The sequence below is a fragment of the Pinus tabuliformis genome, chromosome 2_2 (genome assembly GCF_031772625.1).
Source record: "Pinus tabuliformis cultivar Carrire ecotype Pingquan chromosome 2_2, CPIR1, whole genome shotgun sequence".
NCBI lineage: Eukaryota > Viridiplantae > Streptophyta > Pinopsida > Pinales > Pinaceae > Pinus > Pinus tabuliformis.
Genome location: NC_142300.1, coordinates 1,217,239,143 through 1,217,311,231, shown reverse-complemented (window position 1 = coordinate 1,217,311,231; position 72,089 = coordinate 1,217,239,143).

The following is a 72,089-nucleotide window of genomic DNA, read 5'->3' as shown; positions in this document are numbered from 1 at the left end:
TTTTACGTAGTTCAAAGTAAAATATTAGCGTTTTAATCTCATTTTCAAGCAAATATTGTTCATTTCTAACCAGTTTGATGAAGCAGTTGAAAATACAGTACTATCTTTGGAAAGACGAAGCTATTTATAGTAAAAATCAAAACAAGACCATCTAATCGAGCAGTTTTAGCGCATAGTTCAAGCTCGTTAAAAAATAAACATAAGACATGAGCAAATGTTTCCACCCACGTTTAAGCTCATTAAAAAATGAACTATTCCCCAGTAAATAACCACCGTGAATGAAGCATTTCAGCCATTAAAGCCTTGGTCATGTTTGCACCATCACCTCCACTTTTCCATTGGCCGATCATTCACCTCCATTTGATTGTTTACCCATTTTGAGGAACAGCTGCGAAGAGTGATTTCACTAGCCATCCTTGTGACACTGTCGTGATTGGAAAATTCCAACCCTTACCTGGAATCAGTTGCTACCCATTTTATCACTCGTTCCTCAAAAGACGAGTCTTCTTTAAGCTCTTTTCAACTGACTCGTAAAATATGAAAAGGTTGCCGAGTTTTGGCCTTCCAGCTCGTTAAAGCGACCGGAAGTGCTATCCCTCCTCTAGATTTTAATCTTTTTGGACCTGAGGGATTATTGCACAAAAAGATCGAGCGCTTGTTTTGTTCGGCTCGTTAAAACTATCGAAAATTCATCCCTTCTGTATTGTTTTATACTTTTTCGGACTTAAGGGATTAGATGACGAAAAAGGAATTTCGGAGTTACCTTTACGTACCTTTTCAGACTCTCTAAAAATGAAAAGGACCGAGTTATCTTTGTCGTTAAACTCGTTAAAAAGATTAATAGCGACAAACTTGTCTTTAGACGAGAACGAGTTTCACTATCGCTAGGCTCGTTAAAACATAGCGATGAGTTTGCCCGAAGGGAAAATTATAGAACAAGCATATGTTATCCTCCTCAAGCTTGACAAAAATAAAGAGGTACTGGTCAGCAATGACTGGGGAAAAATTGGGAAGAAACTCAAAGAATCTTTATTGGTAGCAAGTCGCTCTTGAACATGACACTTCCATTCCGTGCCTAAGTCGGGTTGGGTTGTTTCATTCACCGGTCACATCGCCATGGTCACGCCATACCATCCACATTTGGGGTAAATGCTACCAATCCATCACATAAGTGTCGCCGACATGTTCAAGAGAAGTCATCAGAGAAGTCACCCATATCCCATCCACTACCATACATTATACTTCATTCCTTCATGACCGCCATCCTGAACCATATATCATCAGATCGTTTTCACCTCTATCAAAATCATTTGCTCCGTTCCGTGTCATTGATGTGGGATTCATCAAGGCCCTCCTTTGACGGATCGCTTCTTGTCGACATCAGCTCATTATCCAAGAAGTTGATCTAGGAACACCCCATTCAGTACTTTGAAGCTTGCATGCCTCAATGGCAAGTTTCTCACTTCCGGCGACAGGTATACATCAATGACCTTCGACCGAAAGATTTTGCGTGGTGTTCGACGCCAAGTCCTTTATTCACACCACGTGAATTGTACTGCGGTACCTTGAGGGTCATCATCATTATCGGTGATTCCTCTCGCGCTTGTTAACAGTTTACATCATCGACTGGTAATCAAGCGATGTCTTTCCATGTTCGACTTCAAAACATTTCTCACATGGATCGACTTGTACTTCGAGTGAAGATCGGACGAGATTGAAGACCCCGGATCTAGTTTCATCCATCCGGGCTGCGATATATATTCAGGAAAAATAAAAAAATTTGACATGTACAGCATTGCAGCACAGATAATCATCCTACCAAAAGGATGATGACTTCATCAAGATCATCAGTCTACCATCAGATGATTGTCTGTCCTGTGTACATAAAAATGAGTTTATAAAGCTGAGCATGGGAATGCCCGCCTCAGCTAGATCATGAAAACAGTGTGAAGATAATGTATTGTATTGTATCTTATTACAGGTCTCCTCCCAGCATTGAAAGAACTTCGGATCCTCCTAATAAATCATTTCACCCGATAAACGGCCTCATACTTTAGGGGGCAACTGTTACAGACATTTTTGTGCCTTACATCTCTAAGCATGAAATGTCCATAAACCAAGGGATCCTAAGTCCCTAAAAGTGTTGTTCCTACCCCTAGAGGAACAAGGTCAACCAATTACAGCTTCTCCCAGAAGTTCTCCACCAGAAACTGCTCAGAATCAGTCAAATCAGGATCATTTCAGCTGCTCCACTAGCTAGCTGCGTTGCATAGCACCCCAGTACACTAGCTAGGTGCGTTGCAACACACCTAAATGCACTACCAGGGTGCGCTGAGCGGGAAATGACAAATGGCAGTGTCATTTCGCGAGGTGGACAGACAATGGAAGCTTCTAGAATCTTCCCCAATGACACTTGCCTCATTGAGTTCGACCAAGGATGAGTAAGAGGCTCTCAGTCTCCAAGTGGAAGCAAGAACTGACAGAAAGAAGCCACTAGTCAAATCATAAGCTGACTCATCCTCTTTGCATACATCTATATATGGATCCCTCATCCCAGAGATCCAGAGGCTGGAATTTTGTACATTGCAGAGAATTGTTGTTGGTTTTGAGATAGAGATCAGTGTATTGGGTGATTTATGCTTTGTTGGAGGTGAAGAGGGGATTCCTTGGCTGGGGGGTTGATGTTGGATCAGGAATCATCGGTTGTAACTCCTCCTGGACCTTCTTGTTATATCAATAAAACTATTTGAGTTTCTCCTACATGTTTGTGTATCAATGATGTTTTGTTATATTTGCATGTTTAGCTTAAATCTGATCCTAAGCTGTTTATGAATGTAAATACATGTCTTTGTGTAGTTTTCCTCTTCTGTGATCTTTCAGGAACTTGGTGAAGCTGGGCAAGTAAGGGAGCAGGTAGCTGGAAGCTGTCAAAGAGGAGAGAGATTGGATGAGAGGACTAACGCAAGACACAGGTTGGTTCATCCTATTCCTCTTCGTTTATAGTTCATAAAGAAGAATACGAAAGTAGTTTTCCTTGTTTGTTTCTAAGGTACTGTCACACCTTAGTGGGATAGGGGCGTTCTGAGTAGACACTTTTCCCGTTAACATGACCTGTTTGGAGCAGCGAAACCCTAGAATCCAAAGCTCTCATACTAAATGTTATGAAACCAGCTCAAGAAAAGATAGAAAAGATAGATCAACGCCTTAGAATTCAGCCTCTTTGAGGGGGAAACCTCATTTACATTACATAAATGAAAAATTCTTGGATGATTCAAATTGCAAAACCTCCTTTCTATATATAGGAGTCTAAGGAGTCACAATATAATCCAGCCGACCTAACAATAATAATATAAAGCCACAAAAATAACAATAGAGGGATTCTATGGGGCACAGTAGTAACAATATGGGGGCAATAGGGGCACAACAATATTAATAAGGGGTATAACTACAATGGTAATGGGGTAATCACTAGTATTATGGGGACCCAACATTCGCAGCTAGGTGAAGTCCTTATAGTGGGTGATTTCAATGTTAGGACTGCAAGTGAACAAGCTAGAATTATTTGTTGTAAAGATGATTGCGACCCTATTTGGCTTACATAATAGAGTAATCATCAGCGGGAAAGAATTTCAGAGGAAAAGGGTTGCAATCTCTTTGGTGAACAATTGCTTACTCTATGTGGGCCTTTGATTTAGTCATTTGTAATGGATTGACTAGATGGGCAAAGTCTGGTAATTTCACTTGCAATACTTACAGTGGAGCAAGCTTGGTATATTATGTAATTTTCTCACATGGTTTGTGTGAGAAAATGGAGGAAGTTTTGATTACAGATCAGCTATGGGACTTAAAATCAAATCACAAGCAATTTATTTATGTTTCTCTTGGACTGGAAAGAAACAATTAGAGTCGAAAATTTAGCATGTCCAACAAAATCTCCCATGGGGTAGAATTCTTTTGACTCAAGAAAATTGTAATACCTTCAAAATGACACTAGAGAGGCTCTTCGAGAAGGAGAAAATCACAATTTATGGCCTTCATAGTCATGAATTAACACATTTATTCAATGCGCTCTTGCAAAGTGAAAAAGAGCAAAAAATTAAGAAGTCTGAAACAAATTGCTTTCCGTTAATGCTTGGTTTGACGAGGAATGCAAAAAGGCAAGGAGAATGTGAAAAGAGTCAAACAAGGATAACATAAAGCTCAAAGCTTACAAGCAGTTATTAAGCAAGAAAAAGGTTTATTTCATGGTTTCAAGAAGGGAGGAACTAATCTTCCTTGGGAAAAATACTCCCAAATTATTTTGGAAGGAGCTCCAACCGAAAAAGATATAAACTCGAAATAGTATTACAGCTTCTAAATGGTTTGACTATGCAAGACAACTCTATAAGAAGGATCGCAAGGTTGACTCTCCCCCCTTGGTCAACATTGATATTGAACTCTTCATAGTGCAAGAGGTAGAGATGGGTATGAAGAAGTTCGGTGTTGGAAAAGCAAAAGACTTAGTTGAATTCCAAGCAGAATATCTAAAGTGGGGCTCAAAGATCCTTGCACCTCACATTACAAAAATTTTCAACAACATCATACAACAAGGGCTCCCCACAGATTGGACAACTAGTCTAACAATACCTCTTTTCAAGAGCAGTGATGTCAATAATCCCTCCAATTATAGGACCAGCATGATAAACCCTTTGTTTGCAAAGCTATTTGGAAGCATGCTAGAAAATAAAATTAGCAAGTGGGCACAAGAAAGAGATAATCATGCTAAAGGGCAAGCAAGGTTTAGACCTAAACATTCCACAATTAATCATTGTATAACTTTAAGGCACATCATTAAAAAAGTTTGGGAAAAAAATGTAGGTTTTAACCCCGTACAGAAATTACCTGCATACGAATTCTAAAACACATAAAATAAACAATGCAAGAGCATAACACATATAGTCAAAGATCTTCCCCTCGATCTCAAAACTAGGACTACCAGCTTGATTTTTCATTATATTCCTTTCAATGTTACAATACATATTTATACATGCCGAAGCCTTTGTTGATTTGATAAAAGTGTTTGACTCGGTTCCTAGGGATAAGCTTTGGCATAGAATGGAGGAACTTGGGGTTCCTAAACATTTGAGAGCAATTGTGCATAGGTTGTATGAAGAGATGAAAGTCAAAATTAGAACTTCAACAGGCATTTTTGAAAGTTTTAGAAGCGATATTGGGGTCAAGCAAGGTTTCCCACTGTCTCCTACCCTTTTTGGTTTATATATCGACAAGCTTGAAGAGTGGATAAATTCGCAAGGGGGTGATGGCATCTATTTTGAAAAGTTTGTTATAAGGCTTCTTTTGTATGCAGATGACCTTATTCTGATTGCCAAATCGGCTCTTGGTTTGCAAGAGCACTTATTATCCCTTGAGCATTTTTGTAGAAGTGTAGGGATGCAAGTCAATATCATCAAAACGAAAGTAGTGGTTTTCTCTAAGAAAAGAAAACATAACCAACATAAGTTCTACTTTTAAGGCAACATTCTGGAAGAAGTTGCGGATTACAAATACCTCAGAATTGACTTCAACAAAAATCTAAGTTGGGATGGTTGTAGAAAGAAAAGAACTTTGGGGGGTTGGAAAGCATTTTATGCTTTTCAAAATAGGTGTAGAGAGCTAGAGTTATGGGACTGGAAAACCACTCAAACTCTTTTTGAGCTTCTAGTGATTCCAGTGATTCTCTATGGTTGTGAACTATGGTCCAGCAGTACATCCGACATGCAGTGGAGACATATTGAGAAAATTCAGAAGCATTTGATTACAAACAAATTCAAGATTAACAGTGTGGTTCCTTATGCTATCTTGTTAAGTGAAACACAAGTTGCTCCTATTGAAGCAATTTCTATGGTGCGAGTCATAAGGTATTTAAAAAAAATTGAGCAAATGGAAGAGGGTAGATGGCCTAAGGTTTTCTTTAATGACAGATTGTGCAACAGGAAAAAAAAAAAAAAACTTGGATGCAACAAAATAACAAATGGTTTAGTAAAGGGGGTATTTTCTTGAACGCGTGTCCCATAAATAGCAAAGAGAAAATCTTTTGTTATGGATAAGCTCCACAAGCGTACTTGGGATAAGGAGACAAAGCGGCAAGAAAAAGAGATTCCCTAAAAATAGCCTTACAATGACACTTCAATAAAATTTGAAGCACGAAAAACCTCATATAACGTCAAGATTGATCACCTTTTAAAGGGGCTCTGAACAACTTTCTAGTGTATCTTACCAAGAAGATTAACCACCTCCAATAGTCTGAAATATTTTTGCAATTTTAAAAGAGGTGATGATTAGTCTCAGGTGTGTATGTAATTTACGTAATAAATCAAACCGTCTCTCCAAAGTGATCAATCCATAAATTATTGCGACCCAGGAAAAATATCTCCCCAAATTAATTTATCATATGAGCACATGCAATCTCTTTAAATGAGCTTGGAGTACGTAAACTAAGTTTAGAAGCTTGCAAACAATAACCAATTTTCTAGCCAAGGGGACATATCACTACCAACAGATATAGAATATAATCTAGAATTCAAGTAGACACCATTTTGAAATTCTCAAAACAAAGATAATCACACTAACTAGTTGACTCGAAGAAAGGAGTACCTCATGTTGATCTAGTGCCAGATTTCCAACAATAACATGCCTTGAGAAGTAAGTTTGCAACAATGCATTTTCCTTTACATGAGGATCATCATATTTTGGTTGATTTCCATAAATGTTTTGATGATTTATTAATTTTCTTATTGTTTCTTCTTCAGCTGATCGTGTTGGAAGTTGTTAATACTTTGAAGCAGAAGCAATAATTTCAAGAAGCCCTTTCAGCTGCCTTGTGACCAAGAATTAGCGAAAGAGTTCAATAGTGGTGTAACTAATATAATAAAAAGACGTTCCCATACCAAAGTTCAAAAGAGAGAGATACCATCTCGTCTTCAATAGCCATACACTTGCTTGACCAGCTTAATTTTAACTAGGCATTCTTTATTTTGCGTTGGGAATAGTTCCACATTGTTAGACCAAAAATACTCTTTAATATTTTATATACAACATTATTTGAGAGTTTTGTTGGTCTATTCCACCTATTCCACTTGGACCCCACCATGTTTAGTTTTGAGGTAATAAAAGACATTTTCTGGGAAAACTGAGAGATCGGAAAAGTGTTAAATCTATTTTATAGATTATCCTTTTGCCTCCTCATGGAGATCTATGAAACGAAGGATTATGATAACCAAATGAAGATTGTATGTCAAAGTTACGACCTCGAGAATTTGGCATTCCAACTTACCCCGACAGGGCCCAAAACCATTGGTGCTTGATCTCTTAGGGTTAGGCTTTCACACTTTTTATTTATGACAAAAAGGCCTCCAAGCCTCATTGTAATTCAATTTAGAAGGCATGTAGCCATCACATATCTTATCAGAGATAAGCTACCATCGCTCGAGCTAATTTGTTTCCATTTTGCATGTAAATTGTGTTTAGTATTTGTTATTAATCAATAAGAGTTTGATTTTTGTTGTAGCTCTGTGTTTCTATTTAATTTTGTATTTCATTTTGTTCTGCATAAATCTAGATCAGTGGTATTAGAGCGGTCTGCTTTTTCTCTATTTTTTTGTGCATGTCCCTAATGAGGTTGACATATAAGGAGTTGGGACTTGAACCGGTTGAGCCCTTTCAAGACTGTCCTCACTGACACCAATGACCTCCCATGGAAGAAGAAAAGAAAGACGAGGGAGAAATAGATCCTATCAAGTTGCTGCTCCAAGAAGCCCTCGAGCGGAAAAGGAATGAGATGATGTACAAATTTTCTTGGATCCTTTGGCAGATGCCAACATTCAATGCATCTTCATCCAGCAATCACTTCAGAGGAGTCGCCCCTTTCAAGGTACTAGTTAACTTTGACATCCCTATATTTGAAGGCCAAATAGACGCATATCCCATAGATAAACGGTTAAATTTGTTGGAAGGATATTTTTCAGTTCATGATTTTTTCGACAGGGAAAAGATTATTTTTGTTCTCCTCAAAATCGCCCCCAACATCAAGAGCTAGTGGGAAACCTACTGTGAGCAGAAGGACGAGAGGGAACCCTGACTATTTTTAGTCGCACCTACTTGGAATTATTTCTGAGATGCTATCAAGGAACAATATTACCCTGTTAGCAGCTATGAATATAAGTACATAAAATGGACCACACTACGATAGGGAAGGGACTAAGACATGCCAAAGTTCACAAATATTTTTCATACCCTTTGCATGAAGTTGGGTATCAAGGATTCTTAGCGGCATCTGGTACTCAAGTACCACGACTATCTACACAAATACGTCAAGGACGAGATGGAGTTCCTGGACGTTTCCTCGCTTGGAACCGCATACCAGTATGTCATCAATATCAAGAAAAAATTTAAACAGAAGAAGCAGGACTTTGGATTTGTGAATCCAAAGTAGGGAAAGGGCACCCCCAAACCACAAAACAAAGAGAAAAACCAAGGCGAGGTGACCCAGGACAACCCATCAAATTTGTAAGCAAAGAATAGTGCCATGAAGATGAAGAAGGACACAATAAAGTGGTGTGAGTTCAACAAGACCCCCACTCACAACACAAGTGAGTGTCATGTCAAGCAAACACTGGTGGCTGGGCTAAAGGCTTTAGAGTCAAATGCATGTTCTGACCCTAAGTCGGAACCTGACAAGGGAAGTAACAAAGGGAAGTAGATTATCAATGTAGAGCCCAACAACATCATTGCCACCACCAAGGTCCAGAAGATTGAGCCCAAATATCCAAAGGAAAGGGAATGTCTCTTCCAATCACAGGTGTGGGTGAAGGGGTCTATGTTGCAGTTCATTGTTGATAGTGGAATCCAAAGGAACCTTATCTTAGTAGAGGTCATTAAGTGATTAGGCCTACCAACCACACCACACCCACAACCATTGGGTGGCTCCACCAAGGACAAGATATCCACATTATCTAGCAGTGACGCCTTCCCTACAACATCAAGCCCTTCATGGATAAGGTATTGTGTGATTTTTCTCCTCTTGAAGTTTGTGATGTGTTATTAGGCCAACCATTCTTGTGGAAGAATCATGCTATGTATGAGTCAAGGCCTCACATTGTTATTATTATTTGGGGCAATAAGTTATACAGGATACTGAAGATAGCCCTGCCTACCGCCATCTCTTTGATCTCTGCGAAGCAATGTAGTAAGATCATCTCCTAGATCAGGAAAAAAAATCATTTATGATTCACTCTCAAAGTAAGGGGAAGATCGTGGCCACATCCATGGCCCCTGGGAAGGGTTCCCCCACATAGCAGAAGCAAGTGGATAAGTTCATGGAAGAATACAAGAACATCTTCTCCTTACCCACAGGGGTACCTTTGCACTGTCAGGTCAAGCATTCGACCGATCTGACCCTCAGAGCACCTCTACCCAATGGTCCAATATACTGCCACTCCATTTTGAAAAATCAAAGAATCAAGTGGCAGATCTAGGAATTGTTGCAAAAAGGGCACATCCAACCAAGTTCCTACCCTTGTGGGAGCCCGATTTTACTTGTACAAAAGAAGGATGGGACCTAGAGGTTGTAAATTGATTATCGGCACTAAATAAGATCTCTATCATGAATAGGTATCGATTCCCATAGATTGATGACCTTCTTGACCAGCTCAAGGGGGCCAAGTACTTCAACAAAATCGATTTGAAGTATGGTTATCACTAGGTTCTGATAGAACCCATAGATGTATGGAAGACCACTTTCAAATCTAAGGAGGGCCATTTTGAGTGGTTGTTCATGCCTTTTGGGTTCAAAAATTCCCCTACAACTTTTATAAGGTTGATCAATGACATCTTGCAACCCTTCACCAACTCGTTCATGGTTGTATATCTAGATGACATCCTCGTCTTCAACAAGAGTTGGGAAGAGCAGTTGCAACATATTCGACAGGTCCTTCAAACCCTATGGTGACACAAACTATTTTCCAACTTGGAGAAATGCACCTTTGCCATGAGCCAGGTCCAATATCTAGGTTAAATCATTGATGAGCAAGGCGTGCATGTGGATCTGGCTAAGATCCAAGTCATTCAGGATTGACCAACCTTGACCACTCTAAGAGAGCTTCACAGATTTTTGGAGATTGCCAAATTTTATTAGAGGTTCGTGTTGGGATTCTCTCAAATCACTTGGCCTTTTAGTTAGGTTACCAAGGATGGGGTGAAAGCAAAGTTTTACTAGTTCAAGTCCCAACAAAAGGAGCTCATTGAACTGAAGCACCGCCTTTTCTTTGCACCAGAACTCACATTTCTTGACCAACAACAACCATTTTAAATTGAGACACACGCCTCTGACTATGCTATTGGTGCAGTTCTCACCTAGCAAGGGCATCAAATGGCCTATCACAATGAGACGCTTTTTGATACAATTCAAAAATATCCCACCTACGATAATGAGATGCATTCTATGGTAGGGGATGGCCAACAATTGAAACATTACATTCTGGGGAAGGAGATGGTCATCCACAGATCACCGACCTCTTCAAATTATACAAACATAAGGGAAGTTGCAGAATGATCACTATCAGAAGGGGTCTACATATCTGCAACAATTCCACTTGAACATTAAATACAACAAGGGAAACACCAATCATGTTGTTCATTGCCTCAATCAACCCCGATTGAAGCACTGGCTACTGTTCTCAACTCTTTTTGCCACGATACCTTTGAATGGCCACAACTATACAAAAATGATGCAAAGTTCGCCACCACATACCTGATACTAGTGGAAGGTAAGCAAGTTCCAGACTTCCACCTCTAGGATGCATTATTATGCTACTTGAGCCACCTTTGTCTTCCTTCAAGTGAGCATTCCAATATGATTTGGGAGGTGCACTACAATCAGGTTACAAGACATTTTGGTGTGGAGAAAATTGTGGCCCTACTACAGAAGTATTTCTATTGGCCAAAATTTTGACATGATGTTGGGAAATACATCATCTCCTGCTCTACCTATGCCATTTTCAAGTCATCCATCAAGAATCAAAGCTTGTACACTCCTCTTCCTACCTCGAGCAAGCCCTGGGAATCCATCGCCATGGACCATCTGTCTGGATTCCCTTCTATCAAGCATGGTAATGACTATGTATTTTTGGTCATGGAAATTTTTTCTAAAATGTTTATATTGGCAGCTTGCAAGAAGAGTATCATAGCAGAGGACACTACCAAACTCTTCTTTGAATGGGTGTGGGTACATTTTTGGATCCCACAGACCATTATATTAGATCAGGATAGCAAATTCCTAAGAAAATTATTGTTAATCCTCTTAGAACTATTGGACACCATGCTCACCAAGTCAACTTCATTCCATCCACAGACTGATGGTCAGAAAAAGGTCATCAATAGGATGATAGTGCACATACTATGCATGTACAAATCCAAGCACCCTCGAACCTAGTATGAGAGTCTTCCCTGTGTGAAACATAGTTATAATAGAGTGTTGGGATGGGGTCCTTGGGGTTAAAATTTTGTATTTCCTTTTTGTAAAAATGTAAAGTCTTCGCAATTTGTAGAAGCAGAGAGCAAAGATAGTAAGAGTCAAAGGGGCTTTAGTCCCTTAGGTTGTTAGGTGTTAAGAAGGTTTTGAGACCCGCCCATGGTCCGCGGACCATGGTATTGTAAAAGGAAAGGCTATAAATAGAAGAGTCATAGCGAGTCTAAGGGATCATCATAAGATAGAAAATCATTGTTTGGTCAAGTAAGCTAAGGCGGGAAAGTTTGTTTCATGTACTTAGGCGAAGGGGAAGGCTCCTGTAGCTGAGTGCGCAAAGACCTTGGTAAGTCTGCATGTTGTGTGCGTGGGCCCCTGTAGCTGAGTGCGCAAGGAAGGAAAGTTTGTACTTTGAAAGATCATCTAATAAAAGATAGTTTTGATCCATACTTTGCATATCTGCTTATCTGTATTTACTTCTGCAATTTATGTGTTTCCGCTCTGTATCTAAAAGTATATGAATAAATGTTTATCTAATGCGCAAAAATGGTAGGCCAGTGTAAATTATGCATGTTATGACTAGTTAATGACCTTTGTGAAGATATAATTACTATGTATTAGATTTATTGTTATTAACTGTTCTAGAAGGGCTAGTGTTCGCAAAGACATAACTAAGACTAGAAGCCATAGGAACCCATCACAGAGACCTCTGGATGCAGAAACCTAGTTCTGTCATCCTCCAATACTTCTTCAGGTGAGACTGCAGCCTGCACTATGCGGGTTTTTGCCCAAAGGGCCAGCAGTTTAGGGTTTTGTTGTTTGGCGCAACTAACGTTGAACCTGGTTCAATCCCCATCAAGCAACACAGAGCTCTCGATAGCTCGACTGGTCACAGTCCATTTCAATTGGGTATGGGATTTCAACCATTGTGTATGATTGATGTTGTCGTGCCTCATACGACTACATAGACATAATCCACACATGTATAGTCCAAGGCTGATAAAGAAACTAGGTTTATTGAACGCATCAAACACATCCACCGGCAGGTTCACAACATCTTAGATAATTTTAATGCCAAGTACAACCAGGGGCATGATCAACATTAGGTGCCATATAAATTTCAAGTGGGCAACAAATTTTAGTTTCATTTGCAAAAAGAATGCCTTGTAGGAGCCTAGCAGAAGATCTGACCACTCCGATACGGTCCTTAGACCATCACCATGGTTGTTGGAGACAATGATTTCGAGCTCAGCATTCCCCCATTCCTTGGCCTGCATCCAGTGTTCAACACATCAGACATTGTAGAACAAATAACACCAACAAAGCTCAACCTAGACTGCATGGAACAAGCCACAATTAATTGGATCATGGACACACAAATGAAGAACTCTCACCAGCAAAAGATCTGATTGTATCAGGTTGTCAAAGTTGACCAAATCCTACACAAAGGCAAGTGGCTTACCAGGGACCAAGTTCAACATAAGTTTTCCCCATCTCATGGAGGCACTCAACACAATGGGGACCATTTCTTCCTAGAGGGGAGAACTAATCTAGGTGGATATTGGTAGCCACCCACCTATTCCACTTGGACCCCCATGATTTTTTCTTTTAGTTTCCTTAATTATGGAACAAATTTCTATTTTTAGTAGTTTTTTGGGTCCTAAACTTTCGGAGCCATTTTGAGGTACTAAAAGATGTTTTCCAGGAAAACTAAGAAGCTGGAAAAGTTCCAAAATTTGTTTCACATGTTTTTTCTATGCCTCCTCGTGGAGATCTTTGAACCGAGGTATTATGACAGTCAAATGGAGATCGTATGCAAAATTTACGACCCCAAGATGTTGGCGGTCCAACTTACCCTGACGGGGCCCAAAACCATTAGCACTTCATCTCCTAGGGTTAGGGTTTCACACTTCTTCTTTATGATATAAAGGCCTCTGAGCCTCATTGTAATTCAGTTCAGAAGGAATGTAGTAGTCACAACTCTTCTCAGAGATAAGCTACCATCTCCAAAGCTAGTTTGTTTCCATTCTACATGGAAACAATTTTGAATATTTGTTATCAATCAATTGAAGTTCAGTTTTTGCTATAGCTCTGTGTTTCTTTTTAACTATGTATTTCATTCATTCTTGCATAAATATAGATCATTTTTCAATGTGTTTTGTATACAATTTATGGTCCCTTATGGCTCTTCATCGATGCCTTGTATGGACAAAAATCTTGGTGGACTTTAGTTGTTGATTGGTGGAATTTGGTGCTAACCTTGTAACTTGGAAAATTTGACCTGGAGATTGGGCCTCAAGCCCAATAATTTTTAAAGAAAATATTCCTTGGCCTCAAGCCCAATAATTTTTAAAGAAAATATTCCTTGGCCTCAAGCCCAATAATTTTGACAAAAAACATTCCTTTGCATTAGAACCTGAGAGCCAAATTTTTTAACAAAAATTATAATAATTAGCATATGATATCATAGGCAGCAATGGAGATGTTTTCCTCCCTGTGATGTAGGAAAGAAACTGAATACTCATCACCCCCTTTAAACACTGTCACACGGAATAAGTCGATCTTGCGAACAAGATAGACCTTCCTAGAATCTAAAGAAGACCTAATGACAAGCAAACCAACCAGACACTATCTTTCTCTAAATATGCTTTGATAAACAATGGCAAACAAGTGTTTTTAGGGCCTACCTTAGGTCCAACGCAAGCTTGTGGATGCCCTCGCTCCTTTGATCCAAATGAGCTCCTTTTCGCGAATCTGCAAACACAAACAAGGCAAACAAATTAAATAGCACCTGAAAAGCCAATTGCATAAAACATATTTAACATGAAAGTCAAGGAGTCCATGAAACAAATAGCATAAGATACTTGTTGAGAAAAATGAGTTTGATTGTATTAATTCAAAAGAAGAATAACTTTACAACCTTTGCCTTGACGCTGTACAAGCTCCTCCCAGGGTCCAGCAAGAAGTCTCCTCTACTTTGACAAGTTTCACTCACTCCCCAATGAAGCCAAAAAGATGTGTGATCTCTCCTCTTAAGCTCAACTAGGAAGTCTTGATTTCACCAGCATTTACCCTCAAAAATGTTCAGCTTCCAACCTCTCCAGCAACCAGCCCAATGCCTATATTTATAGTGCCATGGAGGGAGGTTACTAGGTCCTCCTTCAAAGGGATAAAGCCCTCCTTCAAAGGGATAGCTCCTCTCATTAAGGGATTAGCTCCTTCTCTTTTGGGATGCATGAACCACCTCAGAGCGAACAATCCATGTCAAAATTCCTTCTAGAAACCTCTAGAATTAACCCAAAGTGAGTTTTTTAAGATAAAACTTGCGCCTTTTGACTTTCACATGGGTTTGCAGCTACACCGTTAGGGACAGAGCAGGCAGGTCCGCAGTTTTTGTACACAGAAGGTGCGGGACCGCAGGTGACAGTGAGAGAAAGTGCGGAACCAGAGTTTCATTGTTTTTTAATATCTTTCTCCCATTTCCAAAGCTTGATTTGAAGAGCTGAGGTCTGAGACTTGCTTAGGAGGACAGTACAAGTGATGATAGACCCATACTGACTGCAAATAATCATGGTGACGATATTTTTGTGTAACAGATTGCCCCCTAAAGTGCGAAGTCTGTAGTAGATGAGGATTTCATTGATCATTTAGGAAGAGTGAAGTACTTTATCATTTCGAGGATCATCTTGTGGAGAGCCCGGTTGGAACCTGTAAAAACATTCAATGCAAGATATATATATGAGATCATATCATCGCTGAGGTAGGCATTCCCATACTCAGATCAAAACTGACTAGAAAAACTAACTACTGCTCTGATACAGGAATGATCTTGTAAAACATCACAAGTATAGACTCATGTGGACACAGTATGGACGCAGCCATCTGTTTATGAATAGTCCATTATATAATGAATACAAAATTCCTCGCAGCGTGGATTGTGGAAACTAGATCCAAGGTCTTCATTTCTACTTCCCCAAACAGTACGATTCTATCCATGCGAATGAATGTGTTGATGTCGAATATGGTAGAAACCACTTGATTACCAGTCAATGATGTAAACTGTTAACAAGTGTGAGAGAAACCACTAGTGATGTCAATGGCTCTCAAAGTACCCAGTACAATCCATGAGATGCGAATAAATGTGTTGATGTAGAACATGTCACGGAATCCTTTGATCAAAAGTCAATGATGTAAACTGTCGTCAAAGGCGAGAAACCTGCCATTGAGGCATGCAGATCTCAAGGTACTGACGATTCCTAGATCATCTTTCTAGATAATGAGCTGATGTCGATAGAAAGCGATCCGTCGCAGGCAAGCCCACAACACGAAATCATAGATCAAGTTGAAGAAATTTAGATGCAAGAACTGACTCAGGGATGGTCATGATGGATGACAGATATTTTGCAGATGAATGGCTTATTGGCAGTGATCTCTTGAACACATAATGACACGACAGATGGCTTGGTGACAATTGACCCAAAGTTAATACCCAGAAACCAGCTAAAGACTTTCAATGTGGTTTGATCAACTGTTAGGCAAAGGATTTCCCAACCCAGGTGAATGAAAGTGTCGTGTTCAAGAGCAGTTACAAAGTATGACAAACAGGCTCATTTTTCTCTCTTTTCCCCCACCATTTCTGGCAAGTACCTCTTTATTTTTGACAAGCTTGAGGAGGATAACATTTGCTTGATTATAAGCTCATCCTTCGGATGAGTCCAAATTAGTTTAAATTCGAACCCTAAGAAGGAGTGGTTCGTTCCTGTTTGTAATTGAACTGGTCCTTTATTGTGAAATTTTAACGAGTCCAGTATAGGAGAAACTCGGCGTTTTTCAATTTTAGAGAGTCTGAAAAAACTTAAGAAGACTCCAGGGTTGACCTTTTTCGTAAATTTGTGTCTCCCAAGCCCGAAAAAGTATAAAATAATACTTGAGAGAACCGCTTGATCTTCTACGACCAAGGAGTACTTTTCGTCATTAGTGCCCTTCACCCGAAAAAGTAAAAAAGCGATCAATGACACGTCGTTTTATAACCAATATCGAATTTGAAACGACAAAAATCCGACAATCTTTTCATGTTTTTACGGTCGGAAAAGAGCTGTAAGTGGACCATCTTTTAATTCCGTTTTAATGAGTTTAAAAGAAACACTCGGCAATCTTTTCATGTTTTAGGAGTTAGAAAAGAGCTTAAAGATGACTCTACATGTTTTTTCGTCGAAAATGATAGATTTCGCCTGAATAATCCTTTATTCTGCACAAAAACACAAACATTACTCATACATGTTTGAAATAGATAAAAATGTCGCAAAAATACCTTTTCAAAGTGAAACATAAACAAATTTGCAATTTATTTACTCAAAAAACTTATAAAAAGGGTCTTTGTCAATTCATTTTTACCGTTTGAGTTTGGGTGAGAAAATAGTGCTTTTGCTTAGAAAACTTCCCGTGAAGATTGCGGAAAATCCAACCGTCAGAATCGAACGTCGTCTCCTCCAGGTAATCCACATCATCCCACTCTTCATTTTTAACCGTTTAATTTCTTGTTTTAGTCATTTATTTCATTTTTGGGAGGGTTTTTAGGCACAAAACCCGCGCGCGGGAGCCCGCAGGTTTACCATTGCGGGCCTGCGGACCCCGACTTTTTCTCCATTGGGAAAAAGCTCGAGGTCCGCACCTTCTATGTAGACAAAGTGCGGTCCCACGCACTATGTCTAACCCGGAGGGTGCGGTCCCTGCCGCAAGGGTTTTTAACCCAAAAATTCTCAAAAATGGACCACACAAAATAATTTCTAGCAATTTAATTTGTCTTTATGCTTGATGCAGAGAGTACATCATGCTAGATTGGCGCGAACGAGAGCATGAGGACGTGGATGCTGCCGCATGGAATCATCAGCCTTCACTTGATGCTTTGAGGGCGTGCGGCTTGTATAAATTCTGGGCCATTCCTGGCATGAGGGCTCAGGTGGATTTCTTACAGTGGATGGTTGACAGATGGAGCGTACAGGACCAGTGCTTTTTCATCGGCGGCCACCAGCTCGAAATCGAGCTGGCAGACATATATTTCTTGACTGGTTTGCCTAAGAGAGATGAAGACTTGACTCTGCACGGGACTAGGCCAGGTGTCCAGTCTGTCGATAGCCTCCGGCTAGAGTACTGCAACAGCCAGGCTAGAGACAAAGGGATAGACATAAAGACCATATCCCGTCCTGAGCTCATGGTGATTGCGTTCACTGTCACCAGACTTTGCGGAGCTACCGCATTACATATTGCCACCGGATCCCAAATGCGTATGGCAGTTGATTGCTTTTGAGGCACCATATTCAACTGGTGCGATGTTGTGTTGGCCAATGTGAAAGGCCAACTGACCAGGGCTAAGAACGGATGACTAAAGACCTTTGGTTATGGGGCTTTGGTCGTGAGTTTTGGCCTGGAGAGGGTCCTATGCTGATCCCACAGCACCTTACTGTTGGAGCTGGGCTTCCTCGAGAGCCCAAACTGATGCGATGGGTCGCAGTCATGGCCCGTCACCCGGACAAGAGGACAGAGGTTGCTCGATTCAAACCTGAGTATTTCCAATGGCTGGAAAACCAGGTCTTTTCTATTCAGGACTTCCCTTACACTGGGATAGATTTTCGTTGTGACCCAGACATGGTTCTTCCACCAAGAGAGCAGTGGGACGAGTCAGGTAAAATCCTTTTCAAAAGTTTTTTCTATTTTAATTTTTTTTTGTTATTTTTCCATCGTCTCAAAACTGATAGTAAAAATTTGAAATGCAGATGTGGGTCCACAGCGACCAGTCGTTCTCCGGCCTTTCGAGAGGAAACAACCAGTTGCACCCGCGCTAGCCCCACAAGATGAATCAGCAGAGGTTTTGGCCGAGTTGGAGGGTCATCTTGAGCGCTTGACAGGAGATATTCCTGAGACCACTATAGACGACATTCCTCGTCGACTTCAGCGCTATGTGATTGGGGTCCCGGGACCTTTTAGGAGGTTCCTTTGCAAGGTGGCCCGTGCAGTGGTTTCTTATAAAGATCATCACCAGTGATAGGATGATCGCCTATTGTGGGCACATGTGACATTTTTGTTTTTTGCACTTATCATTTTTGCCGATCATAAGGTGTTTTTCAACCTATGATCGAAGACGATGTATTTTTTGACACACTCCTATATATATATCACTATTACCGACTTATCTTGTAAATCATGTTATGGAATGGTTTTAAATTTACATGTATGATTATTGCAAATGTCTATTTAACATTCGAGAAGCAATTGCATCTGCTAATGTATTTAAAGACCTTGGAATATGCTGATATTCAATATAATCAAATTCACGTTCCAAGAGATGCACTCTCAAAAATAATCTTAATAACACTGGATTTCTAATGGCATACACTCTATTAAGGTGTAATACAACGAGTTCATAATCTAACCTCACTATCAAACTCCGAATCCCAAATGAAATAGATTCAGATAATAACTCAATCACTGCACTATACTCGGCAATGTTGTTCGTTGTTTGACCGAGGCTTACCCCATGCATAGATACTAACTCGTCAGAGGGCGAATAGATAACCCAAGCTGCGGAAGAGATGTTTCGTGTATTACGACAAGCACCATCAGCGAAACCAATGTATGTTTGGAGAGGCATCGACATCTGCAATATCAAGAGTAAAACCAAGATAAGCAGGAATAATGACGAAAAACACTCTCTAAGCTAAGCACACTGTTTAAACTAAAACACACCAGCTAGAAAGAAAAACCTATCCTAACTAAATCTCCATACACATTCTTTTAAGCATAAGACCTCTTCAAGTAAAGGCCATTTCTGGGTTTACCCAAAGAGTCCCCGTCAAAGTCTACCAATTCATAAGTCCCTTTGGCTAGATTTCGCTTGACAACATAGGGACCATGCCACATAGGAACGAATTTTATCATTAGCTTGATCATAAACTAAGACTAGATCTCCTTCCGAAAAATTTCGAGGGGTCACATTTCGATCATACTGAGCTTTCATTCGTTTTGCGTGAGTCTCGATCGCCAATGCAGCATCACGTCGATTCTCATCTAATTGAGCCAAGTATAACAAACGCTTTTCCTCTTCGGAAGTGGCTGGAAGTAACTCGATGGCCATTTGCAGTGACAGGATTTCGCATTCAATGGGCAACACAGCTTCCAAACCATAGACTAGTTGGAAAGGAGCGAACCCTGTTGATGTTTTTACTGAAGTTCGGTACGCCCAAAGCGCTGAAAATAGCATGTTGTGCCAATTCGACCGATGAATCCCAATGATTCGTCGGATCATGATAACTAAAACTTTGTTGATGGATTCAACCAGACCATTCGCTTGTGGATAATAAGGGGTTGAACTATCGTGACGTAAACCAAGCTGGCCTGTAATTTCGGTCATCATAACGTTTCGAAAATGACGTCCATGATCAGTGATTATCGCTTGTGGGACACCAAACCTAGCAATTATATGATTGAACATGAAAATTGCAGCTGTCTTGCCGTCTGCCTCAAATGTAGGCATCGCCTCGGCCCACTTAGTAAAATAATCTACCGCAAGGATGATATACGCATGCCCCCCGGCCGAGTGAGGGTTACATGTAATAAAATCGATACCCCACTTGGCAAAAGGACCAACGGCAATTATAGGGTGGAGAGGAGCAGGTGGAGTGCGCATCTTTCGATCAAAAATTTGGCAGTTGTGGCATTTTCGGACCGCCGTAATACAATCTTTAAATAAAGACGGCCAGAAGTAGCCATCGCGCAATATCTTTTGGTGTTGGGTCCCTATAATACTAGTAATTACCCCATTACTATTGTAGTTATACCCCTTATTTATATTGTTGTGCCCCTATTACCCCCATATTGTTATTTCTGTGCCCCATAGAATCCCTCTATTGTTATTTTTGTGGCTTTATATTATTATTGTTAGGTCGGCTGGATTATATTGTGACTCCTTAGACTCCTATATATAGAAAGGAGGTTTTGTCATTTGTATCATCCAAGAATTGTTCATTTATGTAATGTAAAGGAGGTTTCCCCCTCGAAGAGGCTGAATTCTAAGGCGTTGATCTCTCTTTTCTATCTTTTCTTGAGCTGGTTTCATAACATTTGGTATCAGAGCTTTGGATTCTAGGGTTTCGCTGCTCCAAACAGGTCATCGTGGAATTTTCGCTATAACTTTTTTCTGTGATGTTTCAGAAGTCGCAAAAAAACCCATTTGAGAAGAAATCGCGTTGAACCTTGGGTCCGAATTTCAGAGCTTTTCACGCGATATTTTCGGAGATATGATCTGAGGAAGTTGGTCTTTTTGCAGACTCCTGAATTACATTCAAAACAGGTGACCTGGGGAAAATCGTCATAACTTTCTTTCTGAGCATCGGATTGAAATTTCGTAAGAAGGTACAGAAAGAGGACGGACTGTAGTTTTCGTTTATATATTTTTCAGAGTCAAAGGTTGAAACAGTGACACGTGGCACTTCATACAAGTTCGCTCTACTGAACTAGTCTATAATCGGTCACTGTGGGAGATTTGCATAACTCTTTCTTGGAGAATCCAATTTGGATCAGACTTGTGGCATTGGAAAGAGGACATAGAAGGCTACTACAGGTCACAATTTCAGAACTGGATGATTCGAAATTACAGAGATACATCAGATTCAATATCAGGCTTCTACAAAGTGAAAAAAGGTGTGTAGTTTTTTTTTAATTTTTGCATAAGCTTGGTTTGAAGGAATTCAAAGGGCATAGTAAAGCATTATTATCGGTAACTGATGCCCCGAGGAAAGAAAATGCAAACACCTAGTAAGGAACCTGAAAGCTCTAGCATGACTCATGAAGAAGAGGAAGAAATGCTACATGATATATCAAAATTACAAGAACAAGTGCAACAAATGTCACGCTCACAAAAGCTAACAGATGCTAAGATAAATGGCGTGGAATCTAAGATAAAGGGCATGGAAGCTAAGGTGAATGGCATGGACGCTAAAATTGATGGCATGGATGATAAGATGGAAGAATTGAAGATAAATATGAATAAGTTGCTACAAGAAATGGTCACTAATGGTGAAAGAGTACTAAAGGAAACTCATGATGAGAACAAAAGAAATGTTAATCATGATTCCATAGACTCTAATGTTGGATCGAAGACTCACCATGTTCCAAAAATCGATATGAGGAAGTTTGATGGCAAGGATCCCGCCACATGGATATTACAGATGGAGCAATTCTTCGATCTCAATAATGTGCAAAACACACAAAAGGTACGTATGGAAACTTTATATTTGGAACCAAATCAGTTTGTATGGTATCAATGGCTTTGTTCTCGTAAACAATTTATCACTTGGGCAATTTTTACGGAAGAATTGATAGCACATTATGAGGATACAAAAAGCAACACTTTTTTTAGCCAATTGATAAGTCTCAAACAAAAGGGTTCAATAATGGAGCACATTGAGGAGTTCCAAAAATTGAACATAAGGGTAAAAGATATTCCAGAGGAGCATAGGATTGATGTGTTCATAGGGTCTTTAAAGGATAATATCCAACATGATGTGCGCCTTTGGGAACCTGATTCATTAGAGAAGGCATTCAGGTTAGCAAGAAAAATGGAAAGCAAAATTATGGCAACTAGGAAGCATACCATTCACAACTATAAAGACGGAAGTGTTGTTGCCCATAGTCTTCCACAACCTACAAGGTTGACACCACAACAATTGGAAGAAAAAAGAGCAAAAGGGCTTTGTTACAATTGTGATAGCAAATACACAAAGGTCATAAGTGTGCTGAGAAGAAATTATTCTACATAGATTGTGAAGAGGAAGAAGAAAAGGAGCAAGAAAGGTCAAAAGAAGAGGATATATTCCAGGAACAAAGCCTAGATGAAGAACAAATAAATCCGACCATATCTTGTAATGCATTGGCGGGAATTACCACTCCTCAAACCATCAAGATAGAAGGACAAATCAAGAAGAAAAAGGTAATAGTGTTGATTGATTCAGGAAGCACCCACAATTTTATTCATTGTAGGGTAGCAAAAGAATTGAATTGCTTCCTATATCCAGCACCAGAGTGTCAAGTGATGATTGCAAATGGAGGAACAATAAATTGTTCTGGAAAGTGCCATAATATCAAGCTATCCATGGGAGAATATGTATTGACTAGCCCAATGCTTTCCATTCCAATGGGAGGTGCTGATGTTGTACTAGGAGTCCAATGGCTACAATCCTTGGGTACAATAGCTTTTAATTTTCAAGAACTTTTCATGAAATTTTCTGTGGAAGGAAAGGAAGTTGAATTAAGGGGTATTGCAGGGAAACCAGGAAAGATAATCAGCTCTAATGGCATGACAAAGCTTCTAAAAAAGGAGCAAAGAGGTGTAATTGCACAATTATGTTCGCTAGATGTTTCCACATTGGAATCATCTATTTCTCCAGATCTCCAAAAAGTCCTGGACAATCATTCCAAGGTATTTGAGACTCCCAAAGGTCTCCCACCTATGCGTGATCATGATCATGCTATTCATCTGATTCCAGGAAGTGTTCCTCCAAACATCAGGCCGTACAGATATCCCTATGTCCAAAAAAGTGAAATTGAACGTATGGTTGCAGAAATGCTAGAGGCTGGTATAATTCAACCGAGTCAAAGTTCTTTCTCAGCTCCAGTAGTATTGGTGCACAAGAAGGATGGATCATGGCGCATGTGTCCAGATTATAGGGAGCTCAACAAGCTCACTATTAAAGATAAGTTCCCCATTCCTGTCATTGATGAATTACTGGATGAATTGCATGGATCAATTTACTTCACCAAGTTGGATCTTCGTTCGGGATATCATCAAATCAGAATGAAGATTGAAGACATTCCGAAAACGGCATTTAGAACTCATGAGGGTCATTATGAATTTTTGGTCATGCCTTTTGGCCTTACCAATGCACCTTCAACATTTCAAGGTTTGATGAATTCAATTTTCAAACCATTCCTTAGAAAATTTGTGTTAGTATTTTTTGATGATATACTAATCTACAGCAAGTCTTGGAAGGATCATGTTGAACATGTTGACAAGGTGCTACAACTATTGGAGGAGAAACAATTATATGCAAAAAGATCCAAATGTTTCTTTGGAGTCCAGGAGGTGGAATATTTGGGTCATATTGTATCTCATGAAGGAGTTAAGGTAGACCCTAGCAAAATTAAAGCCATTAAGGAATGGAAAATCCCCACATCCATAAAGCATCTGCGAGGATTTCTTGGGTTGACAGGGTATTATCGCAAGTTTGTTAAGAATTATGGGAGAATAGCAGCACCTCTAACAACATTATTGAAGAAAGATTCATTTTCATGGACTCCGGAAGCAACAAAGGCCTTTGAACATCTTAAAGAGGCAATGTGCCAAGCACCGGTCTTAGCTACACCGGACTTCACAAAAACCTTTATTGTGGAATGTGATGCTTCAGGAAATGGAATTGGTGTTGTTCTAATGCAAGATGAAAGACCCATTGCTTTTGAAAGTCGTCCAATCAAGGGAAAGTTTTTAAGCAAAGCTATTTATGAGAAGGAAATGTTGGCAATACTCCATGCACTTAAGAAATGGCGACCCTACCTAATGGGAAGACACTTCAAGGTAAAAACGGATCATGATAGCCTTAAATACTTTTTAGAACAAAGATTATCCTCTGAAGAGCAACAAAAGTGGGTCACAAAGATGTTGGGTTATGACTTTGAAATCATCTACAAAAAAGGGAAGCAAAATGTGGTGGCAGATGCACTCTCAAGAAAGGATGAGGATGTGGAAGCATTGTTGTGTGCCATTTCTATTATCCAACCAGATTGGATAAACGAAGCAAAGGAGGAATGGAAGAATGACGAAGAAGTGTGGGCACTTATTCGAAAGCTACAACAAGATTCCAGTACTTCTGATACATTTAGCTGGAAAAATGATTCGTTATGGTACAAAGATCGCTTATACCTCTGTAAGAATTCCCAGCTAAAACAAAAGATTCTTATGGAATTGCACACTTCTCCCTTAGGAGGGCACTCAGGATTTTTAAAAACTTACCACAGGGTTAAGAAGGAATTTTTTTGGGATGGCCTTAAATCAGATATTCAAAAGTTTGTGGCGGAATGTTTGGTTTGCCAACAAAATAAAGTTGAAACAATTAAGACACCGGGTCTATTACAACCTTTATCCATTCCAAGCCAACGTTGGGAGGAGGTTTCAATGGATTTTATCACAGGTTTACCCAAGTCTGAGGGAAAGAGTGTCATCATGGTGGTAGTTGACAGACTTACCAAGTATGCACACTTTTGTGCATTATCACATCCATTTAAAGCCAGTACAGTTTCTACTGCATTTATGGAAACAGTTCAAAAGCTACATGGAAACCCAAAGATTATTGTAAGTGACAGAGATCCCATTTTCACTGGAAATTTTTGGACAGAATTATTTTCTTGTCTTGGTACTCAGTTAGCTCATAGCTCATCTTATCATCCTCAATCTGATGGGCAAACTGAGATAGTAAACAAATGTTTGGAAGGATATCTTCGTTGCTTTGTATCTGATAAACAGACACAATGGGTCAAATGGTTGCCTCTGGCTGAATGGTGGTATAACACTTCCTTCCATACAGCAACAAAAATGACCCCATTTATGGCACTTTATGGGTATCAACCACCATCCATCACATCATATTTAAGAGAAAATTCTAAGGTTCAGGCAGTGGAACATCACATCGAACATCAACAACAAGTCCTCCAACTCTTAAAGGATAACCTCGTGTTGGCACAAAATAGAATGAAACAACAGGCAGATCAACATCGCAGTGAAAGAAGTTTTGATGTAGGTGATTGGGTATTCCTACGGCTACAACCATATAAGCAAATGTCCCTAAAGCAAGCTAAGAAGGATAATAAATTATCACCAAAGTATTATGGTCCGTACAAGGTGTTGCAAAAGATTGGTACTATGGCATACAAATTGGAGCTTCCTGCAGCTTCTCGATTGCACCCAGTTTTCCATGTTTCATGTTTAAAGAAGGTTATAGGCGACAAGCTCCCAGTTCAAACAATATTGCCAGAACTTGACGAGGAAGGAAAAATTATATTGGAACCGGAAGCAGTCACAGAAACAAGAACTCGACAGCTACGAAATCGATCAATTTCAGAGTATCTTATCAAGTGGAAGAACTTATCCGCTGAAGATTCCACATGGGAGGATGAGAATTTTATGCAGAAGTATCCAGAACTACTCAAGCGTTGAGGACAACACTTTTTTGAAGGAGAGGGGCATGTTGGGTCCCTATAATACTAGTGATTACCCCATTACTATTGTAGTTATACCCCTTATTTATATTGTTGTGCCCCTATTACCCCCATATTGTTATTTTTGTGCCCCATAGAATCCCTCTATTGTTATTTTTGTGGCTTTATATTATTATTGTTAGGTCGGCTGGATTATATTGTGACTCCTTAGACTCCTATATATAGAAAGGAGGTTTTGTCATTTGTATCATCCAAGAATTGTTCATTTATGTAATGTAAAGGAGGTTGCCCCCTCGAAGAGGCTGAATTCTAAGGCGTTGATCTCTCTTTTCTATCTTTTCTTGAGCTGGTTTCATAACATTTGGGCTGTGGCATACCTAGAAATATGACCGCCACACGCTCCAGACTGACAGTCATTTAGAACCCTTTCAGCTTCCTCGTGAGTTAAGAAACGTCGAAAAACAAAGTCTGCCCCACGGCGATAAAAAGTATCTCCAATAATCCTGAATTGTTGGGACTGGAATCGAATTTTTCGACGTTCTGACCTTGAAATTTCTGGCCAAAAGGATTGGGTCTAGAGATAAATGATGATATCCCCATACCACGGATCTAAAGTGCTGATTAGAAACAAGGATTCGTTCGCAATGGGCTCCTCTGCCACAGTTTTCGTGTCAGCACGTGGGAAGTCACACATTAACTCCGCAAAAACTAGAGATTTCTTAGACTTAGATTTCTCAAATTCCAAGTCGAACTCCTGCAGGATAACAATCCATTTAGAGTACTTGCCCCCTAGCAATTGCTTGGTCAAAATGTAGATCATAGGGTTGCAATCCGAAATTACCGTAGTTTTACGTAGTAGAATGTAGTGACGAAAACGTTGGACAGCTTGAACAGCTGCCAATGCCAATTTCTCCACATGTGAGAGGCGGCGAGATACAAGAAGTAATCCTGGTTGTAATTGGGAGTATGCAACAACGGTGCATGGGTCAACGCATGTTTGAGTGCATCAAAAGATTTCTGAGCTATCTCATCCCAATAGAATGGAGTATTTTGCTTCAACAACCGGGTAAAACCCTTTGTAACCTCGGCGTAGTTAGGAATGAATCATCGTAAAAAGTTTGCTTTCCCCTGCAAACTTTGGAGTTGGCGAAGACTCGAAGGAGGAGGCAATTTGATGATAGCTTCGACCTTCGAGGGATCAACGCGAATGCCGGCTTTCGAAACTACAAACCCCAACAATCGACCCGTTTCTATACAGAAGACACATTTGTGTGGGTTCAACTGAATACGATAATGCCTACACCTCATAAATATTGCTCGTAAATGGACGAGGTGGTCAGCTCGATGTAATGAATGAGCAGGCAAGTCATCGAGATAGGGTTGCACAATGTGCTTGATGTCATGAAACGCATAAGACATCGCCCTTTGAAAAGTTGCTCCAGCATTCTTAAGCCCAAAAGGTAACTTGCAATAAGAAAATTTCCCCCATGGACAAATGAAAGCTGTTTTTGGTTGATCGGCAGGTAGAATATTGATTTGATTGTATCCGGAAAAATCGTCCATGAAGGAGAATATTTCGCTACCAGCACAATCATCAATGATTTGATCGATATAGGGAGTTGGGTAATTGTCCTTTGGACAGGCTCGATTAATGTCCCTATAATCGATACATATTCTTATTATTCCTTGATTTTTGTTAACCGGAACAATATTCGATACCCAATCCATTAATGGGATCGGATAAATGAAACCTGCTTTCAATAATTTTTCAACTTCTGCTTTAATTGCAGCAGCTTTTCGTGGGTGAATCTGACGCAAACATTGCCAGACGGGTTTAGCATCCAGGTAAGTCTTGATTTCATGAACAACAATCGCAGGATCAATTCCTGGCATTTCCTCATAGGACCAAGCAAACACGTTGCAGAATTCTTGAAATAGGGCCTTATATAATTGAATTTCGTCATCTGTACACGAGGCACCTATATGAATGTTCTCAACAATTCCGGGCTTAACCGAAATGTCAATAGGAATAGTTCGAGAGATGTTTCCCAAATTTAACTCTGAATCGGGGTGTTTCATTGGATTCTGAGGTTCCTTGACATATTCAGTTGTAAAAATTGATGAGAAATCATTTTCAAAACGATCATCCTCAGGTCAAAACAAAGATCTGTGATGGAGATCTTCCCATGGTAAATCATCTACACATAGGATTTCACGAATTTTCTCATCAAAGTGAACAAGTTCAGAAAACGTGGTTAAATCCGAGGTTGATGTGAAAAGTGATTCCTCACGGACCACATTCATTAAGTCATTTTCGGTTGAACATGGGTCGGCAAACGACTGCACGGCTTCATAAGCAATTTCATATGGACTCAAAGGCATGGCTTTACCAAATGAGTCTATCTCAGATTCAGAAGGAATGATCCAAGGATCATCATAAACAATGGTGTCTGATGTAATCATATGAATAGTTGCAAATGAATACGATGCGTTGATTGGAGGAAAAGGAAAAGTTCCCAATAAACCGGCATCTTTAACTAATCCTACTCCAACATCCTTATATGGGATAGTCATTTTACCGACATGCTGAATACTCTCTGAAGAGGCTGGGTCGGATGAAAAGTAAGCCAACTGGTCTATTGTTACGATCTTCCCATTGTGTGGAAACTTTATTACTCGAAAGACCGATGAAACGACCACTGTCATAGCGTAAGACCAACTTCGACCCAAGAGAAGGTTGTAATCTAGAGGGGCATCAACCACCTCCACATCTAGACTAACGGTTTTTCCTTCAACCCCTATAGGCAAATCCTGTAGAATGCCAAAAGGATGAAACCCACGGCCATCAAAGGCCTTTAGAATCATCGGGGATTGATTTAGCGAAGGAGAACCAAGCAATCTCCAACACTGTATCGACATAATACACGTTGAGGCTCCCTCATCAAGTACAGTCCGATGAATAGGCATGTTTTTGACTATCACTGGAATCTAGAAAGCCATTTGATGAGGCAAATGCGGTGTACCATTTTCTAGATCGAAAATTATTAGGTTCGGGTCCCGAACGTCAACAGCTCCTATAGTCGACAAAAGTAATTTACGTTGTGTTGGACATGATTGCAGCACTTCCAAAGCCGACATTGTTGAGGGGGAAACAGCTAAATCCTCAACAATGTTATAATTCTGAGCCGCTCTCGCATGTGGATTGAAAGCTAACTTTCGAAGTATACCCTTGGTGGGCGGTTTGATTACCAAGTCTGGATTAGGTTTCTCGATCTGTAGTGGATCGGAACCGGGAGCTGAGGTTGATGGATTAGAATGAGAAGATTATGTTTCTTTACCATCAACAGGACTTTTACTACCATAATCTTGTGATCGAGTCACAATCCTAACATGGGACATCATCAGTATGGGTTCTTCATTGGCATTCGAGGATGAACTTATCATCTTACTGTCTTGAGCTGGAAAAGGATCCTTCAAAACAGCAGGAGTTTGGGAGCCCTTGACAATCTTCGCAACCTCTGCACGATGAGGGCAGTCTCTTGTAAAATGTTCATCGTCACAAATGAGACAAGGATAACTAGGTTTGCGCTTTTCATCATTGGATTCCGCCTTTTCAGGTTTCTCCTTTGAAATTTTGTCCGTTTTATTCTTCTTCTTTCCTTTCTTCTTCCCACCAGATTTTGATTTGGCTGTAGATGACTCTATAACGTGAATATCAGCGGAAATCTCTGCAGAAGAATCTCCTGTTGGGGAATCAGGCAAGGTTATGATAGGGGAAGAATTCTTGGAAGACTTCTTCTTGCTTTTAGTGTTAACTGTGCCAATCATACCATCGGCGGCATGAGATCCCGAAGGAGCTGCAGTGATTTGATTTTGCTTGGGAAGATCGGGGATTTTTTCGTGTAACGTACCTGACTTAGTATAGACCAAGTCAAGGTACTGTGCTTGAGCAATTACTTTCTCCTCAGTAACAACTCCGGCTTTAGCAACATCTTCAGTGATCTTTGGCAACAAAGATTTTACAAACCACTCAGCCAAGATTTGATCTGGAATAAATACCTTCACTAAACGTCGTCGACGTCTCCACTCATGAATATGATCTGAAATGTAAGTGGATGTCGATTGTTTTAGCGAAGTTAACAATTCCGTGCCATTGTCATATCAGACTGGCAACTGAAAATGAGTCAAAAACAAGGTAGCTAACTGGCTAAAATTATAAAAAGTGCCTCGCGATAGCTCAATGTACCACTTGGCCGCGAGACCAATTAGAGTGCGCTGGAAAAGTCTAAGACATATTGAATCATCTGAAATGGAGTTAGACGCGCACCAGAGGTGGTAAGTCATCACATGGTTCGATGGGTCCTCTCCTGATTTACCTTCGAACTTGGGAATGTCACTGGGCAACTTATTCAGCATTGGCGGCCAAAATGGAAGATAATTAATGGGATCGTTCGTTAGGCGCGACAAGTCAGGTAAGTCCAAAGTTGCGATAAACGGTAACTGTCGATTAGGATCCCTAAAACTCTGGGTCATGAGACCAGCTTTAGGAGGAGGATATCCAAGATAACTAGGAACAGGAATCGCGTTTGGGATATTGTATCCTCCTGGAAAACCAGGATTAATCAGACCGTACTGGGGTTGTTGAGATTGTTGATAAGTGTACCCGGGATACGGTTGATACTGATAGACTGGCTGCTGCATAGAAGGACCAAATTGGTACTGTCCCTGGTATGGTTGATAGGTGAATTGTGGTTGACTTGTGACAACTGTACTTAAACCAGGTTGTCCTACAGGCATCTGAACTGAATTTTGAATCGTAGATCCAGACGATGGTAAAGATGTCTGAGGAGTAGATATAGGAACAGTAGAAACCGGAGCTGTCGATACTCCAGAAGTAGGTGGGGTAGATTGAACAGATGTTGCGGTAGTTGTAGCAGTCATTTGAGGCGGAGTACGAGTTGTACTAGGCCCAGGCTGAGAAACTACCGAAGGTACAGAAGTTTGAATGTTAGACTGGACTGGTTGCTGGGGTGAACCAGAAACTAAGGGTTGTCCAGTTTGAGATGACAATTGTACACTTGGCTACAACACCTGTTGGGTTTGCGATGGATCCCACACTATATTCATTCCACGGTATTGACCCATAACTGGTTGAGAATACTGAGGACCATAACCGGGTTGAGGGTAGGATTGATAATTGAAAGGTACATTTCCCGTTCCTTGAACATACATTTGACCTTGGGGTGGTTGGAAACCTTGGTTCGAGTATTGACCTTGGGGTTGATACCCTTGAGGCATATACTGATACTAAGGTTGACCTTGAGGTATAAATTGATACTGGGGTTGACCTTGGGGTACATATTGAGTCTGGGGTTGACCTTGAGGAACGTACTGTCCCATAGGTATGTACTGTCCTTGAGGTTGCCCCCCAGATGCAAATTGTGTACCTTGAGGTTGCCCCCCAGGCGTTAATTGAGGCTGCCCCCCAGGTGGTAACTGGCCACCTTGAGGTTGAGGATTGGGAATAGAACCTGACATCATAAGAATGTCTTCTACACTCAATGGCTTAGTACCATTGTTTCCAGTTAATAACCCTTGCTCAATGGGTTGAGGAGATGCTCCCGAAAAAGTACCAGAAAGTGACTGATACCCGGAGGGAACAGAAGGACCGCCGTACAAAAAAGATTCGGGCAATTGAGTAAACATGGATGACTGTCCTGCCATATTGACGGGAGTATAAAAACCTTTAGGTGTTGGGTGATAAGGAGCACGAGGTGGTGAAAAACTTAACCCTGAGTTTTCTAGAAAATTAGTCAAAGAAAGATACCAAGAACTACTCCTAGGTGGACTGTAAAAAATTGATTCACGCTCCCTTAGTTCAATAACAGGTTGATTTTCAGGGATATGGATGTCTACTTCTTCTTCCGGAGCAATTTCTTCAATAGCAATAAGTCCAGAAGGAATATCTTGGGTGATTACTCTTTCTACCCTAGGTGAACCAGGACCACTAGAAGTTGGAGAAACAAACCCCGATGTCGGAGTAGTATCAAATTCACTTTCAGGCTCGAATATTTCGGGTTCTTCACCTATATCACTAGTAGATGAAAAGCTACCAGCAATTTCGAAAATAGACACTGACTGTGGATTATAATCTGCTACTAACGGTTGAAAATCAGGATGTACTATCAAAGAAGATTCTCCTTCCTCAGGTGACCCAACTCTACTGTCTCTAGGAGTTACGAGGACTTTCAAGCCTTCGAGATGGCTCGGTACTTCCTCAGGAGGTTGGCCCCGAAGTCTACGGGACTTCCTCAGTAACTCAGCCACGTTTACAAACTCAGGAGACTGGCCCCGAAGTCTACGGGACTGTCTTGGTAATTCAGCCACAGTTGAAAACTTTTAACTACTTCACACGCAAACAAAGTAAAATCTCAATGAAAAGCACCTAAAGTCTCTAAAGAACCAAACAAATTTGAATCACACGCCTAAAGAATCTAGGAGATCAAACACACACAAACAGTAACTTTCCGTACCGAAAACACTAGTTGGTGATGAAATCCAACGTCGCAGAGTTCAATACAGAAATGGCGGTTGGAACAGTTACCCCGGCAACCTGCTTAATGAATAGACTGGCACAAGTTCCTCCACTTAACCGTCTCGAGTGAAGAGAACCCCCCAGAAAATCCAAGTGAGTCTAGCCGACGTCTGCTCCAGGTACAGTGGGATCTTTCCACCACTGTCACCTTAGGAAGAGTCTTAAAGAATATGGCCACTAAGGTTACCAACTGAGACAAATACACCTGGGGGAACATTCTACGATCCGATACGCACGCAAGGGCAGAGTAGCAAGCTCAATCCCCTTGAAGGCTCCTTGACATAATCCAAGGTTTACCAACAAGTGACCCCAGGCTCCTCGACAATGGTTAATCCGAGGTTTACCGTTTTTAATACGTGAATATCTGGCGTCATTCCTAATGAGGAAGGATTGATTCCCACACTGGTTCGGACACGATCTCGTGCTTCTCCTTTAAGAGGAGCTTTCCCAGAGCATAAATGCAACAATTGGATTTCTTCCCTACCACAAGATACAGCTACTTGTTTGTTTTTACTGTCTTGGAGAGTTAATTACTCTCCTACTCCAAGACACTAGCCTAAGCTAAGTTGGTGTATCAGAGCCCTAGAAATAAAAATGTTACTAGGTGAATTTTACTTTAAGCGTTAATTTTAGTGGTTTTTGTTTAAGTCCAAAGGTGCGGAGATGAAACTCGTGGTATGAAGACTCGACTCAAAATCACTAAAAATGCACCTAAGATGATCTAAACAATATTTTTCTCTTCGATGAACTTCTAAACTAAGAAAGAGTTTGAGAATGCAAATACTTTGTAAACACAAATCTTTCTCAATTAAACAAATTAAAAGAAGAGCTTTTTCCTTTCCAAAGCACTCAAAACGAGACAACTAGTTATTTCACAAAAATTTCCCTTTTCGTTTCAAAGCACTCAAACACTACAAAACAAACTTTTTCCAAAAGAGATTTTTATATTTTTTAATAAAACACTCAAAACTATGAAAATGACTAACTTTGAGATCTACAAACTATAAAAACCTATTTGAAGTCAAAGCCTACTAAAAGTCTTTTTTAAGGATGTTTTACTTAGCTAGATGTAAGCTAAGGACCAATTTATGCAGAATCACAAATAAGTCAAGAACAACCAATTTTGTTTTCTTTTTGAAAATGAAAATCCAAACTTTCAAACACAAGCTTTTCGAAGTTTTGTAAAGAGAAAACTCAAAGCGGATTCCTCAAACAAGGGGAGATTTCATCAATGGTCAGACTCATAAGAAGGCTAGTAGACACTAAGGTGATCTGAAGTCCCTACAGCTTCTAAGCTCAGAGCCACTACACAACCACAATGAAAAACAAACCCAACAAGCAAAACTCCTAGGAATTTCACCTAAAACCCTAACACTAACGAAATCAATCCAAGGAAAGCTTCTGACAAGTTATATGTAGGTCTGGGCAGTGGATAACAATTTCTAAACACAAACTAAGCTGACTAACAGAGGAAATCTTAGGGTTTTCAAAATTTTGACAGGGTCCGCAGGCTCACAGTTGACACAAGTGCGGTCCCGCTCTGTGCTAAAAGCCAAGCTGCGGGTAGGTACGCACTGTGTCAAACGGCTAGGGTGCGGTCCTCTCCCAAAGCTATGAAAAACAAAAAATAACCCTGGATCTACAAACTCTACCCAAGTTTACACACAACAAGCCAAAAACAGAAACAAAAACACAGTTTCTCAGGTCAAAGTAAAAACAAGGAAAACAATCAAGTCCCCAGCGGAGTCGCCATTTTGTCACACGGAATAAGTCGATCTTGCGGACAAGATAGACCTTCCTAGAATCTAAACAAGACCTAATGACAAGCAAACCAACCAGACACTACCTTTCTCTAAATATGCTTTGACAAACAATGGCAAACAAGTGTTTTTAGGGCCTACCTTAGGTCCAATGCAAGCTTGTGGATGCCCTCGCTCTTTTGATCCAAATGAGCTCCTTTTCACGAATCTGCAAACACAAACAAGGCAAACAAATTAAATAGCACTTGAAAAGCCAATTGCATAAAACATATTTAACATGAAAGTCAAGGAGTCCATGAAACAAATAACATAAGATACTTGTTGAGAAAAATGAGTTTGATTGTATTAATTCAAAAGAAGAATAACTTTACAACCTTTGCCTTGATGATGTACAAGCTCCTCCCAGGGTCCAGCAAGAAGTCTCCTCTACTTTGACAAGTTTCACTCACTCTCCAATGAAGCCAAAAAGATGTGTGATCTCTCCTCTTAAGCTCAACTAGGAAGTCTTGATTTCACCAGCATTTACCCTCAAAAATGTTCAGCTTCCAACCTCTCCAGCAACTAGCCCAATGCCTGTATTTATAGTGCCATGGAGGGAGGTTACTAGGTCCTCCTTCAAAGGGATAAAGCCCTCCTTCAAAGGGATAGCTCCTCTCTTCAAGGGATTAGCTCCTTCTCTTTTGGGATGCATGAACCACCTTAGAGCGAACAATCCACGTCAAAATTCCTTCCAGAAACCTCTAGAATTAACCCAAAGTGAGTTTTTTAAGATAAAACTTGCCCCTTTTAACTTTCACAGGGGTTCGCACCTACACCGTTAGGGACAGAGCGGGCAGGTCCGCAGTTTTTGTACACGAAGGTGCGGGACCGCAAGTGACAGTGAGAGAAAGTGCGGAACTAGAGTTTCATTGTTTTTTAATATCTTTCTCCCATTTCCAAGGCTTGATTTGAAGAGCTGAGGTCTGAGACTTGCTTAGGAGGACAGTACAAGTGATGATAGACCCATACTGACTGCAAATAATCATGGTGACGATATTTTTGTGTAACAGTAGTTTGTTTCCATTCTACATGGAAACAATTTTGAATATTTGTTATCAATCAATTGAAGTTCAGTTTTTGCTATAGCTCTGTGTTTCTTTTTAACTATGTATTTCATTCATTCTTGCATAAATATAGATCATTTTTCAATGTGTTTTGTATACAATTTATGGTCCCTTATGGCTCTTCATCGGTGCCTTGTGTTATCACCTAGAACTACAGTCACATGTATATAATTTTTGTCCAAAGTTCACTGTCAAAAATTGGTGTCAAATGGGTTTTGTCCTATGTTTCTTACTTAGGGGTCATGTTTCTAAAGGGTCTTGATGTGAGTCATTATCTAATACTATTGGTCATCCTCCATCATGATTGCATAAGCCATGTCTTATCTTGTACATGTCACTGGTCCTTTCCGTATTTTCGCAGCGCAGTCTTATTGGTTGATTTTGCAGCGCAATGATGTTTTAGCCTTTTCGCAGCGCGTCAGCATCCAGCCATTTTGCAGCGCATTTTGCTAATTTATAACTATCTGCACTACGAAATCGCAGTTTCGGGCATTTTGCAGCGCAGATTCCTAAAGGGTCACATCTGGGGATGAGTCATTGTCTCCGTCCGGTTATTGTCAGTTGGCGTACCTCCCAAACACTTATGAGCCATCACTCCACCAATAGATCCATAGGCATGCACATAAAAATCATTCTAACGGTTTTGTCATGCATGAATGTTTTATGATGTTTGTAAATGATGCATAAAGTGGCCAGCTTGTGTAATAAGATATTCGAATTGCAAATGAGCCCGAGTTTCTTTTTCAAGCGAGCCTGTGTTCTAAAAATTTGAATTTGCCATTTGAGCTGAGGCTGGGTGTCATTCTCTGTGCAAAAAATTTCGAAAGCGGAATGGAGAGGAAGGAGCATCGGTCTGGAAGATGTCAGAGAACAGAGCCTGAAGGATTGGACCTTGCATTGAGGGATGAAGGTGTTAGGAAAGCTTTCAAGGATGCTGGCTGTTGGAATTTCTGTGAGAAGCTGCAGGGTGGCCATGCTGAGGTAACAAAAGAGTTTGCCTTGAACTTTACAGGTTTAAGTTCTAAAGTATCTATGTTAGAATTTCAAGTATCTCCAGTGGCAATTGCTAATGTAACTGAAATTCCAAGAGGAGGGCAGGAGTGGTTTAAGAACTTTAAATTTGATTTGAACCCCTGCAAAGAATTTCTTAAAGAGGCATATGTGAATGAGGATTTAACAAAGGCTGTGCCTAGAAGCTATGTTAAGGAGCACTATGCTCTGCTTCTTACATGTATTCAAAAGTATTTAACCTGTGAGGGTAGATATAACAAGGTTTACTCCTATCACTTTAAGTTGTTGCTGCATTTTACTGGTAAAGCATCCATAGATATTCCATTTTATTTGTTTCGTAGCCTCAGCAAGATGTGTGACAAAGTCCAATTGAGGAAGGATGATTGTGAGACATCATTATTTCACCATGGTCTAGTCAAACTGTTAGTGCTGGATGGTCTTCAGAAAATTGGTAGGGATTGGAATTCTTTCATCTATATGGCTGGTTTCCAGAGTAAGACAGGCCTCACCCCACAGCCGGTTAGAGAAAGAGAAGAATCAGTGGAGGAACCTACAATAGCTGAGCTTAGAAAGGAGGCTAGGGATAAAAAGAAAACCAAGTCTCAGTTGAACAAACCAGTAAAGCCCTTGGTTCTTAAAGAGCCACCTCAGCCATCATCAAAGGAAAAGGTCAAGCACAAGAAAGATGTACCTGGATCAAGTGGGTCTGAAAGAGTATCAAGAGTTAAAACAAGGAGTCAATTAAGCAAAGAGAAGGGCAAATCAGCAGCTGTTGAGGAAAGTCCAATATCAAAGGCCAGCTTAAGTGATTTGCTTGAGGCCATTGAGTTTGAGCAGGTAGAACCGGTGCATGTTGAACCCATGCATATTGATTTGACTCAATCATCACCGGAGAGCGCTAAGAAATCCAAAGCTTCGAAGAGACTAAGGTTTGATGAACCTAGTGAGGAGTTTATTTTCAAACCACGAAGGCCGGTTACAAGGAAACAAGTTAGAGAAGCTGAGAAAGTGCATAAAGGAGAGAAAGTTGTAAAGATGCCCAGAACAGAGGTAATTGAAGTATTGTCCAAAACAGTGGAGGCAGTCAAGCATAAAGACAAGAACATAAAAGTTATTATTACCCAAGGAGGAAATGTTATAGCCATAAAGAATCAAGCGGGGACAGCAAAAGATGAAATTGCCAAAGCAAAGAATGTCATTAGAGAGCGTGCAGTCAGATATGCCAACTATCGAAGAGCTGTGTTAAAGGGTAGTAAAAACCTAGTGAGTCAAGTGGATTCAGTGGCTGATGTGTATACATGGACAGTTCCAGCTATTAAACAAGCTAAATTCATCAGTAAAATGAACATGACTCTAAGAGCTGAAAACAAAGCCCTGAGGAGGGAGATTGCAAATTTAAAAGCACAGCTAGGTTAACTAGCTGCTCATTGATGGTGAGAGAGGTCATTTTCTAAATTTTGGCAAATTTTGTTAAAGCTCCATTGTTTTGAAGACATATAAGTCTCTGCCACCTGTAAAGAAGATTTAAAAAATTAGAAGTTCAAGCAAAAAATTCCTTACTGCAAATACACTCTGTTTTAGCAAAAACAGCAGTTTCGTAGCGCGCTACGAAACTGCTGTAGGTGCTGTTTTTGGATGAAGACAAACAGTTTAATGGTAAGATCAGAAAATTTTTGAAGGAAACGCCTAAGGAACATAAGGGAGACCACATGAGGCTATCCTAGCCATTCAGATAATGACAAGTGTGCCTTTTTGTAAAGGTGAAATATTTTGTCTCAAGTTAAAACTTTTATAAAGGTACTTTATGACCAGTTAGGGTTTGGCAGAAATGGAATACGAGGAGTATTGTTTTGGTTTATACACATGTCCATCAACGAAGCCTCCAACACATCTGAAATATGGTGATGCTCATAAATTTTGGGGTATTAAAGAGCTGGGAACATGTTGCTTAACTTTCGAAGGATGGTGGGAGACAAGGACCGGAAAAACAGGGGTTTGTTCTTATGATCAATGAACCATCAGCGCATTCAGTATCCAATGCTAACCTTGTTCATTGCATCCACTTCTCAGTTATCTCGGCCAAACTGAAAGGAGACAGGTGTCCAAGAGCAAAGAAGGATCATGATACGAGGAAGATAGAATTAGATATGTAGTTTAATTAGCACTCTTTGTAATTACAGTCAGCGCTTAATGTATTTAATGAATTAGTTAATTGGTAGATAGGGGTAATTAGTAATAGTCTTCGAGCTCCCCTCATGCTGGAGGAGGAAGCTCATAGTGGTTAAGGTTGTATCTCTATATATAGATCAGACTTTGATGTAATGGTTGTTGGATGTTTTGGAGAAGACTGTTTTTTGGTTTATGTATAAACAAATTTCAGTAATGCAAATGACTGTGTTTTCTTCTCAGGATTCACAATGGATCCTCTTGTTCAAATGTGTGATGGTATTCTTTCTTTAAGGTTCTTTTACAGTTTTGTTAATGCATAATCACTCAGAACTCATGAATCATGCTCTGACTTCCTGTATGCCTTGGCAAACTGTGGTTTCAAAGTTATGTTTGAACATATAGATGTAAAGTGCCCTGCTTTCTATGAAAAGATAGTGTTTTTGTTTGCTGAGATATGAGAGACTCCATAAGCCCAATGGGAATCAATTCAATGTTGTCCAACCAGCTTATTTTTCATGTGTCTTATAAGAGTTAGCCATCTTTTCTTGTCATTAGTCAATATTCATAATCTGTGAGAGAGCCCTCTCAGACTAAGGAGGCTAAGCCTTAGTCCAAAGCCTGGTTTGAAATAGTTACACAGAATCTTGCTGATTGGCAGCCTTCAGTGCTTGATTTTGTGATAACACCTTGTATGGACAAAAATCTTGGTGGACTTTAGTTGTCGATTGGTGGAATTTGGTGCTAACCTTGTAACTTGGAAAATTTGACCTAGAGATTGGGCCTCAGGCCCAATAATTTTTAAAGAAAATATTCCTTGGCCTCAAGCCCAATAATTTTGACAAAAAACATTCCTTTGCATTAGAACCTGAGAGCCAAATTTTTTAACAAAAATTATAATAATTAGCATATGATATCATAGGCAGCAATGGAGATGTTTTCCTCCCTGTGATGCAGGAAAGAAACTGAATACTCATCACCCCCTTTAAACACTCCATGAGTTTTGCTTGAAAAAACTTTATCATTTTCGCCTGGTAGGATTTGGTTACAACATGCCCAATCGACATCCTAATGCTCAGGTTTAAGAAATTGTATGCTTAACTACTTGTCAACAACCTTGCTCTTGAACCATTTAACTGCTTCAAGTGGCAGCCCAGTTGCTCAAGCAATGGTTCTTTCATTAACAATCATAATTAAATCCCCAACAGATGCTACCTTACCATCAAATCCCTTGCAAACTATAAAGCAACTTCATCCTCAGATCCTTAATATTTATCAAGGAAAATATGTCATCCTTCTGCTACTTGCCTCCGCTTACAGGAATTATATTTTGGAAATTATTCTAACTCCTCCATCAATGTTGGTTCATGGCGGTCATATTTTGTTTCCCAATGGTTCCCCAAAGACTTCAACCGAAACTAAGCAAAGGTAAGGCGACTGAATACTTGATAGACGTAAAGAAAAATGATTGGAGGTTTGGTAAGAAACAAGGTAAGACTCATTCAAATCATTTCAATGATTTGAATGAGTTGAAGGATACTCTCGCTAACTATAATGATGTTAAGTTACACCGAAAGACAATGAGAAAATGGGAAATCATTTACAAAGGAACAATATGGCAATAATCATGGAAAGTGGAAGTGATAATATTATGGAGAAATGGTGGTGGTATAGAGATTAGGAATGGGCTATGATTAAAAATTCATATGAAATCATAGCAATATAACGATACGACAAGACTTTAGACAAAAAATTCCAATGCAATCATCATTATGTGGATACATTTCTATTGCATTAAAGGTGTAGCTATGGATGGAATGGTCAAGAAGCAATTACCAACATTTCTAATGATACTCTCATCGTACAAATATTTTTCATAAAAGTCTTTATGAATGTATCATGAATGGTTGTTTTGTAATATTCATTGTTTAGTGGTCTTGCTAATGATTACACGAATCTAGCAAAAGACATGGTATCTTAGAACATAGGTCTCTAACGAGTACATATGGGAACTTACAAGGTCGATTCAAATCATATCATGAAAGGACTAGGTTAGCTGAGGAAAAACTATAAGCATGTAAGCAAATTTTATTTGTATAATATCAATTTCCTTTGCATCAATGAAGTAAGAAAGAATAAAAAGATCATACCTACAGTTGACTCAAGTTGACCTTCCAATATGCCATTCATACTTAGAGGTCTTCGTGTTACCTATGTGTATTTCTTGTGACCACAAACTCAAAGGTTTATTGTTTTTTGGATAAATTCCTTCTGCGAATAGAAGCAATCTCCATAGACCTAGTGGCTAAGCCTAGAAACAACCAAAATAAAACTACAATGTTTATCCTTAGAGATGTTTGATATATGAAAGGAAAACTTACTTGGAATCCAATGCAAGCTTCCTTCTTCTCCTTACTTGCTCCAACTCCAACTCCAATTTATAAAAGTGATCTGCAAATCATCCAAAACAAGCAAGAGACAAAATATGAAAGATAATATATACAAACAATTCTAAACAATATGTCAAGGATTCATGTTCTACATATGCATACTCAAGACATAGTGTAAAAGAGAAACAATGCACTTCCGTATTAATACTAGCAGGAAAGGATTACAACCCTTGTAGGCCTTGACTTTATGAATCTCTCCCATCTATCTTGCTCTTCCTTTGCCATAATGGTAAGCCTTCAATCACACCTAAAGTACATGGATGGATCATGGACCTCTAGACACAAATGAGTAGCATAAGGGCATAATCAGAGGTTCCAAAAGACAACCCAAACTCTATGGCAGGTGCTGCATTTATAGGGTAAAAGAGGTAGTTTTGGATTTACCATTCTAGGGATTAGATCCACTGTAAAGGGAGGTAAGTTCTATGAGGTAAAATATAATACATCATTAGCAGGATTTTGAGATCAGATCCAACATTAAATGGTTAAATCCACTCTCGAAGCTTCTAGAGAGAAACTTTGAAATTATTTTTTATTTTACCCATTTCCAAGTGTCATCGCACTTTCTGTAAGAGAAACCTGCACTGACCAATGTAAGTTCCATGTGTGCATCCTGCACCATCGCAGTTTTTCAAGAGGGTAAGCGTAATGGTGTCTTAAATTAAGGTTTTCAGCTAATGTAATCTAGGATTCTTATAACTTATGGAGAGATAATGCTTTTGGATTTGTAGGGATGATTGCAAGGTGTAAATGGATGATGATAGATCTGGGTTTAGGGCCATTTTTTTAATGCAACAAAATGACCTGTAATAGGTTTCCCCTTAAAGTACAAATTCAGAATTTGTGGCTGAGGACTGAAGTTCTTTTCCATGTGAAAATTTTGGATCAAGAATCCATTGGTTGAGATCATCAATTGATGTTACAATACATTATCATCATGATATCATTGTTGAGGTAGGAATACACACACTCAGCATATAGTCAATTTTACATTTACAATGATCAAATTCATGTCCACTAACTACACATTGTGGTCCCATGCTTGGATGAATTTCTGTAAAATCTTAGTCATCATACTTTGTATATTTTGAATGAATCCCAAAATTGCAGCCCAGATGGATGAAACTAGATTTGAGGTCTTCTACCTCATTTATCAATAGTACAAGTATAACCATGTGAATAGATGTGCTGGAGTCGAACATGGTAGACACCATCTGATTACCATCCAATGATTAAAGTCGTTAATAGACATGAGAGGAACCATCGATAATGATAATGGCTCTCAAGGTACTAAGCACAATCTATGAAGTGTGAATAGATGACCCGAAGTCAAACACCTTATAGAATCTTTTGGTCAAAGACCAATGATGAGAACCCGGCGCCGAAAGTGAGGAAATTTTCCATTGAGGCATGCAACTTCCAAGGCACTAAAGGGAGTCTCTAAGTCAACTTCCTAGATAATGTGCTTATGTCAATAGGAAGTGACACATCATAAGAGGGCCTTAATGTATCCCCCATCAACGACACAAAATAAGTATCAATATTTGAGAGAAAATGCGATGATTTTGAGTTTATTCAGGGACGCCAGACATGAAAGAGGGCTGAAGGTATTGTAGTAGATGTCAACTGAGGGTGGACTTCTCTTTAACATATCGACAACACTTATATGGAATTGACAACATTGACTCAAAGGCCCATTATGAAGGCTTTCAATAATGTGTGATCAAAAGAGAGGAAAGAAGATTCCCCAACCCAAAATAGTCACTGAGTTGAAAGAGTGTCATGATAAGGAGTGACTCACTGCCGTAAATAGGTTTCATGTAATTTTTCCCTAATTTCCCCACCATTTCTTGCAAGTGTCTCTTTATTTTGTTAGAATATTGAGGAGGATAACATATCTTTGAACAGTAAGTTCATCCTTCAGATGAATCCTTTTGAGCATTTTTAATGAACCCTGAGAAGGAGTGGTTCAGTCTTGTCGTGTTTGATGATTTCTACGTTGTTTATATTTTTATGAGTCTAGCAAAGGTATAACTCGACTCCTTTTTCATTTTTAGAGAGTTTGAAAAAGAGGAAAAAAAGAAAACTCTGAAAGGTTCCTTTTTGTAAATTTAGTCCCTTTGGACCGAAAAGACATAAAACAATACTGAGGAAAACCTTTAGTCATGCTTGACTAAAGTATTCATTTTTCGTAAATAGTCCATCTAGTCCATAATGGGGTTAAACTTATATTAGGCAGATGTCCTTTCATTTACTTTAACAAGTGTGAAAGACACAAGTGCTTGGTAATATTTTCATATTTTGGGAGTCTGAAAAGATTTTAAAGAGGACTCCAAATGGTTCCCTTTTTGTGAATTATAATGAGCCCAAAAAAGTGATAACAGTGTGCTCATTTACCAAAACGACCCACATTAAAATTTCGATTTATAACATGCATCATGTCCTTTAGATGTCATTTAACCTGCTTAGAAAACAGTAAAAAGACAATATATATATATATATAACAAATGACAAAAATAGGCAAAAAATATTAAAAATTACTTATTTTGAGCATAAAAGGAGTCACCAAATTGTTTTGTGGATAAATTCCTTCCGCATGCAGAAGCAATCTCCCTAGACCTAGTGACTTAGCCTAGAAACAACCAAGACAAAACTACAATGTTTTTCCTTAGAGATGTTGGAAGTACAAAAGGAGAACCTACTTGGAATCCAATGCAAGCTTCCTTATTCTCCTTACTTGTTAGCTCTAGCTCCAACACCAATTTCTAAAAGTGGAATCTGCAAATCATCCAAAACAAGAAAGAGAACAAAATATACAAGATAACATATACAAACAACTCTAAACAAGAAGTCAAGGATTCATGTTCTACATATGCATAATCAAGACATAATGTATAGGAGAAACAATGCACTTTTATATTAATAATGGCAAGAAAATATTACAACCCTTGTAGGCCTTGACTTTGTGAATATTTCCTAGTTATCTTGTTCTTCCTTTTCCACAATGGTAAGTCTTCAATAACACCTAAATTATATGGATGGATCATGGACCTATAGACACAAATGAGCATCATAATGGCATAACCAGAGTCTCCAAAAGCCAACACAGACTCTAAGGTAGGTGTTGCATTTATAAGGTAAAGGAAGTAGTTTTGGATTTACCATTCTAGGGCTTAGATCCACTTTAGAGGAAGCTAAGTTCTAGGAGATAAGAAATAAGACCTCATTAGTAAGAGTTGGAGATCAGATCCAACACTAAATGGTTACATCCACTCCTTACTCTTCTAGAGAGAGAAACTTTGAAATTATTTTTTATTTTTACTCATTTCTAGGTGTCATCGCACTTTCTATAAGAGCAACCTACATCGACCAACACAAGTTCCATGTGTGAAGCCTGTGCCATTAAAGTTTTTCAAGAGGGTAAGTTTGATGAGGTATTAAATTAAGGTTTTCAACCAATTTAATCTAGGATTCTTATAACTTCTGGAGAGAGAGTTATTTTGACTTTATAAGGATGATTGCAAGGTGTAAATGAATGATGATAGATCCAGGTTCAGGGCCATTTGTTTGCATATGACAAAATGGCATGTAATATATTGCCCCCTAAAGTACAAAGTTTGAAGTTATGGTTGAGGACTGAAGTTCTTTACCATGTGAAAAGTTTGGATCAAGAATTGATTGGTTGAGATCATCAATTGAATGTTACAATACATTATCATCATGATATCATTGTTGAGGTAGCCATACCCATACTTAGCATATAGGCCATTTTACATCCACAATGATCAAATTCATGTCCACTGATTACACATTGTGGACCCATGCTTGGATGACTTTATGTAAAACTATAGCCATCATACTTTGTAGATTTTGTATGGATCTTGAAATCATAGCCTAGATGGACGAAACTAGATTCGGGGCCTTCTACTTCGTCACTTGATAGTATGAGTTTAACCATGTGAATAGATGTCTTAGATTCGAACATGATAGACACCATCTGATTACTGGCTAATGATTAAATCCATTAATAGATGCCAGAGGAACCATCAATAATGATAATGGCCCTCAAGGTACTAAGAACAATATATGAGGTGTGAATATATAAGTTGAACGAGCACCTCACAGAATATTTCGATCGAAGGCCAGTGATGAGAACCTAATGCTAAAAGCGATGAAACTTTTCATTGAGGCATGAAAGTTCCAGTGCACTAAAGGGAATTTCTAAGTCAACTTCCTAGATAATGTGTTGATGTCGATAGGAAGCAACCCATCGCAAGAAGGCCTTAATGTATCCCCCATAAACGACACGAAACGAGTATCCATTTTTGGGACAGAATGTGATGATTTAGAGCTGATTTATGGAAGACATACATGAAAGAGGGCTAAAGGTATTGTAGGAGATGTCAACTGAGGGTGGACTTCTCTTGAACATATCATCGACACTTTTATGGAATTGGAAACATTGACTCAAGGACCCATTATGAAGGCTTTCAATAAGGTGTGATCAACAAAGAGGCAAACAAATTCCCCAACCCAAAATAGTCACGAAGGTGAAAGAGTGTCATGCTCAAGAGCGACTCACAATCATAAACAGGTTTCATCTATTGTTTCCCCAATTTACCCAACATTTTTGGCAAGTACCTCTTTATTTTTTTACAAGCTCGAGGAGGATAACATATGCTTGACCTACAAGTTCATCCTTTAGATGGATCCTTCTAAGTATTTTTAATGAACCTTAAGAAGGAGTGGTTTGGTCTCGTCGTGTTTGACAAGTCCTACATTGTTTATATTTTTACAAGTCCAGTGAATGTATAATTCGACTCCTTTTTCATGTTTAGATAGATTGAAAAAGAGGAAAAAAAGAAAATTGTGAAAGGTTCATTTTTGTCAACTTAGTCTCTTGGGCCCGAAAAGGTATAAAAAAATACCCAGGAGAACCTTTTAATCACGCTTGACTAAAGTATTCCTTTTTCATAAATAGTCCATCCAGTCCAGAAAAGAGTTAAACTTATATTGGGCAGAGATCCTTTCATTTACTTTAACGAGTGTGAAAGAGACAAGTGCTCGACAATCTTTTCATATTTTGGGAGTTTGAAAAGAGCTTAAAGAGGACTCTAGGGGGTTCCTTTTTCGTGAATTATAATCAGCCCGAAAAAGTGATAAAGTGTGCTCATTTACCAAAATGATTTACATTAAAATTTTGATTTATAACATCCATCATGTCCTTCATATGTCTTTTAACCTACTCAAAAAAAATAAAAAGAAAAAAAAAAAAAAAAAAATATATATATATATATATATATATATATATGACAAATGACAAAAATAGGCAAAAAATATTTAAAAATGACTTATTTTGAGCATAAAAGGAGTCACCAAGTTGTTTTGTGGATTATTTCCTTCTGCGAATAGAAGAAATCTCCCTAGACCTAGTGGCTTAGCCTTTAAACAACCAAGACAAAACTACAATGTTTTTCCTTTGATATGTTTGAAATATGAAAGGAAAACCTACTTGGAATCCAATGAAAGCTTCCTTCTTCTCCTTACTTGTTAGCTCCAAATCCAACTCCAATTTCTAAAAGTGGAATCTGAAAATCATCCAAAACAAGCAAGAGAACAAAATATATAAGATAGCATATACAAACAACTCTAAACAAGAATTCAAGGATTCATATTCTACATACGCATAATCAAGACATAATGTATAGGAGAAACAATGCACTATTGTATTAATAATGGAACAAAAATATTACAACAGTTATAGGCCTTGACTTTGTGAATCTCTCCCAGCTATCTTGTTCTTCCTTTGCCACAATGGTAAGCCTTCAATCACACATTGTCTTCTAGCATAATGTTGTCTTCTCTTTGTTTCTCCAATGGCTTGTTTATATAGAAATTTTTTGAATCCCTCTTCCCTCTCTTGGCCTATTCTCCAAGGACCTGATCCGGATTTAAACGGGAATGCAATAAAGTACATAAATAACCATAAATACATAGATGCAGTGGAAATAATACTTCATTTCATTAATGTAAAATACTGAAATATTCTTACAAACAGAAATGAAAATAAACCAGCTAGGGTGATGGTAACTTATCTCTGAGAAGAGATGTGGTGGCTACATGCCTCTGAGCTGTGTTACAATGAGGCTCGAAGGCCTATTTATTGTTGAGAAACAATGGAAAACCCTAAACATCTAAAAACCTAGCCCTAGGAGATGAAACGCCAAACTGTGGACCTCGTTTGGGTAAATTGGTACATCAACTTCTCGGGGTCATAACTTTGGCATATGATCTCCGTTTGACGTGCACACTACCTTGTTAGAAATATCTATCCGAGAACTACAACTTTAGGAAGAGCCACATCGGTCCATGGACCCATGTTGCTCCTAGTTTTCCCAAAAAACGTCGTTTAGGGCCTCAAAACGGCTCCGGAAGTTTAGGACCCAAAAAACTGCTAAATATAGTAAATTGTGCTACAAATAAGGAAACTGAAAAACTGACAGAGAAAGTTGTGGGGGTCCAAGTGGGATAGGTGGGTGGCCACCAACATCCACTTGGATCAAGACCCCTCAGTGCTACAACCACCTGCATCTTTTAAGAGAAGTGTACTAAAATCCCTAATTTCCATTGTTCATACAACCACTTATCTTTCAAAGCAGCAAGGAAAAGAGATTGCTTGGAAATAGCCTCCCAATGACACTTGAATAAACTTTGAAGCCCAACAAACCTCATATAACATCAAGATTGATCACCTATTAACTAAACAACTTTCCAATGTATCTTACCAAGAAGATTCACCACCTAGTGTTTCAAATAAACTTTCAATAGTATGAAATATTTCCACAATTAAAAAAGGTGACGATTAGTCTCATATTGCTTAAGGTGTGTATGTAATTTACCTAATAAATTGAACCAAGGAGTCTCTCCAAAGTGAGCAATCCATAAAATATTGCGACCCAGGAAAAATCTCTGCCCAAATGAATTTACTATATGACCACATCCAATCACTTTAAATGGGTCTGGAGTACATAAATTAAGCTTAGAAGCCTGCAAATAATAACCAAATTTCCAACCTAGGGGACATCTCGCATTCTCGAAATGAAGATATTCACACCAACTAGTCAACTCGAAAAAAGGAGGACCTCACGTTGATCTAATGTCATATTTACAGCAATAACATGCCTTGAGAAATAAGTTTGCAACAATGCATTTACCTTTACATGAGGATCATCATATTTTGGTTGATCGCCAAAAAAAAATTGATGATTTATTAATTTGCTTATTATGTCTTCTTCACCTAGTCGTGTTGGAAGTTGTTAATACTTTGAAGCAGATGCAATAATTTCAAGAAGCCCTTTCAGCTGCCTTTGCGACCAAGAATGAGTGAAAGAGTTCAATAGTGGTGTAACAGATATAATAATAAGATGTGTCCATACCAAAATTCAAAAGAGAGATATACAATCTCTTCTTCTATAGCCATACACTTGCTTGACCAACTTAATTTTAAATAAGCATTCTTCTTTTTTGCGTTGGGAATAGTCCCACATTGTTAGACCAAAAATACTCTTTAATATTTTATATACAATATTATTTGAGAGCTTTGTTGATCTAGGTGGATATTGGTAGCCACACACTTATTCCACTTGGATCCCCACCACTATTTCTTTCAGTTCCCTTAATTCTAGCACAACTTTCTATTTTTGGAAACGTTTTGGTTCCTAAACTTCCAGAGTCGTTTTGAGGTACTAAAAGACAGCGTTTGGGAAAACTAAGAGACCAGAAAAGTGCCAGGTATACTTTATAAATTCTTTTTTTGCTTTCTCATGGAGATCTTCGAAACGAGGTATTATCATAGCCAAAGAGAGATCGTATGCCGAAGTTATGACCCCGGGAAGTTGGTGGTCCAACTTACCTTAATGGAGCCCAAAACCATTGTGCTTTTGTTTAATTTTGTAACAACCCCATGTTAAAAATCCATGTAATAAAGTTAATAAAGGAAAAATAATAACCAAGGTCATGGCACACGTATTCCAAGCTGAATGTTGGGAAAAAACATAGTGATGGGGATCACTTGTGATTAATTAAAGGCTATGGGATTGGCAAAGGCAATGGCAAAGGCTTTGGAAAGGCATGAGGCATTAATTGGCATTTTATTTATGAAAATAATGGGAAATAGGAGAAAATGAAGGTTAAAGGTCACAAGTTGCATGCGAGGAGGAAAATGAAGGAAAAATAATGGAAAATGAAGAAAATAGATGTCTCATTGATAAAAAGGCTTATGAGGATCAATTCACAAACTTTTGTCAATTTTAACTTGGAGATCTATCTCTTCTATTCTCTCTCCCATTCTCTTGGACACTTAGAGTTTTCTTGGAGAACTCTTGGAAGAGTTTGGCATACTTGGGATTTGGAGAAAGGAGGCAAAGGAAAAACAAGAAAGCGCAAGAGGACAACGGGATCAGTAGCTACAATGGGTTTTGCTTGTAGGTACAGAATTGCATGTATGATTTCCTTGCTAGATTTGGCATGCATGGCATATGCATGTGGTTTCTTGGTTATGAATTGGCATTGGCATGGAAGATTGCCTGTATTGACAGTGGTTTTTCCTAGCCTTGCCATTTCCTGGATAGCCATGGTGTTGTGGGTTTTATCTTTGTTTTCTAGTTGGTGCTCATGTTCCTTTACATATGGGTTTAGTTACTAGTTCCTGGAGCCTTGGTTGGATAAACGCTCTGGAAGCCCTGTAACAAATTGGGTTGAGTTACTAGTCCTGGAAGCCTTGGTTGGACAAATGCTCTGAAGCCCTCGGTGGGTTGAGTTACAAGTCCTGGAAGCCTTGGTTGGAAAAATTCTTTGGACTCTTGCAGAAGTTGTGGGTTGAGTTACTAGTCCTGGAAGATAGGTTGGACAAAACACTCTAGAGCCCTGGATATCTTGGATACAGATCGATCTAGTGATGGTTAGTGATGCCCGACTGTGAGGTGGAATCAGTAGTTGAGGGTTGAGGTGTTTTTTCCTCTAGAAGCCTTGGTTTGGTTTTCTTGTTTTACTCCATGAGATCCAACATTCATGCTTGGAACAAGGTGCAGGGGTGATTGGATGAAAGAGAGATTTGGTTTAGGCCAATATATGGTCAGGTGGCATGTGGAAGTCCCTAACTTAGTTGGATTTGCATATGCTAATAAGAGCTCTTTCCTCTTATGTTTTTTGTGTAAATGTACTTGTTATTATATGGCTTTAATGGTTGTTCTATTATTGTTATTTATTTGGTTATATGCTGGTTATAAATATGGTTTTATGACAGTATTGAGTTATGGCTATCATCATGTTTTTATTAGTATATTAAATGTTAATGAATGAATGACCTAATAGACGATAATGCAGCTACTGTGAGAGGGCATCAAACCTTCTCCATGATTCTCAGATAAGTACAAGGTCCCTATGTTCAGATGTGTTTTTATAACCTGTACATTACATGTTCATGATGTGTTTGACGAAATTCTTGTCATGTTTAGGATGAGTCAGATCAGGTCTTTACAAAAAAAATTCATTAGAGGCAATGTCTTCTTGTTATTTACCATTTCTGAGAATTTCATCAAGTTATGGGCAGAGGCCTAAGTCTTGTCCCTGAAAGAGTGGCTCAAAATTCGGGGTCGTTGGCATAGAAATTCCTGAAAAATATTACAGTCACATGGAGGCCTTGTTGTGGGAGTGATTGGAGGGCGTTAGTCGCATGGAGGGCTTGTCATGGGAGCGAGTGGGGTCTAGTTCAATCAAAAGGAAAGTTAACTCTGGGGTTGGGCACCTGGAGTGGATGGTTTGCCTCTGGGGTTCTTGAAGCTCCTAGGAAGGTCAGTTTGGTTTTGGTTTGTCGATTTCACTTCCTTAGTTGTACCTAGGGAATTGAATCATATCATAGTAACCATTCATCACATGTTAACCCCGGTGGACCAGTTAGCTTTGGTAAATGTGGCAAGAGGGTGGTTACATATTCGTATCAGAGCATGGTTTAACCCTTGGACCAGATGGGCATAATGTATTTGCCGTGCATACATGTCAGTTGCATATGTGTCCATTATGCATGTGGTCTATGTGTCTGTTATGTATGCATGGCATTCGTCATTGTTGCATTTGTGTTGTCATATAGAGTTGATGGTGTTATTGTTGGGATGTGTTTGTCATGAATGCATAATGGTTATATATGCATTGGTTATGCATGTCAATGTCTATATGTTGTTTTGCATGCATTTTGTCTAGTTGGTGTTGTAGTTGTGACATCATGCATGGTAACTGGGATGATGTTTATATACTACTATGATTATGTTTATACATGTATTGTGCTAATCTGGTTGATCTTGCAGACGAGATATCCTCCCCTAAACTATACTGAGGTATGTTGGTTATGTTTATGTTTTGGTTTAGCTGACATGATATACCTGTAAGAAGAGGAAGATCAAAGATGACTAGAAAAATGGTAGACTAAAGTTCATGAGACTCTCCCTATAGATCAAATGAGCAACATGGTGATGGGTTCTCTCCTGATGTTGGGCATGGAATCCCCCCACAGCATGTTTTGGGGCTCAAAGCCCAAGTTTTGGTCAAATAATGTTGTAAGACTCCGCGAATTGCGAGCGCGAAGAGCGAAATGTATGTTGAGTCATAAGGTTGTCCGCCCTAAGTTTTGTAATGTAATGTCATGTCAGCCTACACATGGTCCGCGGACCATGGGATTGTATAAATAGAGCGAGGCTCTAAGTTTTAAAGATAATAGGAGATAGATTAAAATGAATGGAGTCTAGAAGATAGAGAGCATAAAGAAGAGGTCTAAGTGTCTTGGGTCATAGTAGTAAGAAGATGCTCTGCAGCTGAGTGTGCAAAGGCCTAGTAGAGTCCGCAGCTGAGTGCACAGACCCCTACAGCTGAGTGCACAGGACGGAGTCGGGTCTGTAACCGAAGAAGAAGAATAATAAAGAAAAGTTTGATTCCAAATTACTGTGTATTTGCTTTTGTAATACTTTCTATGCATTTATAATGTTTTGTTTACCGTGCACACTTATATGAATACTAAACATTGTTAAGTATAATTGGGCTCATACAAATAAGTAATCAGATAATACTGGGTTAGTAGTAAAGAATTGGGTCATAACACGGATCGCGTCTAGAGCAGGGTTGCGCGAAGGTAGCATCGCAAGTTGCGAGGGACTGATAGATGCGCGTAGCGACATGCGTGCAGGGTCAAACCACGGACTACCGAAAAACCATCAGACATCTCTAAGGTGCAGAAACCTGGTTCTAGCACCCTCCCATGCTAATTCGGGTGAGACCTCAGTACGCGCTCCACGGACAGTTGCTGAAAGGGCCAGTAGTACCTTGGCTAAATCATCGCTGAACCTGGATCAGGCCCATACAAGCCAACAAATAGTTCCGTTGTTGGGACCGAGATCTGCATAAGGGATGTTTGATGTCATGTCACTGGAATCCAACAAACAAAGAAATTGAACGGTGGTTGGACAAGAAGATTCACGAGTTCGTGGCGCAAGAAAACAGGAATCTATGAGTATCTAAGGAACAGTGGTTGGAGCGCTACTTATATACAAAAATCCACAAAATTTTCTTTGCATCCTTTCCTTCTGAGTTGTATGAGTGGATCACGAAGCTAGCAGACAGTTAGGGAAGGCGTAGGCTCAACTAAACAATCGTGTGGACTCTGGAATTAGTGCGTAGACTAGAAGCATCAGGAGATAAGATCACGCGAGCTGTGGACCGTTGGCTCAATCAAATTATAGGAGGATTTATCACTGAGTTCACGGTAGATATGACTGTCAGCAACAGTGAGGCGGAGCGACGCTTCTTCAAAGGACCGCGAGGAAAGTATATTAAATCTTTGAACACTTAGATTAAGATGTTATTGTGTGAAAAGCAGGTTATTCGAATAAATTAATGTTTGGGACTATGCGAAGTGGGAAGATCTACAGAAGCAGAGATAGTGAAGAATTAGAAACTAGTCCCTTAATTTCACCCTCGCGGGAAAGCAAGGAAGAGCTCACAAAAGTTTCTTCGAGAAGCGTGGTCAGTCTGATAAGGCAGCGAATTCTGCGCTTACCACCTCCACCTACACCGCCACCCGTCTCACCCTCCTCACCTCCATCTCCACCCACCCCACCTCCGCCACCACCATAGTTCAGTATGGCGAGTGCGATCAAACTACCGGTATTCAGAGGAGTAGGGAATGAAGATCCGGACCAATTCTGGTTCGTGGTAAGGGCGGTATGGGAAGCACAAGGAGTCATGGATGACAATATCAAGAAGGCTATGCTGGTAAGCGCGTTGCAAGATCGCGCACTAACATGGTACATCAAGCATTCTAATGACCATCCAAACACAGGAATTGCATAAATCCAGACCGCGCTGAACAGGGAATTTAGCAGGCCAAAGTCGGAGACACAATCAATTATCGAGTTTAAGGAGATCGCGATGCTCCCGGGCGAGACCCCATGGGATTTGGACCAAAGACTGAAGAGTATGATTCGCGAAGCCAACATGACTTTGACGGATGGACAGCACCGCACATGGTTTGTAGCGTCACTAACACCGCATTTAAGGACAGCGCTATCACAACAAATGCTTTCCACCTAGGCCGAAGCTTTGGTGATGGAAATGAGATTGCATGAGACCCCTATACAAGACCCTAATCTAGGAGTCCAACAAATCCACGCGCAGCTGCAAAATCTGTGTTTAGAGATGCAGAGTTTGAAACACGACAGGACACCTCGGCCAGAGGCGCGCGAGGAGGTATGGTGCATAAAATGCAAAGGCCAGGGGCATGACAAGGACCACTCTCCAGTGTTCATGAATAACTTGGCGGGAGGAGGGCCAACACCTTTAAGACCTAAGGCACAAGAAGGACCAAGCACAGTGCCTGCACTATGGTGCGCGATCTGTCAGATAGGAGGAAAACACACTACAGATAATTGACATCTATCGCAGAAGTATACGCAAGCGTCCCAGCAATTGTTTTGTAATTTCTGCAGGTCAATAAGCCATGATGAACGCACTTGCAGAAGCTACGAACTAATGGTTGATCGAACTCCTGCCTACAGAGTGCAGACCAAAACACAAGCCCTCGACCCAAATGCAGGAATGGTGCGCGCTGGATTGAAAGGGCGCGGACGAGGTCAAGGTGGAATGGGACCAAGAAGGGGTCGCAGACAACTAAATTGTTACAATTGCGGAGGGCCAGGGCACTATGCCCATGATTGTACAAACCCGACAAGGACATCATGTTTGTACTGTACTCAGTTTGATCATGAGGCAGAAAACTGCCTACATTGATAGCGAGGCTGTGCGAAAAAGGGGTACTCCAGCCTCCTCCAACTCAGAATTTGCAAATGATGAGGTCTGAGCTGCACAAAGAAGACCCGAAAGTAGACATTGTGCTCAGGAGCGATATGACCACTGGCGATGATAAAGGTAAGCAACCAGAAGAAATTGCGTGGGTTGGCAAGGCTCCTACAAAGGAACCTGAATTTGATTTAGAATGCGCAAAGGAGACATCCATGGAAGCTAAGAAGAGCTTCATGGAGGCCTCCACTTCAGGTAGTAAGGATCAACTAGAACCAAGGATCCCAATGCTCACTACCTTTCTGGAGACATGCATGAAACTGCTATGTGACAGCAAGGCAGTAAAAGGAATACAGGAACTTATCACTAGGTGCGAGGGGTCAGGAGAACCATGCGTGGTCTAGAAACTTGGAAAGCATGCATTGCGCACAGGAAGGGAAATGAGGTTGACTGTGCAAATCGGCGAGTATGAAATGGATTAGGTAATCCTAGATCTCAGATTGGACGTGAACGTACTGTTGAAACAAAAATGGGAACGCATGGGTAGACCCGCACTACAATGGTCTCCTATTCAGTTGTGAATGGCGAACCAACAGAAGATCTTGCCCATGCGAAGATTGCAAGGGGTAACGGTGGATATTGAAGGAACGAGCACATAGGAAGATTTTTAAGTAATAGAGATTGTCGACGATAGTAATCCCTATCTCACATTACTAGGGACAGACTGGGCCACCGAAATGAACGGAGTCATAAATCTGAAGAAGTGCAGAATGATTTTTGAGAAAAAGTCACTAAGAGTAGTAGTACCGCTAGATCTAGCTGAAGGAGCGTGATACACCGAACCAGTGTGCGACGAAGATAGTGATGACGATCTCGGTTTCATCTACAACATAACTGCGTGAGAACAAGATTGGGTAAACCCGACTACAGATGGTAGGATTTCGTGGGAGCGTGAAAGCTCCTGCACTTCGGATTCATACGAAGAAATAGAGCGCTAACAGAATCGACTGCATGAAGTAACAACACTTAATTGCAACATGATGGCTAGATCACTGCACTTCATGACAACAGAGGTAAGGGATCTGCCTACATATGATGGGTTGACAGTGGTGGATGAATTCCTGAAAAAATTTGAAAGCACAGTACCAGAATAGTAGCGGTTCGATGCTCTTAAATGGGCACTACGTGCGACGCCCGCAAGATGGTGGGCTACACAGCAGAGAAGCTTTGAGGACTGGCACGGATGCAGAAGGATGATGCCCCTATGATTTGGGAAACTGCAGATATGCATAGTAGACAAATATGATGGACGGGATGATCCATGTACACACCTCGCGAAATGGACCAAGGTCTATGGGAAGGAGCCACAGCCTAAATGGGTACATTTATTCTATCATACCCTAGATGTCATACCCATGAATTGGTATACTGAAACGGAGCTCCGGCATGGTACGAGCGAATGGGATATCTTGCACGAGGGATTTCTGTTAACCTTCACATTTGAAGATCATTGGTGGGATACTGTTGACGATGCGCTACAGGCAGTAAAAGTAGTTATCTTCAAAATACCCCAGGAGCCAATGGAAGTACTTCAGCCAGAATGGGCGACACAGCTGAGTTGCACGCTAGAGTGTTACAATGTAAATGTTGAGGAGGATGATGAGGACCCACGAAATATTAACATTCCAGAAACGGAAGGTTGTCGTGAGATTCAAGGACCATCAATTGAGGATCCCGACATCACCGCGCTGCTAAAAACAAAGCAGGTAAACATTGGAACGGAGGCGGAGCCGAAGTACGCAACGCTTGGGGACTATTGGGATGATGCCACGGTGGATAAGGTCACTAAGTTACTCCACGAATACCAAGACTTGTTCCTGACCAAAATTACGGACTTAAAAGGGATCGTTGGCGACTTAGGGATGATGAAGATCACCCTGAAACCTGACGTGAAGCCAGTTAAGCAGCGGCCTTACCGCTTGAATCCGAAATATAAAGAAAAGGTCCGCAAAGAATTAGACAAAATTCTCACAGCTAGAATTATTGATCCATTGGAAGAATCCCACTGGGTGAGTCTTATGGTAGTACAGGAGAAAAAACAGAAGGGTGAAATAAGAATATGTGTGGACCTCAGGAAGCTGAACGACGCCTGTGTACATGATCCATTCCTGACACTGTTCACAGATGAAGTACTGGAGAATGTTGGTGGTCAGGAAGCATACTCATTCATGGATGGGTTCTCAGGGTACCATCAGATAAAGATCGTGCCGGAAGACATGAGCAAAACGACCTTCGCAACAGAATGGGGCTGCTTTTAATACACCGTTATGCCGTTTGGACTGAAGAACACACCAGCCATCTTTTCGCGCATCGTTGTGGCTGCGTTCAAAGAATACATCCACAAGTTCTTGGAGGTCTATCTGGATGATTGGACTGTCTTTGGATTAGTTAAGCACCATGTAGCAAGCTTACGCTTGATGCTGGATACTTGCCGCCGACACCAGATTGTGTTGAACCTTAAGAAGTGTACATTCCTCATTCCCTTTGGAAACCTACTAGGACATGTGGTCTGCAAATAAGGATTGATGGTGGACCCTGCGAAGATTGTCATTATTCTAAATTTGGAAGCACCGCGAAGTGTTAAACAACTGCGCGCTACTTTGGGACACACCAGATACTGTAGGAAGTTCATTAAAAGTTATGCCCAAATAACAACGTCGATGGAAAAGCTATTGAAAAAGGATGTTACATATTGCTCGAATGATGATTACATGAAGATCTTGGCTGTCCTGAAGGGGAAACTGGCCTCTGCTCCAACCTGCTCTTCCCAAAATGGGATGTGGAATTTCATGTACATGTTGATGCGTCGTGTATTGCGCTGGGAGCAGTACTCACACAGGAGGGAGAGGAGGGTGTGGATCACCCAATCGCGTTTTCAAGTCAGAGATTGTCCAAAGTAGAAAATAACTATTCCACCACCGAGCACGAGGGGTTAGCAATGGTGTACACGCTCCAAAAATACCGACACTATTTACTCGGAGGATATTTCAAGATGTATACCGACCATTCTTCGTTGAAATATCTGGTCAATAAGCCTATGTTGGGGGGGCGCATATGCAAATGGCTTTTACTGTTCCAAGAATATGATTTTGAGGTCATAGTCAAGCTGGGACGCTTGAACGTAGGACCAGATCACTTGTCACGAATTGAGACAGGCGAAGAACCCACGAATTTGGAGGAGGGACTACCTGATGCATAGCTCTTTGCAGTGCGCGTCACGGACGGATACTTTGAAGATATAATCCATTTTCTCACAACAGGGATTGTACTGAAGGAATACTCAGTCCAACAAAAAAAGGAATTGGTGGTGTGCGCGGCGGACTTTTTTTTCATCGCGGGGCACCTATACAAAATGGGCAATGATGAGAGATTGCGAAGATACGTGCCTGAATTTGAATGAGACCAGATCCTCGTGGAAGCACATGGGGGCACTGCAGGAGGACATTATGCAGGATGCGCGACCGCACAGAAGATTCTTCACGCAGGGTTATGGTGGCCAACCCTGCACCAAGATTCGAAAGCGCACTGTAAGGCCTGCAATATATGTCAAAGGACTAGAAAACCATCATGGAGGGATGAGATGCCATTAAATCCACAAATGACACTGTAGCCATTCGAAAAATGGGTAATCGACTTTGTGGGACCGATCAAACCTCAGGGAAAGACGAGTGCGCGCTACATCGTCACCACAACGGAGTACCTGACACGATGGGCGGAAGCGCGGTCAGTCAAGACTGCACGGCTGCTATGGTTGAGAAGTTTTTGTTCAAAAACGTGTTGACCCAATTCGGCTATCTAAAAATCTTAATGAGTGATCGCAAAACACATTTCTTGAATGAAACCATCAGCGCATTCACAAAAGAGTTCCACGTGTATCATCAGAAAAGTACATCGTACCACCCACAAGCTAATGGGACAGTAGAGGCATTCAACAAAATATTGGAGACTGCGCTGACCAAAGTGTGCAATGTGCAACGCAACAACTAGGACTTGCGCATACCTGTCGTACTATGGGCTTATAGGACAACATGCAAAAAATTGATGGGACAGACACCTTTCTGGTTAGTTTATGGCATGGAAGTTGTCATGCCGATGGAATACATCATACCTAGTCTGCGAATAGCAGTGCTCACAGGCATGATGGACCGCGAAGCTCTGGAGGAAAGGCTCGCGCAATTAGAAGAACTCAAGGAAGAATGGTTTCTAGCTAGATTTCATCAGCAAGTACAAAAGCAGCGTGAAAATGCCTGGCATGACCGCCATATCAAGTTGCGCACCTTCAAGGTAAACGACTTAGTGTTACTATATGACAGTAAGTTTGAAAAATTTCCAAGAAAGTTCAGAATGCACTGGCTGCGACCATATGTGGTTAAGGAGGTCATAGACAGAGGCGCAGTCCAACGAGTCAAACTAATTGGAGAACCCTTCCCAGGATAAGTAAATGGTAGTCGCTTAAAGCCCTACACGGGTGGGCCGACTATCTGACTAACCAGCCAAAGCATAGTCTTCGTAACCCAGGAGCCGAACAAGGGCACAGGACTATAAAGATACATAGCAGATGCCAATACGGAGGTAAGGACATAATTCATACGTAGAGGGTTCAGAAGCAAGAATGTAGCAGGTTCAGCAAACAGCAGCGCAGTGCGCTGCAGACATTCAGGTCGTTCGGGACCAGTTGGAGGGACTCCGTGCCAAGATCGTCGCACCGAAAAAGTGACTCGAGGGTGATTCACGATGTTATTGTTGGGGGTCTGTTGGGCATGGAATCCCCCCATAGCATGTTTTGGGGCTCAAAGCCCAAGTTTTGGTCAAATAATGTTGTAAGACTCCGCGAACTGCAGGCGTGGAGAGCGAAATGTATGTTGAGTCATAGGGTTGTCTGCCCTAAGTTTTGTAATGTAATGTCATGTCGGCCTACCCATGGTCCGTGGACCATGGGATTGTATAAATAGAGCGAGGCTCTAAGTTGTAAAGATAATAGGAGATATATGAAAATAAATGGAATCTAGAAGATAGCGAGCATAGAGAAGAGGTCTAAGTGTCTTGGGTTGTAGTAGAAAGAAGAGGCTCTGCAGCTGAGTGCGCAGAGGCCTAGTAGAGTCCACAGCTGAGTGCGCAGACCCCTATAGCTGAGTGCGCAGGACGGAGTCGGAACTGTAACTGAAGAAGAAGAATAATAAAGAGAATTTTTATTCCCAATTACTGTGTATCTGCTTTTGTATTACTTTTTATGCATTTAGATTGTTTTGTTTATCGCGCGCACTTATATGAATATTGAACAGTATTAAGTATAATTGGGTCCATACAGATAAGTAATTGGATAATACTAGGTTAGTAGTAAGGAATTGGGTCGTAACACGGATCGCGCCTAGAGAAGGGCTGCGCGAAGGCAGCATCGCAAGCTGCAAGGGACCGATAGATGCGCGTAGCAATGTGCGCACAGGGTCAAACCACGGACCACTGAAAAACCATCAGACATCTCTAGGGTGTGAAAACCTGGTTCTAGCACCCTCCCATACTACTTCGGGTGAGACCTCAGTCTGTGCTCCATGGACTGTTTCCAAAAGGGCCAATAGTACCGGGATTTGTTTGGCTAAATCATCTCTAAACCTAGGTCAAGCCCATACAAGCCAACACCGACATAAAAAACACTTTTTGAAGTTTGAAGGCAGAAATAAGGAGTTGCAAAGTAGATAATGACATAATCATTTAGTCACAAGAGAGACTTTCCAGGGCACAGGAGAAACAAGCAGAGGTTAATGCAGTTATCCTTCAGAGCTTGTCAGACTTGCAGAGACAAGAACCACTTAGGATCAGTCATGGACAAGAGGACATGAATAATGGAGCATAAGATAGCAGGTCTCATGGTGGGCACAGGTCGAACAGAAATGACACAGTTAGAGATGGAAGGTTCTTAGATACACTGGATAGACGAGGTAGTGGACATGGGATTTACTCTAGTTTTGGTTCAAACAGGTACCATGGTCATCATCACTATCATCCTTATAGGAGGAGTGACAGGGGATATTTTCTAGATGATTTCAAGAAAGAAAAGCCACCTACATTTGATGGAGAAATGAAGAAGTCACAAGATGTAGAAGCATAGTTTATCTGGATGAATAAGTTCTTCATATTGCAGGATTACTTAGAGAACATGAAGGCTAAAATAGCTACGTTCAGTCTTAAAGGTAAAGCAGACACTTGATGGGAATATGTAAAGAATTTCAGAGGTATTCATGAAGAGGAGTTGACTTGGAGTGAGTTTAAGAGACTTTTCAGGAAGAAGTATCTATCAGAGAGATACTATGATAAAAGGGAATGTGTTATGCAACGAGCTCACGAAAACATAGATCAACGACTTAAAAGTTATCCTCTTCGAGGCGTAAACCTCCTTTACATTACATAAATGAACAATTCTTGGATGATACAAATGAAAAGACCTCTTTTGTATATATAGGAGTCTAAGGGGTCACAATGTCATTAGAGCGTACATAACAATAATAATGTAAGGGCACAACAATAACAATAAGGGGGGTACACTAGTATTATAGGGACTTAACATGCACCTCTCCTTTAAAAAAGTGTTGTCTTCAACACTTGAGTAGTTTTGGATGCTTCTATATAAAATTCTCATCCTCCCATGTGGAATATTTAGCGGGTAAGTTCTTCCACTTAATGAGATGCTTTGAAAATGTAACGGCCCTAGTGAAAATTTCATGTAATAAAAGTTAATAAAGGAAAAATAAGACCACAGTTAAGGGACACTTTTTCCAAGCTTAATGTTGGGAAAATATATCCTAGTGGGCATCATTGGATGTGTGCTTTTGGCTAAGGAAAATTGGAAAAGGCATTAAAAGGTAAAAAGGTATTTTTGGCACATTTATTTTTTAAAATAAAGGAAATTAGGAGAAAATGAAGGTAAATGGTCACAGGATGCATGTGAGGAGGAAATTTAAGGAAAATAATGGAAAATGAAGAAATTATAGGCCTCATGAATAAAAAGGCTTCTGAGGATCAGTTCATGGCTTTTGTCAAGTTCAAGTTTTGAGCTCTCTCATTATTATCTCTCTCACTCTCTTAGTCACTTAGAGTTTTCTTGGAGCACTCTAGTTTGGAGAAAAGGAACGAGAAGGCAAGGAAAGGAAAGGAAAAGCAAGCAAGGAACAAGGAAAGGAAAGTAGGATCAAGCAACTTCAGCAGGAATACTTGCAGGTAACCTTTTGCATGTGTGATTTCCTAGCTAGTTTGGACATGCATGGCCTTGCATGTTGGTGTATGGTTCTCTTGTTGTTGGTGGCATGGTTTTTCCGGGTTATGACAATGGATTTTAGCCTAGCGTAGCCTTTTTCTGGATGTCATGGTATGTTGGGATGTTTATTTCAGTTTTGGAACTTTGGAATTACCGGATGGATTTCAGAATCCGGGGTAGAGGTGGTCTCAAGGTACATTTCTAAAGGCCTAGGAATCCCTTGACTGGTTTTGGCAGGATACATGGTAAAGCGTGAGAGAGAAGTCTTGGTTTAAGGCCTAGTGATACGAGTTTGGATTGCGGTAAAGCTTGAGAGAAGAGGAGACGGAAAATTCCTCAAGGATAGTGATGGATTTCGGATGGCATTCCAAGTTCTATTCGGTTGTGATCGGAGCACTGGTTTTGATGTGATGACGGTTGGATGAGGGTGGAGGTGGTTTAACCTCTGGATTCCCTTTATTGTTCTTGGATTGGTTGTTCTATGAGATCCCACATTCATGCTTGGAATATGGCATGGGGGTGACTGGCTGAAAGAGAGATTTGGTTCAGCCATGTCTATGGTCGGGTGGTACGTGGAAGTCCCGAACCTAGTTGGATTTTCCTATGATTAATAAAATCTAAGTTCTCTTACTTTTCACTGATTTATATGTGGATTTAATGGTGGTCATATCTCTGATATTTATATGGTTTTATGTTGGTTATAAGCATGGTTATGTGACTGGTTTATGTCATGGTTATTTCATGTATTTACTAGTAATTGTTAAATCGATGGATGCAAGCCCTAATTGATTATTTAGTAGCTCAATGGAGAAGGAGGTGATCCTTCTGATGGTGTTTCATAAGTTGTTTCAGTCATTTATGCTCTTCCTTGTATCCTAGACTTGTAGGTTGCATTGATGTCAACCATTTGACAAAATGTCAGTCTCGGTTAGGTATGCTCAGGCCTATTCCTGCGGGTGATTTCTAATTGAAAAACATTTTTATTTTGTTCTTAATGAATTCTGGAAGTTACAACAAGTTTTGGGTAGAGGCCAGGATTCTGGGATAGAAAAATGGCTTAAATCTTAGGGTCGTGACACAGAACTGGCAATTCTGGACCACGGTCGTTGGTAGGCAAGCCTGTGAGAGAAATTTTAGGTTGATGGTCTCTCTCTTTCCCATAGCATGAGAGTAACTATGGCTTAAAAGCTGCAGAATAGTAGTCGGACCTAGGGATAGGCTATTTGAGTGGCTGACTTGTCTCCTTAGGGGTATGTTGATGATGTTGGATGACTGTATGTGATGTTTTGTCGATTCCACTTCCTTAATGTGACATGGGAGGTCAAATCTGATTGTAGTAGCATATCTCCTCATGTTTACCCCAGTTGGCATGGTTTCTTTAGGTAGACCTAGGAGGGGGTGTTAAAAAATGATTGATTCTATAGTTGTCAGGTTCTTGTTTCTGAAACAGCTTCAGGCTCAAATATTATTTGTCCTTCTTCATCAAGCTTTGGAAACACTATTTTAACGGGAAGCTTGCAACTGATAACCTTCTTTAAGCATGAAACATGGAAAACTAGGTGTACTTGGGAATATGAAAGAAGCTCCAATTTGTATGCCATAGTACCAATATTTTGCAACACCTTATAAGGACCGTAGTACTTGGGTGATAATTTATTATCCTTCGTAGCTTGCTTGAGAGACATTTGTTTGTATGATTGTAGCCGTAAAAATACCCAGTCACCTACATCAAAACTTCTTTCACTGCGATGTTGATCTACCTATTGTTTCATTCGATTTTGTGCCACAGTGAGGTTATCCTTTAAAAGTTGGAGAACTTGTTGTTGATGCTCGATGTGATATTCCATTACTTGAACCCTAGAATTTTTTCTTAAATATGATGTGATGGATGGTGGATGATATCCATAAAGTGTCATAAATGGGGTCATTTTTGCTGCAGTATGGAAGGAAGTGTTATACCACCATTCAGCTAGAGGTAACCACTTGACCCATTGTGTTTGTTTGTCAAATATAAGGCAACGAATATATCTTTCCAAAATTTGTTCAATATCTTAGTTTTGCCATCAGATTAGGGATGATAAGATGAGCTATGAGCTAATTGAGTACCAAGTCAAGGAAATAATTTTGTCCAAAAAATTCCAATGAAAATCAGATCTCTATCACTTACTATAATCTTTGGATTTCCATGAAGTTTTTGAATTGTTTCCATAAATGCAGTAGCAATTGTACTAGCTTTAAAATTATGAGATAATGCACAAAAGTGTGCATAATTGGTAAGTCTATCAACTACGACCATGATGACACTCTTTCCTTCAGACTTGGGTAAACCTATGATAAAATCCATTTGGACCTCCTCCCAACGCTGACGTGGAATGGCTAAAGGTTGTAACAGACCCGGGGTCTTAATTGTCTCAACTTTATTTTCTTGGCAAACCAAACATTCTGCCACAAACTTTTGAATATCAGATTTAAGGCCATCCCAAAAAAATTCCTTCTTGACCCTATGGTAAGTTTTTAAAAATCTTGAATGCCCTCCTAAGGGATAGGTTTGCAATTCCAAACGAATATTTTGTTTGAGTGGGGAATTATTACAAAGATATAAGTGATCTTTGTACCATAATGAATCATTTTTCCATATAAATATATTAGATGTATTGGGATCTTGCTGCAACTTTTGAATGAGTGACCACACCTCTTCATCATTCTTCCATTCATCCCTTGCTGTAGTTATCCACTCAGGTTGGATAATAGAAATGACACAAAACAATTCTTCCACTTCCTCATCCTAGAGAGTGCAACGGCAACAACATTTTGCTTCCCTTTTTTGTATATTATTTCAAAGTCATAACCCAACATCGTTGTCACCCATTTTTGCTACTCTTATGAAGATAATATTTGTTCTAAAAAGTATTTAAGACTATTATGATATGTTTTACCTTGAAGTGTCTTCCCATTAGGTAAGCTCGACATTGATTTAGTGCATGTAGTATTGCCAACATTTCCTTCTTAGAAATAGGTTTGTGTAAATACTTTCCTTTTATTGGTGACTTTCAAAAGAAATCGGTCTTCCTTCTTGCATTAAAAAAACACCAATTCCATTTCCTAAAGCATCACATTCCACAATAAAAGTTTTTATGAAGTATAGCATAGCTAAGACCTGTTCTTGGCACATTTCCTCTTTAAGATGTTCAAAGGCCTTCGTTTCTTCTGGAGCCAAAGAAAAAGCATATTTCTTCAGTAATGATGCTAGAGGTGTTTCTATTCTTCCATAATACTTAACAGACTTGCGATAATGCCATGTCAACCCGAAAATCTCGAAGATGCTTTATGGTTGTGGGTATTTTCCATTCCTTAATGGCTTTGATTTTGTTAGGGTCTACCTTAACACCCTCATGAGATACAATATGACCCAAATATTCCATCTCCTGTACTCCAAATAAACATTTGGAAGTTTTTGCATATAATCGTTTCTCCTCTAATAGTTTGAGAACCCTGTCAACATGTTGAACATGATCCTTCCAAGACTTCTTGTAGATAAGTATATCATCAGAAAATACTAAAACAAATTTTCTAAGGAAGGGTTTGGAAATGGAATTCATCAAACTTTGAAATGTGGAAGGTGCATTAGTAAGTCCAAAAGGCATGACCAAAAATTAGTAATGACCCTCATGAGTTCTGAATGTTATTTTCATAATGTCTTTAGTCTTCATTCTAATTTGATGATATCCTGAATGAAGATGCATCTTGGTGAAGTAAATTGCTCCATTTAATTCATCCAACAATTCATAAATGACAGGAATGAGAAATTTATCTTTAATAGTGAGCTTTTTTATCTCCCTATAATTTGAACCCATACGCCATGATCCATCCTTCTTGTGCACCAATACTACTAGAGTAGAGAAAGAACTTTGAATAGGTTGAATTATACCAACCTCTAGCATTTATGGGCCCATAAATTCAATTTCACTCTTTTGGGCATAAGGATATATGTAAGGCCTAATGTTTGGAGGAACACTTCCTGGAATCAAGTGAATAGAATAATCATGATCATGAATAGGTGGGAGGCCTTTGGGAGACTCAAACACCTTGGAATGATTGTCCAAGACTTTTTGGAGATCTAGAGAAATTGATGATTTCGATGTTTGAACCTCTAATGAGCATAATCATGAAATTACGCCCTGTTTTTCTTTTTTCAGAAGCTTTGTCATGCCATTAGAGTTGATTATCTTTCCTGGTTTCCCTGTAATACCCCTTAATTCAACTTCCTTTCCTTCCCAAAAAAATCAATAAAAAATCTTGAAACTTAAACTCTATTGTCGCCAAAGATTGTAACCATTGGACTCTTAGTACAACATCAACACCAACCATTGGAATGGAAAGCATTGGACTATTAAATACATATTCCCCCATGGTTAGCTTGATATTATGTCACTTTCCAGAGCAATTTATAGTTCCTCCATCTGCAACCATCGCTTGACACTATGGCGGTGCATATAGGAAGCAATTCAACTCCTTGGCTATCTTACAATGAATTAAATTATGGGTACTACCCGAATCAATCAACATTATTACCTTTTGCCTTTTGATATATCCTTCTATCTTGAGATTTTGAGGAGTGGTAATTCCTGCCAATGCATTACAAGATATGGTCGGATTCATTTCTTCTTTCTCTGGGCTTGGTTCCTGGTGTATATCCCCCTCTTTTGATGTTTCTTTTTCCTTTTGTTCATCCTCTTCACAATCTATGTAGAATAATTTCTTCTCAGCACAATTATGACCTTTAGTGTGTTTTCTATCACAACTATACCAAAGCCCTTTTTCTCTTTTTTCCTCCAATTGTTGTGGTGTAAAACTTGTAGGTGGTGGAAGACTAGGAGCAGTAACACTTCCATCTTTATAGTTGTGAGTGGTAGACTTCCTTGTTGCCATAATTTTGCTTTCAACTTTTCTTGCCACCCTCAATGCCTTCTCTAATGAATCAAGTTCCCAAAGGCGAACCTCATGTTGGATGTTATCTTTTAAATTCCCTATGAAGACATCAATCTTATGCTCCTCTGGAATATCAGTTACCCTAATATTCAATTTTTGGAAGTCTTCAATGTGCTCTGCCATTGAACCCTTTTGTTTGAGATTTATCAATTGGCTAAAGAAGGTGTTTCTCTTTGTATCTTCATAATGTGCTATTATTTCCTTCGTAAAAATTGACCAGGTGACAAGTGGTTTACGAGAACAAATCCATCTATACCATACAAACTGATTGGGTTCTAAATATAAAGATGCAATATGTACCTTTTGTGAGGGTTGCACATCTTGTAGATCAAAATATTGCTCCATCTATAATATCCATGTTATCGGATCCTTGCCATCAAACTTCCTCATATCTATCTTTGGAATGTGTTGGTTCTTAAACCCCACATGGGAGTCTCTAAAATTGTAATTCATATTACCTTTGTCCTCATCATGATTTTCATGGATTACCTTGTCACCATCGGGAAGTCTTTCTTGCAACAACTTTGTCAAACCTTCCATGTATGATTTTAAACCATTCATGTCGCCTTTTAAACCATCCATGTCCCCTTTTAGTTCATCCTTGGTTGGTCTTTGTGAGTGCGAATTTTGTTGCAGTTGGTCCTGTAATTTTGATATATCATGCTACAATTCTTCCTTTTCATGTGTCATAGTATAGCTTTCAAAGAGCTTAATGGGTGTATAATTATTTTTCTTGGGAGGCATTTCAGAACCTAATACTAATAAATCTTCATTTAATAGCAAAGTAGATCTCCTAGACCAAACTTCTTCTCCGACTATCTTCAAAAGGACGAACACAATAGATCGTGAAGCTAAGACACCAATGTCCCAAGAACCAGGAGAGATGAAGGAGATGCAAGATAAAGGAAGTTGGAAGACCGTAGAGAAAAAAAAAAAGAAAGCTACAACATCAATCTCGCCAAGAAAGACAAGAAGCCAGACAATTAAAAACTAAATTATAGGTCCAATAGACCAATTTGGTCTCAATGGACATTAACCACTATCATCATCATCATCATCATCATCATAGATTCTTCAATATGCCCTTGCAATCTTTTTAAACTGATTTTTCAAACAAAAGTTATGAAATTTAAAAACACACACACACACACACATTTTCTTGCTTTTAGGAGCTCCATCTTGAAACGGTTGTAACTCTGTAATTTCAGATGTCCAACCCCATAAGTTTGACCGAGTTTGGATTCTTCAAGAAAGATTTATGCCAAATCTCCCATGATGACCTGATTATGGACTGGTTCAGTAGAGCGAAGTTATATGGGATGCAATGTGTCATTGTTTAAACCTTCGGCCCTAAATTTGATACCCATAAAAATAATTTTTGTGCACTTTCAGCCACTTTTTATAGAATTCAAATCCTATGCCTGAAACGAAAGTTATGACAATTTTCCCTAGGTCACATATTTGAGATTGAATTATGGAACCTACACAAACCCTAAATTCCTCGAATCATATCTTAGAAAATATAGTGAACCAATATATGAAATTTGTACATAAAGTTCACCGAGATTTCATATCCACGTGGTCAAAATTTCAGCTTCTAAATCCTTGTATAAAAAAAGATCGCAAAAATTTCAAGATGGCATGTTTGAAGAAGAAAAACCCTAGAATCCGAAGCTCTGATACCAAACGTTATGCAACCAGATCACCAAAAGATAGATCAACGACTTAAAAATTATCCTCTTCAAGGGGGAAACCTCTTTTACATTAAAAAACTGAACAATTATTAGATGATATAAATGACAAGACCCCATTTTTATATATAGGAGTATAAGGGTTCACAATATAATCAGAGCCTACATAATAATAATAATGTAAAGGCACAACAATAACAATAGTGGGCTTCTATGGGGAACAACAATAACAATATGGGGGCTACATGTGCACAACAATAATAATAAGAGGGATACACAAGTATTATAGGGACCTAACATCCAAAGAATTCTATGAACTGAAGATGGGATCCATGACCGATGAGGAGTACAATAGCAGATTCTTAGATTTGTTGAGGTATGTGTCTTATATGAAGGAAGAGAAAGTGAAGATTCAGAGATTCGTCAGTGCGTTGTTAGTAGCATTTAAAGACGGGATTGAGTTTGATGAGCCTAGATCGTTGGAGGAAGCCATTAGAAAGCTAAACCATTGTTATGAGCAATTGAAGCGCATATATGAAACTAAGCAGGATTGGAAAAGTAATGAAAATAATACGGACAGTGGGATAAGAAGCGAACAATACCTCAAGACACAGGTAACAAAGACAATGAAACACCTCCTAAGAAGTTCAATGCATCTAACAGAGGTCAGGGATTTTAGTTTGAGGAGTAGAACAAGGGTGATGGCAGGAAGCCTTTACAGTGTTGGACTTGTGGCAAAGATCGTCATAGGAGATATTGCCCACAGCATCAGGGTGGTAGACAATAGATCTACAATGCTCATGAGGCACAGAAAATGGGGGATGTTTGATAGAGTATTCCTCATATTTATGCAGCATTGGATAACAGGAAGTCAGGTCACCATGCATCTATTATTGAGATGGGTAGTAAGCTTTATGATCAAGTTGTTTCCATTTGGATTGACCCTAGATCTAATTATAGTTATGCTAATCCTGACCTAGTGGATAACTGTGTTGGCATTATGACACAGGTTTGGCACCATGACACAGGTGTTGTCCTTGAAGGCAACTCACTCAGATGGCAGATCACTGTTTAGGCTCTCAGAATGAAATAAAAAGAGATATCCGTAGGTTTCCTTTGACGAAGTCGCGTATACACGCAGGATTTCCGATCAAAAGTTGTGTATGCGTATGCACGCACTTTCATGCACGAAAAATCGCATACGTGTGGGAAAACTTATTTTTGGTCCATGGTATTTAGTCCTTGGTATTTGGACCTATGGTTTTGGACCATGGTATCTCGTCTGAAATGTTGAACCCAGGTATTTGGTCCAAGGTATTGATTCTTTATGGTTTTGGACCATGGTATTGGAAGGCCTAAGACTATAAAAGGGGAAGGAGATCTTTAGGCAAAGGTATTGACTGAAGTATTGAATATCTCATGAAGAACTAGATCTGGAATACTGGTCATTGGGTTATGGTGCATAGCTGGATCTGAATCAAGGAGGAACCTGAGCGCAAGAAGAAGGATAAGTACTATTGATGGATCAAGATCTTAAGGCTTGAATAGTAGTATCTTTGTGTGATTTTGATCTGTTATTTTGGCGCATGATTTGATCTATAAATCTAATAATCTGGGTATAACTGATGTCTGAATAAGTGAAAAGGATAAATTATCTTTTATAGATCTATACGCAGGTTCAGCGAAGAAAAGGCGCGTATACACGCTGGTTATGTAATGCAGAATAGCGTATACGTTGGTTGGCCTTAATTCAGAAGCGTATACACACAGGTTGTACACATTGAAGTAGCGTACGTCTCTTGAAATATGTTTTAGCTACTTCTGTTTATTGCTGCAGTGTTCTAGGTTCAGATTTGGTGTCTGGTTACTATTACTGTTTTCTGGGTACAACATTCAGAGAAGTGACTATTTGAATCAGTTTTGTTTGGTGCAAAGGAGATTGGTTGATGCAGATATACTTGATGTTTGATTGATGTTATTCATGGATCCAGTCTGAAAATTTATGAAACGTGGTCCCTGAAAGAAAAGAGAAGGTTGTAGCCTTCTGTAGGTCAGCACCTACGTACTAGTACCTCGGCTAGTACAAGAGCAAAGGGGGTTGTAGCTCCCTTCCAGGAGAAGATGGAGAATGAGAGAAGGTTGTAGCCTTCTGCAAGTAGCAGCCTGTGTACTGGTATAAGACTGCACCAGTACAGAATCATTGTAAAAAGAAGTTTCTAATTAAAAGAAGATAGAGACGAATTGCAGCAGGTGGTTTTCTCCCACATTGGGTTTCCACCTTATATCTTTGTGTCCATGTGTGTGATGATCTGTTCTGTTTTACTTCTCCTGTTTACTGCTCATATGATAAATGAAGTCCTAATGCACTAATTAAAAGATCTACAACTAATGAATCTTAAGTTTTCTGATATATGCTGGTTGCTTTAGACACAGTAGCGTATATACGCAGTTTCCCTTAGCTGAAGTAGCGTATACAAATCAGATTGTGAAATGAAAAATAATTGACTTAGTAATACTTATTCACCCCCCTCTTAGTATTATTTCCAACAATTGGTATAAGAGCAGGTCCTTCAGAAGAAGCTTGATCGCTTGAAGGAAGATCTATCATCATGAGCAACTACGAAAAGGAGGCATCTATCAGGCCACCAATATTTGATGGAAACAACTTCGTCTATTGGAAGGTAAGAATCACAGCCTATCTTCAATCTCTTGGTACAGAAGTTTGGGATATCGTGGAAACAGGATACACATTTCCTTCAGCAACTCCTACAGATACGGCTTGTAAGAAGCAGTATGAAACAAATGCAAAGGCTATCAATACTCTATTAGGGAGTTTATCTCAATCAGAATTCGTCAAGGTTCTGCAGCTCAAAACCGCAAAAGAAATATGGGACAAGATCGTTATGAGCTATGAAGGAGATGATCAGGTAAAACGTGCAAAACTACAAACTCTCATAATTCAATATGAAAATCTCAGAATGAACAATGATGAAAGAATGGCTAATTATTTTTTACGTATAGATGAGATTGTTAATTGTATGAAAAACTTGGGTGAAGAGATAAAAGAAGCTACTTTGGTTGAAAAGGTTCTAAGATCTTTGTCTTCTAAGTTTGAATCAAAAGTTTCGGCCATAGAAGAAAAGCATAATCTTCAAATCATTACCATGTCACAGCTGCACAGAATCCTAATTGCTTTCGAAATGAGAAAAGGGGGACCATCAAACATGAGAGAATCTGCATTCAAAGCTCAGGAAAAGGAGAATACAATGAGTCAGGACATATGTCAGAAGGAGAAGAAGAATCAAACTTTGTCAAGAACCTTCAACGGGGTTCTAGAAGATTCAGAGGTAAGCTACCTTTTAAATGCTTTGCTTGTGGAAGAGTCAGTCACTATGTAGCCAAGTGTCCTCATAAAGATAAAGGTAAGGAACTAGTTAGATGGAACAGAAAACAGAATGTAAGTAAGAAGAGCTATTATACACATGAAGACAGTGATGGATTTTCAAATAGTGATGAAGATGAACAAGGTAATGATTATAGACTTTTGATGGCTTTTGAAGATGATGATTTCTTAGATGCTATAGATGAAGAAGGTCTTTATGAAGAAATTTCTAAACTTAAAATTTGTTTGGAAGAAAAGAATATGATTATAGATACTCTGACATTCCAACTTGCTGAAAGGGAAAAACACAATGAAAAGTTAGAATATGAAATTGTGGGACTTAGAAAAGATATTGAGAAAACAAAAGCTCTTAATATTAGATTTGCTAAAGGATCTGAAACTTTATATTAGATTATCAAAGTGCAGCGTTCTCCTCTAATCAAGACAAGTCTTAGGTATACCGAAGAAGCATCTCAAGCACAGAAGCCATCTACTTCCAAAAGTTATCTTGAAGTAGCAAGGAGAAGTGA